Source organism: Danio aesculapii, chromosome 13, assembly GCF_903798145.1.
Source record: "Danio aesculapii chromosome 13, fDanAes4.1, whole genome shotgun sequence".
Lineage (NCBI taxonomy): Eukaryota > Metazoa > Chordata > Actinopteri > Cypriniformes > Danionidae > Danio > Danio aesculapii.
The window spans coordinates 21,399,701-21,471,789 of record NC_079447.1 but is presented as its reverse complement, the minus strand read 5'-3'; the positions used below and the strand labels follow the sequence as shown (position 1 = coordinate 21,471,789).

The window sequence follows — 72,089 nt, the reverse complement described above, 5'->3', positions numbered from 1 at the left end:
GCCCCGCGCTCCCCTTTACCTACACTGTAAAACCCAACAGTCAACTTTATCAAATGAAATGAGTGTAGTTAATTCAAAATTTACTAAAAGTTAATACTACTCATTTGAAAAGAGTTTTGAACTCAGTGTTGAAGGTGATGAGTTAATTAAATACCTCATTCAACTTAAATGGAGTAAGTTCACAGTACTCTTAGTTTTTATTTTGACTCAAATGGTTTTGTAACAATCGGTTTCCTCAAATGGTTTGAGTTGCCTTAACTTATCGGGTTTTACATTACTCAGTTGGTTTGAGTTCTCTTCATTTATTAGGTTTTACTGTGCTCAAATTGATTCGTTTACTTAAATTTATTAAGTTCACATACTCATATAGATTTTTTTTTAAACTCAAATGCTTTGTAGCAATCGGTTTCCTCAAATGGTTTGAGTTACCTTAACTTATTGGGTTTTACAGGACTCAGTTGGTTTTCATTTATTGGGTCATTTATTGGGTTTTCCTCTGCTCAAATTTATTCATGGATTAAGTTCACAGTACTCATCAGGATTAGTTTTTGAACTTAAATGGTCTGTTGCAATTGGTTTCCTCAAATGGTTTGAGTTACCTAAACTTTTTGGGTTTTACAGTGTAAGAGTAAAGGAAAAAATGAATAATAATAAAGAAAGAATAGTATTTTGGTGAGAACTATGCTTTTAAACATTAAAACTGATGTAAATTTATGCCACATACTTAGCTCATTATTTTTTAACCTTTGTGTTATGAGTTTGCCTGTTCATATTGTAATTTTGAAATGATAAATCATTAGAGAGCGATAGAGCAAATGATGATGTGTCCATACAGAAAGTTAACTTAAAAAACCTAACTTAAAAAAAAAAAAAAACTCTTTAGATTACCAAAAACAACATATACTTTAAATAAACCAGGCTCATTCTGAAAATTTAGTCCAGTGGACGTTTCTGGAGACCGCGAAATACATCCAGGCAGGTATGTATTTTTGCAGTTTTTGTTTTCGCGAATCCGCGAGAGGCTGCTTTGTGTGCTTTTTTGCATCTCAAACGTCTCTTGCTGGGCGACAGGCCAATCGGCTGACCCACCCTCCTCCTTCCCTAAACCCAACCAGTTTTACCGATTAACCCGCCTGCCCGCTTACTTCCCTAAACCCAACCAACAATTTACAAAAGCCGTCCAGAAAAAGAAAAGCCCTCATCTTCATTTTTTACCACATTTTCAGATTTTACCACATTCTCACCCTGTTATGAACTTGTTCACTTTATTTTTTGGATTCTGTTTTTGTCTTACCTGATTTCTGGAACCACTCTTCCCCGGACTCGAACCTGGGTGTCGTGGTCAGCTCCTCTCTGCATCTCAAGTTCACCGACATACATGATGAGCTAACTGGACAAACTGATTCCGGCGGGAAAGCCCTCCACACAGAGGTAAGCGGTCAGCCGGTAAGCGCGAAAAGGAACGACATCATACCCCCCCTGTAGCAATCGCTTATCGCATACGTACCTCCGGCTGCATAATTCGCAGTCTCCAGAAACGTCCATGGGACTACGTTTTCAGTATGAGCCTGGGTTGACTTTAAAAGCCCGGTCTACAGAATAAATTTTCATTACCTGCTAAAAAAGCTGAACAGCTCCTGGCAGCATTCTGGCACAAACTCTGAAACAATAAGCCATTTTAGCTCACATCTCAAAGCTGTGTTTAAATGTATAGATTTTAAGAGGTGTTCACTACATGATACAAATGCGGGCCGCACGTTAATTTCCTCTGAAATACCACACCGCTTTTTGGAAATTCTGAGTCAGACAAGGAGTGCGCAAATGTCCACATGCATGTCCAAGGCGTTCATATGTTTTCAATCGCACCAACATGATTATGTGTCTGACATATCGTTGCTGCAGCCTGTGTTTCATTCCCACCTATTTATCGAATATCAGGCCCTGGTAACCTGGTATCCATGACGACCCGATTGTCACGGCGATCGCATCTGTCCAATTAGTTGTGCTTCATTACTGAGGGATCTCGGCCACGGGACTGAAACAGACCTGATTAGAGCTGAGAACGGAGGGCCAGATCTCTTCTGCACAGGGGGAGATGAGGAAAGTCTTTTTAAAGCAGAGACCCCCGGGAGACTAACTCTGTCAGGGGCAAGAAGAGGTCAACAGGAGGTTCTCAGCTCAATCATAGACTGTCATCTCCTCTGAAAGTCACTGGTGTAATCAGTGAAGGCAGTATTCAACCGTCCTCACAGGGCAGAGTCAAGTAAATCAATACCCAGTGTGCAGCTCCTAAACTTTACCCTTTGACCCTGAATGTGGGCGCAAGAGCAAGGAAGGTTTCAGCACATGTCACCAACTATGATGTTCTCTGATTGAAAGGCACTTGACAGACTAAGCACAGTTCATTCATTTCACACAGGTATATATGTTCCAATTGCCCTTTGAAGCATGGAGAAAAGATATTCGGTTATGTTCAAGGGATAGTTCGATGCAAAAGGAAACATGGTGTAAATTTACTCTCCCTTTAGATCATTCAAGATGCAGGTGAGTTTTTCTCTTCAGTGGAACATGAAAGATGATGAAGTCAATTGCTGACTGCACTTTAAAAGTCAAAACAGGCAAAGCAAAGTTAATGTATGGCTCCTGAAAGTTCATTGAGGTCTTATATTCAAATGGTCCAGAGCACAAACTTCTTTCTTACAGTCTTCTTGCTTACAATGACATTTCGTCGCCTTGGAATTATAAGGTTCTATTTGCATTCTAAGTGTGGTTTATTTCTAAACTAATTTCGAAAGGATCATGTGCTTACGATTGAACACAGCTGGTACCGCATTAGCTCCGCATATTTGCACCAATCAGATGAATACTGACACACTATAAATTACCTGAGCTTTCTACTCCAGTCATCTTCATCTTGAAAAATCCCCCCTTGAAATCTCCTCACCTTCTCTGATAGGGTGTCATGGTAGCACAGTGGGTAGCACTGTTGCCTCACAGCAGGAACGCCACTGGTTCGGCCCTCTCCGAGCCGGTCAGCATTTCTGTGCAGAGTTTGCTTGTTTTCCCCGTGTTTGTGTGGGTTCTCCGGTTTCCTCCCACCGTACAAAGACATACACCATTAGTAAATTGACTACATCAAAATAGCATCCTAAGGCAACTATTAGTCAGATATACCTCAGCTAGCCAGATTTCGAGAGAAAACGTAAGTATTTTACGTTTTTGTCAGTTTAGTGGCTAATTCGTACAAATTCGTACAAGTTCAGTCGTACAAAATTGTACGATTTAAAAAAGGAGGCATGATAGAGCTAATTCAGTGGATGGGGATGATTGGAAGGCCATGATGAGAAAGAGCCAATGGAGGAAATTTGGCCAGGACACTGGGGTTACACCCCTACTATTTATGAGAAGTATCGTGGAATTGCTCACTGACAGAACAGCGTCCCCTTCACTATACTGGGGCATTAGGACTCACGCAGACTGCAGGTTGAGCGCCCCTTGCTGTCCTCACTAACGCCACTTCTAACAGAAACCTTGTTTTCCCATGTGGTCTCCAATTGAGGTACTGACCAGGCTCAGCCCTGCTTAGCTTCAGTGAGTAACTGGTCTTGGGTTGCAGGGTGACATGGCTGTGGCTGTGGTTACTGTCAGAAAAGTAGACAGAAATAAACTGCATTTAATTCATTTTAATTCTTAATTGTAATATATTAATACCTATATTTTGGCATTAATATTTGTATTCTATGGTATCCATTTTACAGAAACAACTAAGTTTTGAGACCTTGCTGGATTGTCTGTAAGTCAAGACAGAAATTGCATGACCCCCTGTACATTATTTTTTAACTATGCTGTTTGAATTGAGTGTTGTCTGTATTTTAATATTTCGATTGACAGGACTGGACTTGACTCGATATGTCTGCTGGAAATGAAATGTGTTGGAATGAATAAAATGTGAATAATTTCAGGCCTGAATCATTCTTCCCTCATCCTGAATTTCTCATGAGATTAAACTGTTTTTATGTCCATGCTATGCTATGAACATCTCTTTTATTTTACTTAACAGTGACCTCCTTACTGATCCAGCAACTTTTATCTTCAGTCTACATGTGTTAAAAATATTTCCTTAAAATCTGCATTTCCAGTCTCGCGTATTATTTTAAATCTGGTCAAGACATTGGGAAAATACTGTCCTCAACACACATAAACGTTAAAAGGAATTATAATCCATGGTTTACATAAATTGGAACGGACAATGAAAAACAGCAATCTGCTATTGCCATTGTATGTGTGTGTGTGGTGGAAAAACAAAGAAAAAAGTAAAAACAGAATGAGATGAAACCCACCATCACGTTCTTGTCAAACTCGTGACAAATCAATGTCTGCTTTGCAAAATCAATATTGACAGTTCTCAAATTTACACTCATCAACACTCTCTATGTGAGGGTGTGTTTCAGCTCCCTGTGGTAGTGCTTCAGTAAAAACAATAATAAAGTCTTAAACAAAGACTCTACTGTAACTTAGTGAAACCTGCTCCTCTGCTCTCTTCAAACCGCTGCCATGCTGTCCATCAAATCCCTGAGCTTATCTAAAGTAAACCCAAACGCTCTCACTGTTTCCTCCATTTTATGTCCTTCTCCCTTGCTTGCTCTGGCCATTTCAAAGCACAGTTATTAAGATATTTTACCAAAAAATTTCAATCAGCTTTTTTTTTTTTCAATTTACTCAAACTGAATAATTATTTAGGAAATAAGTGATATTTTTGCTTCAGTAGAACATTAAAGACGGTTTTTAGTCCTTGGTGTCTACAGTTTTAGCTAAAAAGCTTCTCTAATGTTCAACTTGGAAAAAAAAATAAATCACCTACATCTTGTACACTCGAAAAAAAATATTTTCCTGCTTCTTCAAACTACTTATTCAAAATGAACTGAATCAATACAAATCTTGAGGTTGTTTTGGGCTCATTCTGAAAACATAGCCCTAAATGCATTTCTGGAGATTTATTTAGCCAGTAGTACATACAGTGAACAGCATATATAAGAACACCCCTCACAAATCTGTCTTTTAAATTCATATTTTTAATATGAAGCTATACAATATTATATTTTGTGCAAATACAATAGATTAGTCAGTACTGAAGCCAAATCTGGAGCTAATTTAACAAAATAACTAACGACAACAGTCCAAAAACTAGTACACCCAAATTTCTAAGTAAAAAAAAAAACTTTAAATACAAATTTAAAAAAGAGGAAAACTCAAGAGAAGCAAAAAAAAAAAAAATAAAAAAAAAATAAAAATGAAAAAAATGTAGGTTGTAATTTTTTTTTGCAACATTTTGCTTAAATTTAATCGTATTATCTTTCAATTTCTAAACATGTTTGGTGACTAAAATATTATTTAATAAATCTGTTTTGTTTAAATGCACCCGGACCATCGCCCTACACGGCCATCAATACCACATCAACACAGCCCGGACCATCGCCCTACACAGCCATCAACACCACATCAACACAGCCCGGACCATCGCCCTACACACCCATCAACACCTCCAGCCATCTTCCTCTCCCCCCCTGCTCTTCAGATCAGTGAGGAAAATGTGCGTCAGATCTTCAGTAAACAGAAGAGAAGGAAAGCACCAGGGCCAGATGGTGTCTCACCAGCCTGTCTGAGAACCTGCGCTGACCAGCTGGCTCCCATTTTCTCCCATATCTTCAATAGATCACTGGAACAGCGCAAAGTTCCATCCTGCTTTAAGCGCTCCACCATCATCCCAATCCCAAAGAAGCCAAAGATCACAGGACTCAATGACTACAGACCTGTGGCCTTAACATCTGTGGCCATGAAGTCATTCGAAAGACTGGTGCTAGCATATCTGAAGGACATCACTGGACCCCTGCTGGACCCCCTGCAGTTCGCCTATAGAGCAAACCGGTCTGTGGATGATGCAGTCAACATGGGACTGCATTATACCCTACAACATCTGGACAAACCAGGGAACTACGCAAGGATTCTGTTTGTGGACTTCAGTTCTGCCTTTAACACCATCGTCCCATCACTGCTTGAGTACAAACTGGCCCAGCTCTCTGTTCCTAGCTCTGTCTGTCAATGGATCACCAGCTTTCTGACAGATAGACAGCAGCTAGTCAGAATGGGCAAAATCACATCCGACAGCCGCACCATCAGCACTGGTGCCCCCCAGGGATGTGTTCTTTCTCCACTGCTCTTCTCCCTGTACACCAACGACTGCACTGCAAAAGACCCCTCCATCAAACTCATTAAGTTTGCAGACGACACTACTGTTATCGGCCTCATCCAGAACGGTGACGAGTCTGCATACAGACAGGAGGTGGAGCGGCTGGCGTTATGGTGCAGATACAACAACCTGGAGCTGAACACGCTCAAAACAGTGGAGATGATAGTGGACTTCAGGAGAAACCCCCCTGCACTCCCCCCACTCACCATCATGAACAGCACTGTGGCTGCAGTAGAGTCATTCAGGTTCCTGGGCACCACCATCTCTCAGGATCTGAAGTGGGACACTCATATAGACTCTATTGTGAAGAAAGCCCAGCAGAGACTGTACTTCCTTCGTCAGCTGAGGAAGTTCAACCTGCCACAGGAGCTGCTCGTACAGTTCTACTCAGCTGTCATCCAATCCATCCTCTGCACTTCAATCACCGTCTGGTTCGGCTCAGCTGCCAAAACTGACCTCCGTAGACTACAGCGAATAGTCCGGACTGCTGAACGAATCACTGGCACTACCCTTCCTACACTTCAAGAACTGTACTCTTCCAGAGTGAGTAAAAGGGCTCGCAAAATCACTCTGGACGCCTCACACCCAGCACACTACCTGTTTGAACTGTTACCGTCTGGTCGGCGCTTCAGAGCACCGAGCACAAAAACAGCCAGACACAGGAAAAGTTTCTTTCCTCAGGCTGTCTACCTTATGAACAGTTAAATATTCCCCTACTGTGCAATAAATATGTGCAATACTTTCTCATACGCACTTGTACACAGCACCTTATATCAATATACAATGCAGTACTTTCTACATTCGCACTTGTACACAGCACCTTGTAACCTGTATATTTATAACAATCTGTACATACAACTCAACATCCAGGTTTCTTCACTAACCGCATCTGTTTAATGTTCATCATTTTTTTATTATTATTATTTTATTTTTTCAGATTATTTTGTGTTGTCACATGTCACTTTATGTACACTGGAAGCTTCTGTAGCCAAAACAAATTCCTTGTGTGTGTGAAGCACACTTGGCAATAAAACCGATTCTGATTCTGATTCTGATTCTGAAAATACATTGCCTATTCACTGAGAAATGGATACAAATATTCATTTTCAAAATTTGGTGTACTTAATTATGCTGAGCACTGTATGGCTGCATTTTGTTTTCAAAACGAACGCTACGGGGCGGTATGATACCGTTCCTTTTCGCGATTACTAGCTGACTGCTTAACCCCGTATGGACAGCTTTCCCGCTGTTACCAGTTTGTCCAATTAGCTTGCCATGTATGTCGGTGGACTTAAGATGCAGAGCAGAGTTGACCATGACGACAAGGTTTTTAGTCTGGTGAAGAACGGTTCAAGAAAGTAGGTAAGACAAAAATGAAAGCCAAAAAACGAAATAAACAAGTAAATAACAGGGTGAGAATGTGGTAAAATGTGAAAATTTGGTAAAAACCAGACGAGAGCTTTTCTTTTTCTGTATTGCTTTTTAAAACTGTCAGTTGAATTTAGGGAAGTGGATGGGCAGGTTAATCGGTCTTTTGAAAAAACTATTGGTTGGGTTTAGGGAAGGAGGAGGGTGGGTCAGTCGATCCTTTAGTAAGTCAGTCGACAGCGGCCGCTGGTGGATTTACGCTAGAACAGCAGGCACGAGAGAGATTTAAGATCCCAAAAAGCATACACAGAGGCCTCTGGTGGATTCCTAAAAAAAATAATTGTTGAAAAAAAAAAAAAAGGAAAAACGTAGCTCCTGTAACGTATTTGGTGCTCTTCTGAAATCTATTTAGCAGTACATTTTCCAGAATGAGCCTAGGTTGGTTTTGGGACAACTTAATGGTTTTATATTCAATCCACTTAAATTTGTAAAAACAATTAGGTTAACTTAATTGGTTTGTGTTGGGACAGCGTGAAGGAACTGTGTGGAACCCAGCATTATTACAGTGCTGATTGGCCTGAGGGTGATTAAATTAACAGCACATTTAAACTATATCCCTTATTCAACAGTAGGTTACCTCATGTAATGTATAATATTGCAGCAGTACTAGAACGTAAATTTTGATTGTTTAGCAACAGACAACTACTCAAAACTGCCTTGCATGGTTAACTGACCTTATTACACATTTATTCACATGCTTTGCATAGTCACAGAAACAATCTAGCAGTAGCATCTGAGGGTGTTTGCAGGTAAACCTGTAAAAACGACACAATCTTGACTGGAGTCATAACACATATTATTTTTCTGTATTTACATATTTATAAAATAAAAATGTTTGCAGATGTACAGCATCAGCATAAAAGTGACTTGATAGTAATCTATCAAACTACTAAAAACATTACAGTTCAGGACTTATCCGGGATAAACAAATCTGTGTTAAATGTATGAGTTAAGGAAAATAAAGAACTTCCTTGAGAATTTAATATCATCAAATCGTGTGGTGAATGACCTGTTTATTCCAGCAGAGGTCCTCGTATGCATATAACTTCACACAAGCTGTGTGAAACATCCGTCCCGCCAAGTGATGACAAGCATACCTACAACATTACATCTTTCAGCGTGTCATCCTGTTTCTTTCTTTTAAACTTATTTCTTTTCTCGCTATCTCTCCATTTTCCTCCATCATTCCCTCTTGGCCTTTTGTTTTCACTCTCTTTCTGTCGGTATGACTGTCTTTTCCCATTTCTTTTGTTCAGTGGCCTTGCCAGATTGGGATTACTCTGTGATGTTATCTGAGTACTTGGGGTTTCTTCAGTTGTAATCTACTTCTTTGCAGGAAGGTAGAAAGCAAAAATGTTTTCCCACAAATCAAAAATAGCATCCATCTGGATCTGTGTGGCTTATTCGCTCTCCCTTTTCCCTCCGCTCACATGCACACTGAACATATCACATTTTTTTGTGGATAAAAATCTCAAAACAAAAATCAAAACAAATCAAAACAAATCTCAATGAAATTAGTCTAGTGCGGCAGGCCGAGTCCGAGATGACTGTGAGGCTTCTGATTAGAGCTCCATCTGAAACTATACATATTCACATTTTCCATGATCCTATCAACAAAAACAACTTAGGACTCATGATGTCTGTGTCTCTTGTGACCAGAGATGAGATTTCTCAATCACCTACACCCTGCAGCTATGCCAAAACTGCGGAAGACATCAAAAGTTCAGCGCAAGATTTCCAGAAGTTGAGGCCGTCCAGGGAACAGGAAGTCAAAGGCTTCCACTGTGATGTCAGTGATAGAGAGATAGATAGAGAAAAAGATGGAGAAAGAGAAGTGAAGGTCAGAGGCTTCCTCCCTGTTGTCTGAGGCAAAACAATGAGAGTCTGCGTTCAGCTGAGGTCAGTCATTTGTTTCGACAAGGGATTTTGCTAATCGCTGAAATGAGTCTGATTAATACTACAATCTGATTAATACTCCTCTGAAAATCATATTTCCTAGTCTCTCAGGAAAAATAAGCTATGACTAAAACTCCAAAGGAGATCACGATAACGAGAAGAGGAACAATTTAACAAGATTACGGCATTATTAGAGCTGCAAGCATGACAAGAAAAACAGTAACACATTCGTTTTTTTTTTCTTATTGGGTTTCACTGGAAGATGCCAAGTAGTTCTTCGGCTTTTGGATTCTCTGGTTTGTCTGAAAACCAATCACTTTAAGTTCAAATCATAGCTTTTTGATCAAAAACATTGCCTCAGACAGTTTTACAGTACATGAGGCCTGAACACCCAACACCCAAACACTCCCTTTGAGCCATGAAAGAAACCTATCCTCCTCCGGACAGTTTAGGAATGGGCACCTTCTTACTGTTTGTTCTGATTCGTCAGTCAATCAAATATAGTTGAAACTAATAGCATGACAAAATACTAAGAGTCTGTCTGTAAAATCTGACTGAAATATTTTTAAGCTTCTCATTTAGATTTGCTGAATTAGTAGACAAAGATATAATACAACAATTATCAACAAGAAATAACACAATAATTTTAAGAACCATACCAGTTATGTTCTGAATTTTTACTCCATCACTAAAATTAGTTCTACCAGAAAGACTGTAGGAGGCAGACAAAGATTTTAACAATTATTGTGAATTGTTTGAATAAATGTAGTTTGTTACTGTCCATTCATAGGCCCCGTTTACACTGCCGGATAAATGTGACCCAGTTCCAATTATTTACTCATATTGACACAGATCGGATCTGTTCTATGACTGTGCAAACACGGAAAAAAATGCATGCATTCGTATATTCAGAGATCAGTTTCAGGCCTCCTTCATATGTGGAAATAAATCAGATATAAATAAGATATGTGACAATGTAAACAGGCAGATCGAATTTATTGAGGGATTCCATTTTGTATGTCATTAAACTTGCTACAGTGTGGTACTTCTCAGCGGTTTAATGACGCATAAGGAAGAGCGTATGTGGAGACGCTGACGCGGTAAACAACAACAACAAAACTTGGAAGAAGAAAGTGGTCAGTGGCCACTATTTGCTCCCACCAGACCTGAGCTCTCTTTCGTACCCACAAATTCCTCTGAATGGTGGAGGACACCATATATAAACCATAGGTGCAAGCTGTGATGATGACCCTTTCCCTCCTCCTTCGTCTCTGCCTCAAAATCATTTTAAAGTTGGGCGAACTTCGCATATTTTGCAGAGCTAGACAATTTCTTTCATTGTGGCCTGACAATGTAAATGGGGCCATGAAGTCCTTTGGCGTAAGACCTGTCCATGGTGCAGAACTCTGGATGGGCTGGCAGATCTTGCCTGAAGATGATGGCAGGTTGAAGCCAATCCCCGAGTGGAGACGAGGCCGAGCTAGTGGTGGTGGGGAGGATGGACGGAAACTTCCACAACGTCACCTGAGTACAGCGAAACAGATTGTTTAAAAGAGCTCATATGTAGTGCGCTTGGTTGTTGTAGGCTGACAAGATAATTATTATGAATGAATTATTATGAGTCTTCCTGGCAAAACTAGTGTTAAATTAGTTTCATCTCTAATTAATTATATGGAAGCAATCCAAGCCTCATGTCTTTAAACATTAAATTTTAAAAAAATTAATTAAGTACATTTGATTTCACTGACAACGCATTTTGACTAAGCCAGTGAGTCAACAAGCACAACAACCTATGAATTCGCTGTTTTGAAGACACTAATCACATGTGATATGAGCATGTCAAAATTTTGCCAAGTACGATTTGATCCTGGAACATAATTTTTGTTCTAAAATGTAATCCATACCTATTCCCTACCCCTAAACCTAACCATAACTCTAAATTATTCCAAAAATCAGAGGGGGGCTATAGTTGGATAACAGTAACTACAAGTTTAAACTTGACATAAACGGTAAACGTATCCCTTAATTCTGATTGGCTGATTGGAATGTTGTTCCAAGATCAACATAGATGTTAATCCAGGAACATATCCTACTTGGTGAAATCAGGTTGGTCGTGATATGATCCTATATTAGAACATTCCTGAACGGCATAATGGTATGTACATATGCAAACATTAGACATTATATCCCCTTCCATCAAAATTGCTGCCCTGTCAAACTGTGTATACTTTTGAGTTGAATAAAATAATATATTTGCCTATCCTGTGAATGAAAGTTTAATGTACGCATGTGAGTGTGAGCACAGGTTCTTCTGTATCTACTGGAAGTTTTCCCCAAACAGACTCCCAGTGTGTGCTGTTTAGCTTTTTTCTGATAACCATTTGAAGATGAGTGATGAGCTTTCCCACACTGCAGTGGTTTATCAGAAACCTCAGCCAACTGGGTCCTTGTTCGCCTGTATGTGGGTGGGTGGGTGTTTGAGTCTCTTGCCAAATGAGACTTCATTCCTCCCTCCGCTGCCCGTCATTTTTCTTTCTCCCTCACTAGGGATTCTCGCCGTTGCCAAACTATCCCACTGCGAAAACATCTCCAGACTGTCTACATAAATACAAACAGAAAATAGTTTACTTTATGATTTAGAAAGGTAACCAGATACGAGGACTTATCTTTCTGAAATGCTGCTCTGCTGATAGCAGTTGGCATGTGCATATCTCTTTGTCCATTGTAGGGTAATCAAGAAAATGTTTAGATATTCATACTGCTGAAGTTAACATAACTCAAAGCTGCAGCTAAAATCATGCAGAGAGTTTAAAGAACAGCGATAATGAAAGGCAGAATGGTAAAAAAAAGCGGGTGAGAGAAGTTGGTGACGGCACCCTCGTTGATCTGTTCAATTAGACGGCTAAATTGTTCCCACATTGAGACTGAAATGCAAATGGTCTGCCTTTCAGGGACAGAGCTAATGAGCTTCGCTGGTTTAACCACAGTGTTACATCTGAGGGGGCAGCTATTACTGTACAGCTCTCCTCTAATCTGACCCATTAACTCTGTGTACACACAGATCAATGTGAGTGTGCAGGGAGCCGTGGACTATAATGACCTAATGAGTGAGTGTGTGTGTGTGTGTGTGTGTGCGATGTGACCAGGCACGCTAAATCAACAGTGGGCTGGCAAACGGCAGCATACAACTAAAAAATCTTCCAAACAATCAACAACAAAATCTCCTTGACTTGATTGGTTGCAAAAGGAGTGAAAATGGAAAAAAAAAACAGAAAGCTCGACATATAGCACAAACAGGTGATTTGTTCAGAACTGCTAACAAAACTATTTGCTCAAAATATTAGGATGATAAAAAAATTTAAAATAAAGACTATAAAAAACGGTTTGCTCCATATACATTGCTTGCTATCCAGGGCTGCGTTTCCGAAAACCATCGTTAGCCAACTGAGGTCGCAAGTTCCATTGTTAAAAGCATAGTTCGTTGATTTGGCATTTCCCAAATCCATCGTTCTAATGAACATTCGCAAACTGCGTTGCAAGCTTGAACGCTTGCAACTACACCTCTAGAGCTGTAGTTAGATGCATAGTTCCTGGCGGTGTTCTATTTTTAATTATCCCCCTATGCCCTAATCATTTAGAACATTCTAAACGAATGGTTTAAACTTGGAATGATTTAAAAAAGAAGCATTAAAGTCATCACTCTTAGGTGTAATTTGCTTTCAAAGTATTTTTACAGTTCAGTTTTAGTGATCTTCATGTTTAGAATTGCGTTGCCTTCGTAGTGCACTTTGAAAACATTGACATCATTTTGAACACAGCTATAGCTCATGATGAAAGTTATAGGTGACCTAATATTTAAAAGCGGCATTTGTGTTATGTCTCCAAAGCTTGTGAAAACAAAAAACATAGTTTACACTAATGCTTTTAATTTATTGCAGGTTATTTTATCTGTACTGTTTATGACATGGGCCTGTTGGTTAGAAAATTTCTGCAGTGGTTTGCATGTGTCAAATTGTAAAAGTAGACTTTTCAAAAAAATAAATAAACAATATCCTACTTAATAATCATCATCATCATCATCATCATCATCATCATCATCATCATCATCATGGTGCTGCATGGTTGCGCAGTGGCTAGCATGCTCACCTCATAGCAAGAGGGTCGCTGGTTTGAGCCTCGGCTTGGTCAGTTGGCATTTCTGTGTGGAGTTTGCATGTTCTCCCTGTGTTTGCATAGGTTTTATTCAGGTGCTCCAGTTTCCCCCAAAAGTCCAAAAAAACAAAAAACAAAAAAAATGTGGTAAAGGTGAATTGGGTAGACTAAATTGTTTGTAGTGTATGTGTGTGAATGAGTGTGCATGGATGTTTTCCAGTGATAGGTTGCAGCTGGAAGGCCATCCGCTGCGTAAAACATATGCTGGATAAGTTGGCAGTTCATATTGCTGTGACCTCAGATTAATAAAAGGACTAAGCCAAAATGAAAATGATTGAATGAATGGATAATCATCATCATCATCATTTATATTATTATTAAAGTAGGATTTTTTCAGTTCCTTATAAATAATAAATATTACATTTCATTTTCTAATAAATAGCCTCATTATTTATTTATATGATTTATATATGAGATTAGAATATGTGTTAGCTTTTTGTGAGGGATTTTATGTTTTAGAATAGAATAATGTTGTCAATAATATTTGTAAAGGAATCATAGGCCCTATATGTGCCATTTATATAATTTTTCAATTATTATGGAAAGTGCATGTTTTTACCAAAACTAATATTTGATGTTTTTTTAAATGTGTGTGTGTGTGTAAAACAATATAATTTGCACCAAGAAATTATGGGGTTCTTCTCTTACAACTAACGTGGTTCAAACGATGGATCTGCGACAGAGAAACTACAGTTTTGGGGAAACACTCGTGACTACATCGTTCTTTTTCCAAATTATGCATCAAACTATGATAGTTCAGCCGCGAGTTACATTGGTGTTTGGGAAACGCACCCCAGGCTGGGTACTGAAAAATTATGCCATTACCACAAACTGAATCTCCATATGGCTTTTCCTTTGTAGTAAACCTGTCCTGCAGCTTACCTGGTTTTGTGCTGCACTTTTAATATGGGATGCACAGGTTCAAGTGCTGTAAAACAAGGTTCCACAAAAAGCTGTAAAAACATTTAAATGTGCAGAATGTTACGTTTTCACACACATGCACAAATTGTGTAATACTCACAACTCTTTAGTACTTTTAAAAGGGCTATTTTTTTACTCATACTTATTATAGTAATATTTACAACAGACTACTACTAGAGTATAATTCTTCAGTACTCTTTCCTCCACTGTACATGAGTATTGTCAAGTGTTGCAACACAGGCTCATTGTGGATATGTATCCCTATTTACATTTCTAAAAACTGTGAAAAATGTACCTAGCGGTATGTCTGGCTCCATTTCGTCTGTAAAACGAGTGCTATGGGGCAGTATGAAACCGCTGACAGCTTCTGTTTCTTTTTGTGCTACCATTGACCGCTTACCTCCGTATGGACAGCTTTTCCTTTACTACCTCTGTATGGACAGTTTTTATGATACTACTTTGCCCTGTAGTTTGCTGCGTATGCTGGTAGACTTGAGATGCTGAGTGGAGAAGGGGTTCGAGTCCAGCGAAGAACGGTTCCAAAAACCAGGTAAAAAAAAAAATTCATAAAAAATTAACAGGCTAACAATGTGGTGCAATCACACGGCCAAGATGGCTTTTCTTTTTCTGGATTGCTTTTGATAACACTATCGGTTGGGTGGGTCAGTTGGTCAGTCAGTTAGTTTACAGCAAACTGGCCTGGGGTGCATTTACCAAAACCATCGTTAGCCAACTAAGTTCGCAAGTTCCGTCGATACAAACATAGTTGGTTAATTTGCCGTTTCCCCAATCCGTCGCTCCAATGAACATTCACAAACTGCGTCGCAAACTTGACCACTCGCAACTATACCTCTGGAGCTGTAGTTTGAAACATGGCTGTTCCTGGCTGTGTTCTATTCCCAGTTATCCCCCCTATGCCCTATTCATTTAGAACATTATAATATTCAAAGATGGAATTATGAAAAATAAAAAAAGCATTAAAGTCATCACTCCTGCTCTCTAACTATTTTTACAGTTCAGTTTTAGTGATCTTCGTGTTTACAATTGTGCTCCCTTTGCAGTGCACATTGAAAACATTGATGTCATTTTGAACACAGCCTCATGGAGAAAGCTATAGGTGACCTATTATTTAAAAGTGGAATTTATGTTACGTCTCCAAAGCTTGTGAAAACAAAAATTCGTTTAATTTAAAGTGGGTTATTTATTAAGTATCTGTACTGTATATGACATGGGCCTGCTGGTTAGAACTTTCTGCTATGGTTTACAAGTGTCAAATTGTAAAAGTAGACTTAAAAAAAACAACAACAACAATATCCCACTTTAATAATAATAATAATAATAATAATAATAATTATCATCACCATCATCATCATAATTATTAATATTATAATTAAAGTATGATTTTTAAAATTTCTAATACATAATAATTATTAAATTTAATTTCTTGATAAATCGCCTCATTATTTATTTATTTATATAATTTATATATGATATTTCATGTTTTAGAATATGATGTCATTCTCAATAATATTTGTAAAGCAAACACATGCTCTATATGTGCCATATATTTCAGTTAATATGGAAAGCGAGTGCATGTTTTTACCAAGTCTATTGTTAGATTTTATTTTAAATTTATGTTTGTGTAAAACAATATAATCTGCACAAAGAAATTATGGGGTTCTTCTCTAAAGTAGTTACTCCACCCTGTTTAGAGAGTCATTATAGGTGTTTTATGTTATAACTAACATGGTTCAAGCGATAGATCTGCGACAGAGAAACTATGCGTTTTGGGAAACATTCGTCACTACATCGTTCTTTTCCCAAACGATGCATCGTACCATGATGGTTCAGCTGCGAGTTACATCGTTGTTTGGGAAATGCACCCCTGGTCGGCTGAATGAACTTGGGATGCAAATATTGGTGCAAGCTTACAGTGGACTGTAAAAAAAATAATACAAAATTTGCAGTAAGACTAAATGATTGCAAAATCTGGAATATGTCACTAGAGATAAGCCTCTGAAAAATAACAAACTCCAAAAAAATGAATGAATGAATAAAACAAGACTTTAATCAATCCTTGACAATTCATTCAATTAGTCGCATTAGATGTCAACAGGTAGGGTGAATTTGATTTCATGCTGACTTTGAAGATGTAAATAATCTTCCACTGGAGCTTTTACCTTACTTGGTAAAGCCTTTCCATCATTCCTATTTCAGATCTGCCTATTATTGAAGAAAATTCTGTGAATGACATGCTGCTTCAGAAATGCAAAATGATTTTTTCCCCACTTGTGGAGGGAAAATCAGATCAGTCTAATCGGAGAGTGATTGCGCACTTGGCCCTGATTCCTTTCACACTGAATACAATCACCTTTACTCAGTCACCCCTTGAAAACGACTGTGCACATTTACCTGATGAGTTATTCCCCTCTCGCCTGCCACTGGGCGGTTCTGCAGATTTGTAGCTCTTGGTTCCACTCCAAACAGACAGGGAGTGATAACGCCGCCGCAACAAGCCTCTGTTTATTTCCTGTGAAAACACAGTGAAGTGGGGGTCAGTGGAATGCAGACCAGTGTCCGAGCTCGCACCAGTAAAGCAAACATGCTCCAGATTTTGCCGCCAACATACTTGCAGGCCGGAGCTGGTGTTTTTCTTTGCCTCTTAACCAAGCAGCAAATCAGTCCAGAGCTACTGCTAGCAGCTGCAATCTGTGGTCGCTTATCAGGCAGAGTGATCAGGTCGTCTGGAGCTCCAAGGTTCCTCCATGTTCTTAAATGGGGTTCACTGCAGTCTTGGTACGATCATTACAACTTCTCCCAAGGCTGACCTCATGTGACCATGGGCTAATTGCAGCTGGCTGGTTAGCATGTTTCTCATTTCATTTCTAAACAGCCAATTAACAATGTATATAGTACAGTATACTGTGTGCATCTGGAGCACAGCTCCAGTTTAATATACTTGATATAAACTGTCAAGTCTTAGCAATGATTTACTTGTTTATTTTTCAGCACTACAGTGAGATAACTGGAATTTTTTTGAATATTAATGGGCCGACTGCTTATTTTTTAAAATAGAAATTTGATTATATTCAGTGGTGGAAACAGTACTGAAAAAATCATCCTTAAGTAAAAGTACCATTATCTGCCTAAAAATGTAGTGCAAGTACAGTAAAAGTATTTGTTGTAAATATTACTCAAAGTATGAGTAAAAAGTAGCCCTTTCAAAAGTACTCAAGGTTAGCGAGTAGTGAGTATTACACTTTAAAAAGTTGATGCATTTACATGTAATTTGTGGATGTGTGTAAACGCAACATTCTGTAGTGCATTTAGTTATTGCCCAGCAGACACACAATGCCATAAGATGTTAATATTAGGTTAGAATTAGGTTGTGATATCAGGTGACCAAAATTCAATGTCTAGCCAGGGTCTAAGGACAAGGTTATTTTGATGTCCAATAATGACATCAAATGATGCTGATATTTGGTTGATTTTAGGTTGTGGTAGAAAGTGACCAAAAACCAACATCGAGCCGACATCTTAAACCAACGTCATGTTGATGTCAAATACTGAGGTCAAATACTGACAACCAAAATCCAATATCTGATAGAGGTCATAGTGGTAACATCCACACAACGCCAAGCTGTAACATCATTAGACGTTGATATTTGTTTGACTTTGGACATTTAAGTAAACGATTTTCATTACCAAACAAAATGCAAGGTCCTCATGACGTTGAGGTACAACTTCAAACTGACATTATGTTGCCGTCTTGGGCTTGCTGGGGTTTTTAAGGCCATTTCGGTCTTCATACAGTAAACATCTGTCATCTGATCAGTGACATGCATCCAAACAGTCTCTGGGTCAATGCATATTAAGATTTTGGACATCTTCTTGGACACTTTTATTGCTTCCAAACAGTTTGCTGCAGTTATAAATCACCCATGTCTTAAGGTAGTTCAGTATTATGCGATTTACTTTCTATGTGGGATTTGATTGGACAGGAATCACAGGACTGATTTTTCTAACCTCATAGACAAGAAAAAATAAAGTAGTGACTGCAGGTTGAAGGAAAGTAGTGGAGTAAAAGTACCAATACAGCACTAAAATGTACTCAGTGAAAAGTAAAAGTACACAATTTTAAAACTACTCAGTGAATAACAGTTTCTAAGAAAAAACTACTTAATTACAGTAGTTTGAGTATTTGTAATTTGTTACTTTACACCACTGATTATATTATTATTAATATTAATACTATTTTGGAAAATGATAATAGAGGTATTATCAAGTCATTTAATTTATTTTAATATTACGTGCATATAATCAAAACCATTGAATACAGCGTTTATTTACTTTAGAAATTACTAACATGTGCTTTATACAATTCATCTTTTACAAATCAGTAAGCATCACCACTGACCAAGACAACACATACAGGGTAAATTGCTAACTGTCACATTGCCAGAAATGGGCCTAACTTCTGATATCACCCTTGAAAAATCTCTAATGACAATAAAAACATTAACTATGTACCTACATTGTGCCAAACAAATCATTAAAAGTTGTAAATTTGAAATGGAGTCTCATGCAGCGGCTGCAGGACTTTTGGGACTTCATATCCTGTAGTGAAATACAGTAACATTAACATACATGTTAACACAGTTTACAAGGCAATAACCTCCCTCAGGGGAACCAGTGACCCTACCCACAGACTAAATCTATTAAAGCTCAGGAACAAACTGCTTTTGAACACAGCACACACTCGTTAAACAGACCACAGTCCTTAGGTTCTGACTAGAGGTTATGATCATTTTAGCATGAGGATTTGCTACAACTATGCATGACCTTTCCTCCCTTCCTCATAATGTGAGAGCCTTCACAATACCTTCTGCTCTGTTTTGTTTCAAATTAATACAAACTTCTTGGAACGTCTCCTGATGTAACCCAAAAAAGTATTGTGAGAGGATCACATACCTCAAATAAGACTTGGTTTCCTTTGGACCTGCATTGAGGGTTTATTTGGGTGAAGGTGCAGAAAATGAGCGAACCGAGAATCAAAACCGTGTTCGCACACATGGACATTGAACTTAAGGTGGGAGTCATGGGGAAACTCAACGCTGAGAGCGATCGCATAATGTCTCCAAAAATAGCCGCAAACAAACCAAAACAACTGGCAGAATGCAGCTGATTCAGACGTCTGATAATTCAGGCCTTATGTTGGATGTGGAGACGATTAGACACAGCGGAAATTACGAGCGCATAGGAAGATTCAGCCTTTGTCACCGACTTAACGTTCCCTGTGTGGCCCAGACAACACAGCTAGGTAACCAAATAAAACAACAGCACATTCGTGATCTGCATTATGTCAGATGGAAAGTGAGTGACCCTCCTATAGCCCTTAACTGAAATTAAATCTTTCATTAGCAGAGCCTGGGTGCCAGAACCTGCCTCATTCTCACACAGGAGGGCAAGACTTTGTGGTCACACAGGGAAATGCCTTTCCAATGTCTCAAATCCCCCACATGCCATGAGCCAAACCTAAACCACAGCAGTGAGAAAAGAGCAGTGCTGTCTGGCGAAATCAGGCGGCTTCGCATGCCAAGAGCTGCCATTACGCTCAGCTACTGTAGGCAAAGGCGAGACCTCGTCAAGACCGCGTGGGTGGAAGGCAAAGCATGCCAAAATCACATGAGGTTTAGTACATCGCCTACAGTACACACCACTGCCTGTGTAATGTCGGGCCAGATTTAGGTCTCACGGTTTTAATGTCCATGGACATAAAGGGCCGGTGCAAGCACAGTTCTGTGAAGGCACTTAACATCTGCATTGCCTCTAATTCCAAAAAAGTCAATGGGAGGGGCAAAGCAATTCTGTTCCTCATGCCAAGCCAAAACCATCATCCCTGGGCAGATCTTAGTGGAGTGAGCGCCACAGAAACAGGGCAGTTCTTATCCTAAAGGTCAAAGGTGAGTTGCTCGAGTCAATTCTAATTTGCAATGCACTTGTAGTGTTTTCAAATCGGTTGCTATAGCGTCACCTCCTCTAACCTCAAGTCAAACCTCAGAAAAATCAGCCGATGCGAGTGCTGTAAGCAACTTTCATCCGCAATAATCTGTGGAGGTGCTGAGCCGCTCTACTTATATGCTGAGAATTACACTGCAGACCCAAATATGGAGATTAAGTACATCTGTTTGGCATGTTGGAGTATGAAAGTAACATTTACTGCCCAACATCAGCTTTCTTGTTTCAAGGCAGGGAATTTTATGTCTTCTGACTGGGTCAATAATGTTGGGATTTATTAATCCGGTCTAGGAACTGGACTTCACACAGCCAAGGTGGTCAAAGTCAGGCATGACTGAAGGCCTGTACTCCTTTTGTGGGTTTTTTCACTGATTGACGTGTTAAGCAACCAATCAAAGTTCAACATTATTTTGAGGGGTGTGAACATGTACTTAATGTAAGTCAACGTACTTATAATTGACCAGCATAAATCCAATAAGTCATTAATTCAAGAATGTCATCTTTAGTCATCAAGAGTAAAGGTCTTTGCACACTGAGGTCAGAAATATTCGTATGCGTTTTTTTCGTATTAATTTGCGAAAAATTTGTCAAGTAAACAAACTTGCACAATGCGTCCAATGCATATTAAATAATCCACGGCGAAAAAATGCAAAACATTTCAACGAGTTGAAGAAAACAAGTCAATTCAAGCATTGATACACTGTAAAAAATTTAAAGTTGAGTTAACTAAGCAACCGACTGCAAAGAAATTTTGAGTTTATTAAGCTTCAGTGGTTGAAGTTAAGCCAACTAATTTTTTTAAGTTGACTGAAAAGGCTGTTTTAGGTCAAGTATACTATATGGAATAATTTGGCACAACTTCAACCACTGAAGCAGTTTTTTTTTTTTTTTTTTGTAGCCGGTTGCTTCAAAATTTTAAGTAAACTTAACTGATTATTTTTTACAGTGGTAAACGCTCAAATAAAGAAATCAAAATTCAAAGTCTCCTCAACTAATTTTTTTACTTTCATTGAACAAACATGCAGTTAAATAGTTTTTATGAGTAAATTCAACTCTTGGCTCAAAAATATGTCCACCTAATTTTAAACTGAGTTACCAATTTGTTTGTTGGATTTTTAAGAGTGTACTTTGTTCTCCTCTATTCTCTAAAGTTGAAAAAGAAAGAGGAATAGGCGGGATATTATGTTCATCCAATACTGCATAGAGGAAGGAGCTGCGATGGATTATCCTGAAATGCAAAGTTTATTTCAGTAAATCTGTGGAATTTTGATACATTACTTGTGATACTTCACACATTCACATAAGTAAACAAATCCTGAAAAGATACTGGTTGTAGATATTATAATAGATAGGGGCTGCGTTAACGTGTCGAAGCAACGGACCGAAATTGGACCATGCTAATGTCTATAGGCAGTACGTCAAATGTCACAGTGAAGGGATGTGCCAGTCACTGAATCCAGCATATAGGGGTTCTCAACTGTTTGTCACATTCTGACTTTATTTTAAAGTCTATGTTTGTCATAAAGTTATCTGTAGCTCAAGTGACGGCATTCTGTATTTAGCTTTTCGCTTGTACGGTGGCTCTAAACTCTCAAAACATCCTTCAAAGCGCTTTTTCAGATGTGAAAATCAGAAAAACTATTTTTTATGACAGACGAAAGTTTTAGAGGCAGTGTGTCAATACAATTCTCACAACATGAGGTTGAATAAAATTTTTTAACATTACGGATGAAAATTTCGGACTCAGTGTGCAATAAACTTTACAGTCAACTTTACATTCGCTTGAAATTTCAGTTTAGTTTAGTATAGGTCAAAATATACAAAAAATACAAAGTGAATCGGAAACTGTGGAGGCTTTTATTTCAGCAGGTTGATGTACTTCCAACTGAAACTAAATAAAGCGAGGTATTTATTGTGCATCATTTCCTTTCAGTAAATTAAGGGTAAAAGGGCTGTAGTCAAGAATTTTGTGGCTAAAGCCATCAAACTGATGTCATCAGAGAAAGACAGCCACTCCAAAAGTGGAAGCAAATGGTCAGACTTTGATTAAAAATGATTAAATCAACATTTCTTTGAGTGTATTAACTTGCAAGAATAAATTATTCACCTAAAGAATAACAAATTTTAAAATAAACACTGTATATTCAGATTCACACACATTTTAAGGTAACCATACCAACCCAACCTAGGCTATTTTTCTCTTCTAATCCTTGTTTTACACCAGGCACCTGACTGTAATTGAAATTGACTTGGGAAGCATGAAAACTCTCATTTCTCAAACCCAAAAGCCATTACCTGTTCCAGCAACACCTGTTCTGCAGTCCTCCTCTCGTCTTTTTCATCCCTGTTTTCCCCTCCGCCTCCTCCTGCAACAGGTCCTTGTAAACAAAGTGCTGAAATCTCTCAGGGGGTTGAGTATTTTTACAAGCCAGCACATTGTGATGAATATATCAAAGCTCTACTGGAGGCTGCGCAGGCTTTTATGGGCTAATAAATTAGCTCGGGCCCTGCTGGGGAACACACTGCTGCCCAAGGCCTAACCACAGAGGAGACCTGGCACAATAAGATACGCTAAGGAGAAACAGAATAGCAGATTACAATGAGAAGCGTTGCTGGCCAGGTAGGAGAAGCTGTTTCTTGTACAGGTGTGCTAGGTGCTGCTTAGGGCTGTTTGGACTTGGCAACCCACTGAAAAGGCAAGAAGTCTTTTTATTTTTACTGGCATTCAAAGATTGAATAGTTTTGATAGCAGTAATCAAACATATTGCAAGAAATAAACAAACAATTATAAAGTAAATACATATCATTCATTTTGTTCAAGCATGTTTAAATGGATGAAAACTTCAGTGCAGAGTTTCAGTGACTCTACCACACAGATTTTGAAAAATGACTTCTTGTAATGGAACTGTTCCAACGGCACATGGGCAGTAAATCTCCTTCGCACTGATAATAAGCCCCTTTTTTTAAAGAAAATTGTACATGTGTGCCCAAGCAGTGGTTGTGTAGCATCTCATTTAAAGTGTGCTCAGAACAGAGCATACTCGACTGATGAAACACCAGCTCATTTGGCGGACAGATGTTTGTAGGTTTCTCCCTCACATAAACTAACGCAAACAAAGGCCGAACAATTAAACACGACGTACTTTCTGTTGGTCTGAAAATGGGTCAGCACTTTTCTAAACAAAAAAAAAATCTTCCCCTTTTAAAATGTGGTATGTGTGTTCTGCATCAGGCAGAAAATAACACAGCTATGCCCTAATTAATGTCTTCTGACATCAACCCACTGTCTTGATCATTTTTGTTAGCATTAGCCAGCTGTTGTTCTTTTATGGATATACATAGTTACTTACATACGGACAGGCGATATACAGAGCTGAACAGAAAATGCAAGATCTTTTTGGCCACAGGTGTTTATCTCAGAGTGGATTCAAGAGGACAGTTTCCTTGATGCCTAGCATAAACAAACAGAGCCATATTAGAAAATGACTCAGTGCAGACCCTCACAGACAGAAGGTTTTATTTTTAGCTCCAAATGGAATTGGGACACTTTTTATTCGAGGAAAAAGATGTTCAGTTTAAGGGTCAGTTCAAGCAGAACATATTTTTGGCTTCAGCTTATGCTTTTTAATAGTTCTTTTTTATGAACATGTAATGAAAACTAGCTAGCAACAGCTGTGCAGGAAAATCACACAAATATCCTGGTGATCTGGTGATAAAATTTGCACTTTGAGAACTTTTGACTTTTACAATTTATTGCAAAAGCATAAAAATCATAATTTACTTCCATTTATTTATATTTTTCATTAATATGAAGTCAGACTCCACATTATGATGGAACTTAGTGGCAGAAAAAAGTCTATCAATTAATAAAAGATGTCATTGATTTGCGTTTTATGAATCATCAATGAGGGGCAGCACGGTGGCACAGTTGCACAATCGCCTCACAGCAAGAAGGTCGCTGGTTTGAGCCTCGGCTGGGTCAGTTGGCATTTCAGTGTGGAGTTTGCATGATCTCTCCGTGTTTGCGTGGGTTTCCTCCGGGTGCTCCGGTTTTGCTCACAGTCTAAATACGTGCGCTATAGGTGAATTGGGTAAGCTGAATTGTCGTTAGTGTAAGTGTATAAATATTTCCCAGTGATGGGTTGCAGCTGGAAGGGCACCCGCTGCGTAGAACATGTGCTGGATAAGTTAGCAGTTTATTCCGCTGTGGCGATCCCAGATTAATAAAGGGACTAAGCCTAAAAGAAAATAAATGAATGAATGAATGAATGAATGAATGAATCATCAATGAAAAAAAAATCTTTTTTTGAAAGCACAGTATGTCCCAAAACTTCTAGAGCATGTACCAAAATTTTGACTTCGATACGATACCTAAATTAAATATCACAATCCCGATATTAAATCAACACTATACTGTACCATATTTTTTCTTTCAAAATATTATTCATTATTAAACACTCAGTGTTTGCTGTCAGCTGAAACAAAGTAGAACCATTTTTAAAAAGTAAAACAAATATAGGGGTGACACGGTGGCTCAGTGGTTAGCACTGTCGCCTAAAAACAAGAAAGTTTCTGGTTCGAGTCCCAGCTAGGTCAGTTTGCATTTCTGTGTGGAGTTTGCATGTTCTCCCCGTGTTGGCGTGGGCTTCCTCCGGGTGCTCCAGTTCCCCCACAGTCCAAAGGCATGTGAGAATTGAATAATCTAAACTTGCCGTAGTGTGAATAAGATGGATGTTTCACAGTACTGGGTTGCGGCTGGGAGAGCATCCGCTGTTTAAAACATACAGTATGCTGGATAAGTTGGCCCCTGATGAATAAAGAGACTACGCTGAAGGAAAATACATGAATGAATGAAAACAAATAAAGAAATAAAAACTAATTTTGTCAACCATCCAGCTGAGCGGTTTTAACATAAATAAAATAGTTGCAGCTTTGAAAAAACTAACGAACTTTTTTGGTCTGGTTCTCAAAGAACCTGGAGATGTTGCTTGGTCCTCACTGTTCATGACAGTAATCCTGTCATATTCACACACTCCAAAAAATTAAAGATGACTTTAGTTGGTCCAAAGAACATAACTATGTTTAAATTAAACAATTCACTTATGTTTGTGTATTAAAACCAAAAGAAAAAAACTGGAAAATGTTGGAAACAATTAGTGTAGGAGCCTATTTGTGTGGATTCCATAACTAATGTTATATTATAGGATGCATTTGTTTGAATAATTTTGTTTTGAATGGTTTGCATTTGTGAACTTACATTATTCAAATGTGTTGTTCAGATAAATATTCTGTGCATTTTGCTTTAAAAATATGTACCATGTTAAAAATTGTGTGCTGGCTCTTTAAGAATTGCATCTGTTAAGTCTGATGACAGTGCGTTCTTTAGAAGACAGCAGAGTCATACAGTTTTCTTTACAGCATCCGTGATGTTTTCAATTTGAGATTATATTTTGTTTATTTTTTTTTTATTTGTTCCTGTTTCTCTGAGTGAAGATTAAAAGCCATCTGACAAGAAACGGACTACATGGATTTCTTTATAAGGCACGGAGCGAGTAAGACTGAAACTGAAACCAAGATGCGGACTCACAATTAGGAAAAGTAAGTCTTCAAATTTACTCTGCTTAAAATGAATGAAATGAAGTTGTGCTGCTTCTGCAGTACCGCATTTCATTCAATATCTGCACATGCGCAGTTTCAAAACAACACAGAAAGGAAGATTCAAAGCACATCGATCGCTCTCAGCTCGTTTAAAATCGGGGCCATTATATGGGAATCAAAGGATGAAGATTACAGTACACCACACAGATTACACCCTTGATTTCTGGTTTATTTTGATAGAAATACCAAAGATAATTTGATATGTTGTGCCTTTTATTAAACAGCACAGAGCAGCATAATAAAATAATCTTAAACTGTATTTAATAAGATAAAACAGCACTGCTTCTTCACCCCTGATCATGACAAGAAACACAGAAAGCGTGGACTGTGGCATAATAAAAGCTCTGCTGCTTTCGTGCTGCGCCACTAGTTTTGAATACTTTAACTCATCCACAAACATAATTTCTGCAGAATTCCCATAGGTTTTAATTAAGACAACAACTCTAAAGATTCCACACTCAGTCATGCCATCATCGGCCGCATTTGTTTGTTATGAATATGGGCCATTTAGAAACAAAAATTGCAAACTGTGCCTTAAATACTCCACCAAAGAAAAAAAAGCTTTCAATCATGTTTACAGTCATCCATTAAAATGATTGAAGAATCAAATCATTCTTTTCTAGCCTGGTGTGCAGACCAGCTAGGGCAGTGATTTAGACTCTTAAATAAAAAATACACAATGGAAAATGCAATGTTTACTGTTCAGCCAGCAGGTGCAGAATACCTCCTGTTAAACAACAGCAGTGAGACTGAAGTTTCCATTATAGCTTGAAATCTCTCCTTATTGTGCGCGCGCACACACACACACACCCCTCTGTCTAATGGAATCCACCTTTAATCAGCAGCAGATGCACATCATATTAAACTCCACACAACATGTTCTGACTCATAGACTGTTTAGTGCTGTTAACACCAATCTCACGTATATCTTCCACCTCGAGGCAGTGGCGGAGTGATGCCCAGCTCCCTAAATCACCCGGCCAGTATCAGCCTCGATGCCAGAGAGCAAATCAACAGAGACGCACCTGGTTCTCCTGAAGAGCCACAGAAGGTGTTAAAGCTGCAGGAGTCTGTGTCTGCAAGAGAAAAAAAAAAGAAGAACCATTTAAGAGAGAGAGAAAGACGACCACATTAATGAACAGGTGCAAACTGAAAATTAAAGCGAGGTGTGCTGTTCCCCTTGTAAAGAGCTTTTATAGTCGGGGATCTGCTGTATATATCCCAGCTTCAGATATGAGTAGTGTAGCATACTTTCCATTGTCTGTAACTCAGTCGCTTCATCTCTCAAACTTTAATATACTATTTCTAGATTTATCTGCTACAATTTAATGTATAAAAGCTATCATTGTAATTGGAGGCATTTATAAGAATGTCATTACATCTTTATAAACATGATATGACACGCAATGAATATGAAGATTTTATGAATGAGTATCACAACTTATATTTAGTGTCATTTGCACAGTTATGTCATTTTAAATACAAAGATGACAATGGTTAATATTTCAGGTGTCACCATAACTTGATATTACCAGATAACATAACTTGTCATAAATCTGTAATAAACATGATCATTAGGAGGCCATCATATTTGTGTTGCGAATATTGTTCTGATCACCTTTTTTCAGTGGAACAAAATGTCTTTGTCATTAAAACTTCTTGGTAAGTGTCAAGCCTCTGTCAAATAATTCTAGAACAGCATAATTAATATTATTGACATTTAGTGACATTTTACTGATATATTCAATTTCTAACACTGTAGTTGAGGTCAAGAAAAATAATGATGCTGTTATATATATGATGCTTGACCAAAGCAAAAACATGTTAGGATGTATTTGGTTATTTAAAGTTGTCATAACAAAGAAATCTTAAGCAATGTTATCTTTACAGTTAAAATGACATGCTATAACTTAGCAAGTGACACTTGGTTTTCATAAGTATTCATAAAATCTCAATCATATGTATGATGTGTCATGTCATGATTATAAATGTTTCAAGAGAGTCTTATGAACACCCCTTCAAGTCAAATGTTACCGTATAAAATGTGGAAAAGTGTACATTTCTACAGAGCACAGTAAGTCTTGCTGTTTAAATTAACCTCACAACCAAGTTGTTAAATTTTTTAAAAAGTTTTATGTAAATGTTTTAAATGTTCTATGTTAGTTCAAGCAAACCAAACCGGTTAATTAAACAAATTGTGTTAAAAAACTGTATAAAACTACATTTTAAAAGAATTCAAAATTTAATAGCTGAGTCTTTTGTCATTGCAAAAATGCTTTAAAAATTATCTTTTTCATTAACATTTGACAAGGCGGCGCAGTGGGTAGTGCTGTCACCTCACAGCAAGAAGGTCACCGGTTTGAGCCTCTGCTGGGTCAGTTGACATTTCTGTGTGGAATTTGCATGTTCTCCCCATGTTCGCGTGGGTTTCCTCCGGTTGGTCTGGTTTCCCCCACAAGTCCAAAGACATGCAGTATAGGTGAATTGGGTAAGCTAAATTGTCCATAGTGTATATCTGTGAATGAGAGTGTATGGGTGTTTCCCAGTGATGGGTTGCAGCTGGAAGGGCATCCCTTGCATAAAACATATGCTGAATAAGTTGGCGGTTCATTCCGCTGTGGCGACCCCTGATTAATAAAGCGACTAAGCTGAAAAGAAAATGGATGAATTGACATTTGACCTTTTTTACTATTGCACTTGATTGCATTTACTACTCTCTTTTTATTTAATATCTACTTTTTTGTATGCAGCATATTTTTATTAAAACAAAAGAAAATTATAGCTATGACTTCTGATGTCTATTCTCAATTCGATCTTTTTCATATATATAATTTTTATAATATTTTAGTGCCTAACCTGACTAAACTCTCTAGGAAGTTGCTTTGGATAAAATTGTCTGGCAAATGGTCTTTCAAAAACACTAAAACAACCCTAATGTTCCCATTTCCAAACATTTGAATTTTAAAGTAAATGAAGCTTAATTAAACCAAAAAAATAATTACTAAAAACTACAGAATAACAAAACTGACTTTCAATAACCATTCATTTTTTCTTTGTAGATAAAAACAAAACTTGTTTAGTCATTTATCATCCATTTACCTCACAATGCAATTCATATAAATCAGACATGGAATCTGATTACATTAAAATTCCCATGAGCAGACTGGGCTCATGCATGGAAGCGATTTTACACCTGTGGCTCATTCCTAATGGCTTTAACTAATGCTATTGCACTTCAGCATGTGTTACAACACTCTCAGTTTAGGGGAAAAAAGAATCAGCCACGGAGCTGAAGATGATCTCTCTTAGGCCTCATCTGCCACTGTTTCGTTCTGCAGTCTAATCAGGAATTTGAGAAAAAATACCATGAGGATGTTAATTAGATAAACATCCTTGAGAAGAAATGGAGAGGCCCAGCTGGAGTTCCGACACACTGGATTTGCCATGTATCCTTCTGTAGGGAAGCTGGAGGTGTTTCCATAGGGTCATACGTTCAAATCAAAACATATGTTTTCAGCAAATAAGACATATTCAACATGCAACACTATATCCAGTCAATCAACAACATACTATTTCCTGTCCTGTCCTGTTCCTAAAGAGAATTCAATCTCCGTTCACAATTGATTTTTGCAACAAAAAAAAGGTAATAATGTGAAACTCAAATAAGCAGAGGGTTCTGCAGAAATGCTGAAATTAAATAATAAATGAGGTTTACTGTGAAAAGACGACTGGGGTTTACCTGTGTCACCACCCGCTGAGAGCCCATGCAGAGTAGGAGCAGAGACCCTGCTCCAAATCCTCTCTTTCATTCTCTCTCTATCCAGCTCGGTCTGTGGAAAATGGTCTATTCGTCACGCTCATTGCTGCATTTGGAAATAACAGGGTATTTTCCCTCTCTTTGCTACTGTTGGATGAAATGTTTTGGGCATATTGAATATTGGCTGCACCCCATGGGTGTTTGGATTTTTTATGCCTCCTTAAAATCTGGATACTGGCTGACTTTTCGTACCCAAGCCAAATTACATTAAAATAATAGCAATATTAATAATGAGAAGAATATCCCCCCCCCCCCCACATTAGACTGCATCTTGTTTGACAGTATTTCCTCTGCATTAAAACCACTAGATTTGACCCAACAAGAGGTTTTCATTCATTTAAAATACAATACAGCTTGTTGTTATGAAGCGGACAGGAGACAGAGGTAAGGAAACGTTAGGGTGTTTATTAAATGACAACAAGGAGCACATGAAGGATAGCCAGGAGGATCAGGAATGATGTTGGGGTCTTTTCCTCCGTGGCTGGGTAACAGGAATACACGAGGATGGACAGCACACACCAGATACAGCTGACAGAGGATGACACAGACTTGGAAGGACTGGAAGACAGGACGATTCGGGTGGACCAGGAAGACTAGGAGGAATACAAAGAGAACAGGTAAGTAAAGCGTTTGTTTTAGCTGAGGATGACTACGCTGAGTGGTCGCTCAGTTGTCCGCTTTCGTCGAGACGAGCCCGGACAATGAGCGACTGGAGTGCTGTGCTTTTATCTGGTGCTCGTGAATGTGATGCAGCTGTGTGCTCATTAGAAGTCAGGTGATGGTGATCTTCGTGAGTGGGGATCGTGAGAGCCTGACCAATCCGTGACAGTACCCCCCTCCCCAGGGCCCGCTCCTGAGGGCCGACACCTCCGACGCCGTGGTGGTCTCCCTCTGCCTCTAGGCGCTGGGAACTCAGGGTGGCTCTCATGAAACTCCACCATGAGACTAGGATCGAGAATATCAGCTCTGGGAACCCATGTCCTTTCTTCGGGGCCGTACCCTTCCCAGTCCACCAGGTACTCCAACTGGCCACCACGACGTCGGGAACGCAAGATCTCCTTCACTGCGTAGACGGCTCCTTCTTCTAGGAGCAGTGGAGGAGGGGGTTCCTCTTCGTGGTCAGGCTCTGTGGAGGGAAGAACAGGATCGTGATAGGGTTTCAGGAGTGATACGTGGAATGTAGGGTGAATACGGTAGTGAGAGGGTAATTGTAGTTTGTAGGTGACGGGGTTAACCTGTTCCACGATGGTGAAGGGACCAACAAATCGGGGACTTAACTTGCGAGAGGGCAGTCGCATGCGTATGTCCCGGGTGGATAGCCACACCTTTTGTCCGGGTGTGTATCTGGGTTCTTCAGACCTTCTTCTATCGGCGGTTACCTTGCTTCGACGGACTGCCCTCTGCAGATGTTGATGAGCCTCGTCCCAGACTCTCTCGCTCTCCCGGAACCAGTGATCCACTGCGGGGACATCAGATGGTTCGCCATCCCAGGGAAAGAGCGGTGGTTGGAAGCCCAGGACGCACTGGAATGGCGTGAGTCCGGTGGAGGGTTGCCGCAGTGAATTTTGGGCATATTCTGCCCAGCCCAAATACTGGCTCCAGGAGCTCTGGTGACCACTGCAGAAGGTCCTCAGGAACCGTCCCACCTCCTGAATCTTCCTCTCTGTCTGCCCGTTGGTTTGGGGATGATATCCAGAAGAGAGGCTGACGGCCACACCTAGGAGTTTGAAGAAGGCTTTCCATAGACGTGAGATGAACTGTGGACCTCTGTCCGACACAATATCTTCTGGAATACCAAATGACCTGAAGACTTGATTAAAGATATTGTCGGCTGTTTCAAAGGCTGTGGGAAGACCTTTCAGAGGGATTAGTTTGACAAACTTTGAGAATCTATCTACGATGACTAGAATACAGGTATTACCTTCTGACGAGGGGAGGTCAGTGATAAAGTCCACTCCTAGGTGTGACCAGGGACGGTTCGGAATCGGCAAGGGATGGAGCTTTCCAGCGGGTAGATGACGTGGGCTCTTGGATTGGGCACAGTCCTTACAGCCCTGAACATATTGCCTCACATCCCTTGCCATGTTTGGCCACCAGAATCGTTGGGATACTAGCGAGAGAGTATTGTTGATCCCTGGATGTCCAGTGCCTAGCGAGGTATGTAAGGAGTGGATCAGATCTACCCGGTGTTCAGGTGGTATGAACTGCCGATGAGGAGGGCATCCCGGCGGAGCAGGGGCTTCCGGAGTGGCAACGACTGGAGGAGCGTTCCAGGTGATCGGACAAATGGAGATGTGTTCGGGAAGAATCTTCGTTGGGAGTTCTTCATGATCGTGATGCTCGTGTAAACGAGAGAGAGCGTCTGCTCTTAGATTCTTGGGTCCTGGACGATAGGAAATGGAGAAATCAAAACGTGAGAAGAAAAGTGACCATCTGGCTTGACGTGGACATAGTCTCTTGGCCTCTTTGATATATTGGAGGTTTTTGTGATCTGTGATCACCTGGAACGGATGTTTGGCTCCCTCCAACCAGTGACGCCACTCCTCCAAGGCTAGCTTGATTGCTAGAAGCTCCCTGTCTCCTATGCTGTAATTCTGCTCCGCCGGGCTCAACTTCCGAGAGAAATAGGCACAGGGATGCAGTCGGGGCGGTGTATCATGATGTTGGGATAATACTGCCCCGACGCCGGTGGTGGATGCGTCCACTTCCACCACGAAAGGAAGATTTGGGTCAGGATGAGTCAGGAGTGGGGCCCTTGTGAACTCCTTCTTAAGAAGGCGGAAGGCTGCGGCTGCTTCTTTGGTCCACTCCAGTCCTTTGGGTTTACCCTTGAGGAGATTAGTGAGAGGTGATGTAATCCTGCTGTAGTCCTTGATAAACCGTCTATAAAAGTTAGCAAACCCAAGAAACCTCTGGAGCTCCTTAATGGAAGTGGGTTCTGACCAGGATAGAACAGCCTCAATTTTCTTCCCATCCATACGTATACCGGTTTGGTCAATGATGTATCCCAAGAAATGAATCGACTTCTGGTGGAATGAGCATTTCTCCGCTTTGAGGTAGAGGTGATGTTCTCTCAATGTGTGTAGGACCTCCGCAACGTGTTGGCGATGTTCGGCCTCACTCCGGGAGTAAATGAGGATGTCATCTATGTACACTATTACAAAGTGGTGAAGAAACTCCCGGAGGACTTCATGAATGAAGTTTTGGAATACGGAGGGGGCGTTGACCAGACCGTAAGGCATGACCTCATATTCATAGTGGCCAGTAGGGGTCACGAATGCTGTCTTCCATTGGTCCCCCTCACGTATTCTTATCAGATTATACGCGCTGCGGAGGTCCAATTTAGTGAAGACTTTAGCTTCTCGGAGCTGTTCCAAAGCGGCTGGTACCAGAGGAAGGGGATATCGGTATTTTACTGTACCGTTATTTAGGACCCTGTAGTCGATGCATGGACGCAGCCCTCCGTCCTTCTTGGCCACAAAGAAGAAGCTTGAGGCGGCTGGTGATTTTGAGTGACGTATGTACCCCTGACTCAGAGCCTCCCTTATGTAATCTTCCATTGCCTGATTCTCTGGAAGCGAGAGCGGGTAGATCCTACCTCTTGGCAACTGGGCATCTGGAACTAGGTCGATCGCGCAGTCCCATGGCCGATGCGGCGGTAGCTGGGAAGCTCTCTTGGGGCAGAAGACATCATGAAAGGAGCTGTACTCCTTAGGAATGTGGATAGACTGCTTCTCAGGAGGACTCTCGACCGATGTTGTAAACAAAGAAATGGGGTTCCGACCTTGAAGAGGGAGATTTGGAAAACAGGTAGGTGTACATCCAGATCCCCATTTCTTTATCTCTCCTGTGCCCCAAGAGATGATGGGATCGTGCTTCACCAGCCACGGGCGCCCTAGAATGATGTCCATATTTGCACCCTCCAGAACCAGAAATTGAATCCTCTCTTGATGTAACAACCCCACTTGAAGAAGGATGTCTTCGCATTGTCGATGGATACGGGTCGAAGATCGAGTGCACTGGGTTATCGGTTGTATCTGGTATATATGCGAGGACGCCTCAGTACGTAGGTGGAGTTGACGACAGAGGGATTGGGAGATGAAGTTCCCTGCTGACCCGGAGTCGATGAGGGCTGTGACAAGGAGAGAAATAGAGGCAGTAGTTATTTGTACGGTGGTAGTAAGTGGTTTACATTGTTCAATATTCGTACTGAATACACTCACTGAAGTCCGAATGGGACGAAGGGGACACTCCATACGGGTGTGTCCACTGACACCGCAGTATAGACACAGACCCCGGGTCAGCCTCCTCTGTCGTTCCGCTGATGTCAGTCTTCCAGACTCTATTATCATGGGTTCTGGTTCTGGAGAGGCTGTTGACTCAGGCGATTGGAGGAGTGCAGACGAGGGGGTGATGGTGTCCTGTTGATAGGAACGGAGACGATCGGAACATCGGAGAGAATGTTGGATGAATCTCTCCAGACCCATAGTATCATCTAATGTGGCCAGCTGGATTCGGAGAGTGGGTTCCAAGCCGAGCCGGTACGTGGTCAACAACGATCTCTCATTCCATCCACTTGCAGCTGCTAGAGTGCGAAACCGGAGAGCATATTCCTGTGTAGATAGAGTACCTTGCTTTAGATGATACAGCTGCTCTCCAGCGGCTACTTCCCCATCAGAACGTCCAAACACCTCTTTGAAATACTCCGTGAAGGTAGTGATGGAATTCATGACCGGCCCGGCTTGGTTCCAGATCGTCTCAGCCCATTTAAGTGCAGGCCCAGAGAGTAGTGATACGATGTAGGCGATCTTTGACTTATCTGTGGGATATAGAGAAGGTTGCATTTCGAATATGAGGGAACATTGTAACAGAAAACCATTGCACTCCCCCGCTCCGCCTGAGTAGGGCGCTGGTCGGGCCATGGGACTGGAAGGAAGGGCCGAAGAAGAAACTGTGGAGGCGGAAGTGCTCGGTGCTGGTGGTGCGTTGGAAAGTGGAGCTGGTGGCTGTAGAATCCGCTTCAACTGGTCCACCAGCTCTTGAAAGTGATCGGGGGGTGCTCATGTTGTCGTCGTTATTGGTCCGGGCTTCTGTTATGAAGCGGACAGGAGACAGAGGTAAGGAAACGTTAGGGTGTTTATTAAATGACAACAAGGAGCACATGAAGGATAGCCAGGAGGATCAGGAATGATGTTGGGGTCTTTTCCTCCGTGGCTGGGTAACAGGAATACACGAGGATGGACAGCACACACCAGATACAGCTGACAGAGGATGACACAGACTTGGAAGGACTGGAAGACAGGACGATTCGGGTGGACCAGGAAGACTAGGAGGAATACAAAGAGAACAGGTAAGTAAAGCGTTTGTTTTAGCTGAGGATGACTACGCTGAGTGGTCGCTCAGTTGTCCGCTTTCGTCGAGACGAGCCCGGACAATGAGCGACTGGAGTGCTGTGCTTTTATCTGGTGCTCGTGAATGTGATGCAGCTGTGTGCTCATTAGAAGTCAGGTGATGGTGATCTTCGTGAGTGGGGATCGTGAGAGCCTGACCAATCCGTGACACTTGTGATTACTTATTCTTTCATATAGGTGACACTGGAACACCAATCTTAAATTGCACTGGCAGATTAGTGGGGATAGCGAAAAATACACAGTATACACAGTACACAGTATTTTTCTTTTATGCCAAATACCAATTAATTATCATGTTCCACTTAGGTATTTTGTAAATTTCTTACCATAAATAAATCAAAACTCAATTTTTATAGCTATTTGCTTGTTAAGAATGTGAATTGGACAACCATGATTTTGAAAGGTGATATTTTTCTCTATATATTTTTGCAACCCTCAAATTCCAGATTTTCAAATAAATTGTTGTATGTTGACCAAATATTGTCCTATCCTAGCAACGTGGATATCCTTTTTAAAATGGAAAGCTTATTTATTGAGCTTTAATGTAATGCAGATATGTCTTAAAGGGCACATAGTTTACCCCTTTTTTATGATTTAATATTAATATTATGGTTCTTCTGAGTGTGCCAGTTTAGGTTCAGTTCAAAACACAATTCAGATTTTTCTATTATAATGTGTTCAAAAGTGTTATTTTGGGGGTGTGTACACAGCTCGCTGTTTTAGGGGTGTGTTGCTTAATATGAAAATTAGTTTCAAATTCCCGCCCAACGTAACAAGGGGGTGGAGCCAAGAGCTCCCCCGCTCTGTGTTTGCAACAGACAGGCAGACAGAGAGAAGAAAGCAGCATGAATGAGAGGACCAGCATTCAGCCGTACATGTTCGCCTCGGACACAGACCAAGCAGAGAGTACACAAACATTTGTGTCTTTGTATAGTTTTACAGCCAACTGTGTGCTAGTTTAAAGTTCTGAGCGTGTACACCGACACTAATAACCACGCACACTGCATTAACTTTGACTGAGGCACCGGATGACCCGCTTAGAGCCGCGACACTGAATACCAGACACGGACATTCGCATGTTATTTAAAATGAAGCTATTCAGATGGAGCTCTGTGGTGCGGCAGAAACATGAAGTGTCCCGAATCCTGGCTGGGTGCCACGGACAGCCGCCAACTTGAAGCGCCATTGTCTGTACCCTGATATTCTAAAATTCTAATTCTAAAATGCATGGCACTGCACGTCGCCGAGCGGCGCTTCTGTTATGTGACCTGCAGGCAAGTTCATTATTTTATTTCCAATGGAGCGACACTCACGTGATGCAAAGATGCTCGCACTTTCAGCTGCACTTAGTTAAGATCACACTCACAGGGAGCTTCTGTGACCTCGAGAAATGCAAACGGCTGAAGTTTAAGATAGACACATTGAAAAGTACTAGTTTGCAAACCTACCTACAAACAAACTAAGTTACAAACAATAATTCCGATTACAGCGATAATGTGATAAATCTTGTGTTGAGCCCAATGAGTCTTGCATCTAAAAATAGAGCAAGGGTATTCCTTTAGTAGTGACATCGCTTTGACTCACACGCTGAAAATGGCGGAAGTGAAACGACAAACTGAGGATTAGGTGACGTGTGCCTGTCAATCAATATTGGTGGGTGGGGGGACTGCACTCCTACGCCAAGTTGCGGTTGATCTAAATACCACTCCAATTGGTCCACCGTTTTTATGTTGTTAAATTGAAAAAAAAAGGACTGTGTGTGTTTATATCACCCCAATATGATGGTCTATACATTCTACTTACACACATGTCTGTCCAAACAGCTTGAAAAGTAGATTTTTCACCATAGGTGCCCTTTAAATCTCAATTTCCAAAATTTGACACTTAAGCCTCATTCACACTACAAGCGACTCGCAGCAGCAAAGCGACAAGCAACTTCCGGCGACCTTTATCTATGCGAGCGACAGCGACCGTTGGTGACCAGGTGGGCATGTCGAATGGCGCGACAAAGTTGAAAATCCATCAACTTTATGCAAATGAAGAGCGACTTTCTTGAGCGACTGCCAATAGGAGCACCAGTAGAGCTCACGTGATCCTCTCTCAGCTCGCTTAGAGGCTGGTTGTATTCGTGCTGTAAATACATACACAGACCTGCGTTTGCAGCAGGACGCCATCAAGAGCGACAGGCAGTTTCAAAGTCAAAACAATTAGTTATTTGTGGACATCATAGTAGCAGTTTTTCATTCCTTCCAACAAATTGCAAATGCTTTTGGACATGAATTAATTGCTTTCATACAACTCTCTGCTGTTTTATAACATTATCATTTGCTTATGTCATGTCAGTCAAAATTAACTAAACTTGTGAATGCTGAATAGTCATTCCATATAAAACTAATAGTCCTCATTTCATTACTTCAGTCATTACATAAAAAAATGTTGAACTAATTGTCAAAATCTGTTAAGCTCATTTTATGAACATTTTAAAATCATTTTTTCCCCGAAAATGCCTTCCAAATTGAACAATTTCATGAATGATTTACAGACCTATGTATGTTGTAGGTTCAGTTCTAATATGTACTGCAATATTGTTTACAGTCGTGCACAGCTCTACCCAAAGGGAGTTGATGTTTGTTTTAAATAAGGGTGTATTTATTCTTTTGCACAATGCTGTCAATAAATTAGAACTGCAAGGAGCAAATGCAGTAAAAATGTGAAACATACATTTTCAGTGTCTTGTACTCAGATTCCTCTCTAAATGCAGTGATGTCTAACTTTACTGTAGTTTTCAAATGGCTGTTCAAATAGTATATAGTGTTGTCTTTAGTATTTTCAGGTAGTGTCACCAAAATCTGACTTTTTTTTGCATTGGAAAATATTTTACAGAGTAAACTCACAATGAAAACATGACAAAGCCATATGACTATCTTTATAAACAATGGTGTCAGGACTTTTCATCTTGATGACACTGACACTTTCATTGACATACATGCTTTTGAGGAATGAGCTCTCCATTTTGAGCAAGTGACACGCTCTTGCAGGTTATCAACTAGGTTTTGCAGTTTGTACTAATTGTTTTGAGAATTGGATTAACTGTTGTGCTTTTCTATAGATAGATAGATAGACACAGACAGACAGACAGACAGACAGTTAGATAGATAGATAGATAGATAGATAGATAGATAGATAGATAGATAGATAGATAGATAGATAGATAGATAGATAGATAGATAGATAGATAGATAGATAGATAGATAGATAGATAGAAAGATAGATAGATAGATAGATAGATAGATAGATAGATAGATAGATAGATAGATAGATAGATAGATAGATAGATATTATTAACAACATATGATAAAAAGGTCTTTACAGTAACCATTTACAGAGCAGTATAAGTCACAGCAGGGAAAAAGTACCACCCATATCAAATAACCATCCCATCAAACGACCGACATACATGCAAAGCCCTGGCACACTCACAATCCCAGCCAATGGGAATTCCAATCGAATCCGCTAAGTAGGTTTTTGGAAAGGATGACAGTCTGTCACACGACATCAGATGAATTGAAACCTATTCGACTAAATCTGAACAGATACCAACTGACCCACTGGCATGAGTGATTTACCACACTCCCTCAGTCTGATTTGGACATGTGTATCAAATCAGGACATTTAATACCTCTGCTATTGATCACTAGACTTGGCTTGAGTAGAATGGCTTTCTCCGTTCTCCTCATTAAATAATGTATCAAGCTGTAGACTATAATTAATGCCAGGCTTCATGAGATGCCACTGCAGGGCAGAAGACGACGAAGACATCTTTTAATCAGGACTCATCCATGTATCTTACATCTGAAGATCTAATCTTGATGTAATCCTCCTGGATTAAAGATTTGGTCCACTAGGGGGCGCTACGATGTTGCTCAGCCCTAAGAATAACATCCATATGCCCATCACTACAGATGACACATTGATTTCCACTGAAACCTCAGACAGAGGGAGTGAGGGAGATGTCTTAGAGAGCCATAAACGCAACACCGTGTGCAAAAATGCGAAACACCTGCGAGCAACATGCTTAGCGCTGCGCCCTGCCAGGATGTGATCAAACATGGCAGACCATGAGCTAACCGTAAGATGTAAGAGGCGAGCAAAAGCGCTCCTCCTTGCTCGCTCTTTTTACAAGGGCAGAAATGAGGGGTGTCCAAAAACATTAAACTGGCAGAAAAACGTTCACGGCAAGCAGGTTATTTATATGTCTGATGTGATGTCATCAACGAGCATCACTCTCCTTCGCTCGCTTTCTACTGTAATCTGTTTCCCAGAGGACTGGAGCTACATGCCAGAGATGTTTAAAAGTAGCACTCCAAACTGCTCCAGATGAAGGATAGTAATAATAATCACATGCTATTTTGGAAGTATCAAGCATAAATAAATCTGATTCCTTCCAAAGCCTCTGAAGGATGTTGAATTCATATTTCTTCGGTCTCACCTCAAGAAACCCTCCCATTTTTGTGACTTCAATGCAAGAAAGAGAGAACGAGCGAAAGAAAGCGAGCTCGTAACTCATGGGGAGAGACGAAGAGATTACTCTAACATGTGTCTTCCCTTCATCTCTCCATTCCTCAGAATACTGCTGTTTCCCATCCAGGCACAGCTGCACACATTTACAGTTATGGAGAGAGAGAGAGGGATGGGGAAGTACCACACTCGTTTAGTGATCTGCTCTTTCCTCTCTCTTGTGCCTCTGCCTTTGCAGAGGGACTTCCCAAAAGAATTTTTAGGAGAAATGGACACATGACGGTCAACAGAGTCGAGGAAAACGTCAAACTGGCTTGTGATTTACTTGTTCTGTTCGTGTTTAAAATGATCGTTCACATACAAACACAGCACATATGATGGCATCTGTGTGTGTGTGTTACTAAGCCATTCCGTCTCCATGCAGCTGCAGCCAATAGACACTTTTCAAAGAGACTTTTGTTTTACATATCTGCTTTTCTTTTAACTATAGCATATTAAAGGAACAGTTCAACCAAAAACTTGAATTCCAAACCCGAATGGCTTTCTTTCTTCCGTCTAGCACAAATGGTGAAATGCTGGTTGGGTTTTTCCAACACATCAATGATTCGGGACTTTTAGGCCTGAAAAAGAACATCATACAAGTATTCTAACATTTAAAGGATTTTGAAACTGAAAAACACACATATTGATGACATGTCTACCAATTCAAATTCAGTCATAAGCCCCTTTCACACATACAGACCTTACCATCAAATTTCCAGAAAAGGGTCAAGTGTGAACAGGCCCTTTTTGAAAATACCAGTAAATTTGTTCCGAAAATTTTCCAGAAAGATAAGTTGTAGCATTACCGTAATTTGCTCGAATGATGCTCTGTGTGATCGCAGAAGGAAAATTGCTGGAAAGAGCGCCTTCAAGATTAAAACGCGCTGACGTGAGATGCCTACTCCAGCCAACCAGAACATTCAGACGCATTCACATCCACGCTGTTTATGACAATAAGTGAAGTTTATTTATAAATTCGAGAGGATCATGTGCTTATGATTGCTTGCGGCTGGCCCCGCATTATCCAATTTATGATTCACCAATAAGATGATTCCTAAGCCACTATAAATACCATAAGTTCCATATAACATCTTCGTTTTGAAGAATCCCCCCTTCCACCCCTACTCCTCCTCCTTTCCTAGATGGGTGGCACGGTGGCCCAGTGGTTAGCACTGTTGCCTCACAGCAAGAACGTCACTGGTTCTAGTCCTTACCAAGCCAGCCGACATTTCTGTGCGGAGTTTACACATTCTCCTGTGTTCACGTGGGTTTCCCTTGGGTTCCCTGGTTTCCTGCCACCGTCCAAAAACATTCAACTTAAGTTAATTGACTAATCAAAATCGGCATCATAGACATGCTCCTAGTATGTAGTTATCTCTTAAGAGCAATCACTATCTGTTCATTAGCTACTACAGCAGGGGAGTTCTCGAGATCTACCTGAGCTCAAACTCCCGCCTCTCGCCTTGCAAACAGGAGGGAGCCTCGGGCTCGAGGATCTTATGAGCTCAGGGCTCTCTCCTGGGACAGCATGCCAAATAAGCTTTATAATCAATCATCAGCTAAGTGTGAACTTTTAAAAAGCCTTTGAATATTTTTTCCATACACATTTAGCTGCTAGCTGTTAGTCAGATAACGTTCCTATGTTCCTTCTTGATGCCAACTGTGTAAAAAATAATTGATACAATGCTTATGATAACCCGCTGTTTGTTTACCTTCAAGCTCTGCTTCAGTTGCTTGACACACATGCACGTGAAGGACTGCTCCGGTGAGCACCAGCACACACGCATTTTATGTACTTCTCGACATGCGAAAGTGTTCCTTCGTATGTTTTCATCAAAGTTGTTCACAATACTTATCCATACACAAAATTTGTAATGTAGTCAAATGTGTAAACATTTAGCTGTGGTTCACGCTTCTGCCTTGGGATGGCTCTGGGACAGAGCAGCTGCATGAATGCTAAAGTTTTAAATAAAAGTGAAACCATCAACAAAAGCCAGACAAATACAAGCGCAGCCGTTTCGAAATCATATCTTGTTAATGATGTCAGAATTTAATGGTATTTTGGAATGGATGTGTGAATGGTCTTTTCTGGAAAAATTCCAGAACATCCTTGCCTGTTTGAATAGCACTTTTTCGAATTTACCAGTAAAGTCATTCCGGAAATTTTCTGGATATTTAGCTGTATCAATGTGTGAAAGGGGCTATTGTTGTCATTGCCCATCTGTATGACTTTTTTTCTTTTTTTCTTTCTTCACAATTCTCCATCTTTGTTTTGTCCACAGAATCAAAATAAACAGTAAATGAAATGGTTTGGTTCAAATTCTTCAAAGAAGACATGCATTTGAGAAATCTTTTAACATATGACAGGTTATTGAACTATAAAAACCTCTTGTTTTGGAAGTTTAAGAAATCAAAACGTCCTTTAGTCAGAAAAACATTTCTTTGAAACCAAGATGCCAAAATGGCTTTTAGATTTGGTTCAATGTGACGCAATGAACGCCTACTCCTAAGACAGGATTGTTCCAGCAATTAATTGATTGGAATACATAGTAGAAAGACTTGTTCATTTTTTTTAACAAAACATTGATTCAGGGTTTTTAGTGAGACAAAAAACAAAGATGATTAAGTGCCGACTACATTAGATCTGACAGCAGTGTCGCAACACACAAGTGTGAGTACAGCATTACAGTATATCATGCGTCACTATTGATTTTCTTTTGATATGTTGTACAGTCATTTCAACCAAAATTTGGATAAATATGAACAACCCAACCACTGGGTTAAAAGCGTAAATCAAAATTTTAACCCTATGTTGGGACAGTCCATATTTGAACAATAATTGGGTTAAAATGACCCACTGTTTTTTTGGAGTGTGGTGAGTATTTATACATTTTGAAGCTGTTTTTTTTTTGAGCTGTTGCTTTAAGGCAAAGATGCCCAAACTAAGGCCTGCGGGCCAAAGTTGGCCTATGGTAATCTTTGGTTTGGCCCGCCATCCCATCGGTGAACAGAGGGAGAATGATGGGGACGGTTTCAAGATTGTCAATTCAAATTAAATGTAACCTTATGTTTGTTTGTTTTTCTTGTTAAAATCTAACACTGAAATTAAATGTTTCAATTCACTGTGCTATAAATGTGATTGCTTATGTTTTCATCGCAGTAAGTTAGTTAATACGATTTAAAATAATGTTTTCTATTTATTTAGAAATATTATGGATAATTAGGAAATTAACCATGACAACTTTAATGTAATATAGTTTGGTATATTTACCTTTGGTCCATGACTCTCGAAGATATTTGGTTTTTGGCCCTTCATTTGAAATAGTTTGGACACCTCTTCTTTAACAAATCAGTTGTCTCAGTTCACAAAAGAGATCTGAGTGCTTGTTTCAGTAATCACATGTGCTATTTAATTCACTAACTGAAGTTGATCATCACTGTATAGATTGTTGTAATCTATTTTTCACTTAAAACTATTATATGGCTTTAGAATACTCTGCAAGCCATGAGAGCTGCACTTTATTGTTTAGTGTATAGTGCTTTTACGCTTGAGAGCTTCAGTCAAAATTTGCATGTAATTTTCATTTCTCAGAATTTCTTATTTTGTGTTCCACAGAAGAAAGAGTCATTCTGATCCGGAACGACAGCACACTTTTGTTATTGCCATAACAACCTAAATAACAAGTGCATCGGCGCCTCTTGTATGGTCTTGAAGGTGAGATCATGGCAGAGTGTGTGTTGTGTGTGTGTGTGTTGATTACAGTGACTCACGGCTGTCCTATGAACCCCTGCAGTGGTTCCTGTCTTTGTGACAGCACTGTCCTGGTCTTCATGCAGTGACGAGCATGAGGTCACACTTGTTTTTAAAGAAACATGCCATCATGATAAAAGAGGATAAGACGGCCATTTTAATGGTTTCTTGTTGGACATCTGTCTTTGTGTGTGTGTGTGTGTGTGTGTGTGTGACTATTGCTCTTCTCAAATTTACAACTGTGACTCCTTTAAGTGTCTTGTGGACAGTATTGTTAAGAGTTTATGTGTCAACCAAAGATCCACAACAGAGCTATATTCATAATCATTGTTTAGAACTGTGACCGCTTACATTTACTGCACATTTGAACCTCTGGTTGTCCATCACAACATAGCCAAGCACTTTTAGCCTGCAGCTAGCTCTCTGCAACTCTCACATGAAGCTAAGCAGGACTGCACCCGGTCAGTACCTTAATGGGAAACCACATGACAAAGCTTGCTGTCAAAAGAGGCGTTAGTGAGTCCAGCAGAGGGTACATAACCTGCGGTCTATGTAGGTCCTAACACCCCAGTATTTTGACGGGGACTCTATACTGCTCAGTGAGTGTTGTCTTTCGATTCAGACGTTAAATCGAGGTCCTGACTCTGTGGTCATTATAAATCCCAGGATGTCCTTTGAAAAAGAGTAGGGGCTGAACATGGGCCAATTTGCCCACTGGTCTCTGTCCATCATGGACTTCTAACCATCCCCATATGCTAATTGGCTTCATCACTCTGTCTCCTCTCCACCAATCCATTGGTGTGTGGTCTGGTGCAATATGGCAGTTGTTGTGTCATCCAGATGGATGCTGTACACTGGTGGTTAATGGGGAAATTCCAGTCAAAAATTTGTAAAGTGCTTTGAGTGTCCAAAAAATGCTATAGAAATGTAAGGAATTATTATTATTATTATTATTATTATTATTATTATTATTATTATTATTATTATTACTATAAGCTTAGTGCTTAAAACGATGGTTGACCTAAAATTAATATTAATTTACCTTGACCTCATTATGAACCTGTTTTTCTGTGATTTATAAAGTAAAGGAGTTTAGAATATTTGCCAGATGCTGTCAAAAAAGCACCATAAAAGCACAACAGTGTTTTAACTAAAGTTACAAACTTTTTCACTGAATTAAAGTTGAAATGAAATAAAATGTAACTATTATATGAAAACCTTAAACTCAAAAACAACACTTTGAAGGTTAAAATTTATGTAAAATATATCAAAACTGAAAAAAAAGAAGTAAACAACAAATGGATCTAAATAAATAAAAATTAACAAATAAACTAATAAAATGACAAAAACAGCTAAGTAGATGCCATTTACAGTAGTGTGTTTCATTTTAAAATTGTGTTTTAGAATGAAAACACTCCTCATGCAGACATGCATTTTACTTTGTTTCAGAAAAACGAACACTAAACCAACCTAAAACATGTGATATCTGACTATTCACACTCACTGGTCATGTGCATATTTTGCCAACATTCGCACATGCATTCTACCAGTTGTGTTATGGTTATATGAGTGGTCTTGATAAATCAGGTCAATACTATAAAAGACTATCAGAAAGTGATTGTGGATAGCTTTTTTCAAAAGTCTGTGTTTCAGTCTGTCTATACCAAAGTGAAACATCAGTGGTTCAAAACTAAAACTTGGTATTTATCATTTTCAAACTGCTCTGTTTTCACAGGTCAAAGATGCTGGAGTAGTGTAGTAGTGTAATGTTACGTAGTGTGCCTTGTGCCTTTTAAAACAAAAATGAACCTCTATAAACACCACCTTAGTAATAAAAAGTAATTAATAAAACACCATTTTAATTATAGTTTAATTATAAAACCATCATTATAGTAATAGTGTAGTAATTAAATACCTATAGTATACAGTATATTTAATACTAAAATAATACTTACTCCCAGGGCCATTTATATAGAAGTTGATATTTAGCCACACCATATTGGTGTTTCATAACATCTAGTTTTTATGAGGTGAGTTGTTAGCCCAATGCTCAACCCCCAATCTGGAGTACAAGGACATACACACATACACTACAGATAATTTAGCCTACCCAATTCACCTACAGCACATGTCTTTGGACTGTGGGGGAAACGGAAGCACCCGGAGGACACCCATGTAAACACCTGGAGAATATGCACAGTCCACACAGAAATGCCAACTGACCCAGCCGGGGCTCAAATCAGCGACCTTCTTGCTGTGAGGCGCCACCGTGTCACCCATACTAAAATAATGTGAAGCTAAAAACAATAAGATTCATTTAGCTATTCATTAATAACATTCTAATTTCATTCCTAAATAGCATAGCCATTCATATGTTTTCAGACATAAAAAGATGCCAATATCACATTTAAAGTCAAAGCCAAAGATTGGTGGTCTTAATCCACAGCAAGCATCACACACACAATATGAATCTCACTCATACCATTTCCTGATCTTGTTCTGCACTTTCTCCCTACCATCGCTTTAAATGTCCAAACAATAATATAAAAACTGTTCAGGAAGACCTTCACCCTCAGGTTCAGTTCTAGGAAGAGAAGCTCACATGTGTTGAGTAACTTAGAGTCCAGCTTTTGTCAGACAGACCTGGAGTCTTTACACTTTTACTGAAAGACAGTGGATGCAGCATTAGCGCCAGCCAGCTTCAATAGTGATAAAGCACCTCCGTTCAGGCAGCTGCACTTAAAGGATCAACTTTAATCTCCACATAAACTCTTTTCTCTCCTTTACGCATCCACCTTCAACTTGACACAACACAAATGTCACTTCTCATTAGCGCTGAGGTGCCAAGCCTGGTTTTACAAGGTAAGCAAAGAGATTATATGAATTTTCCAAGCATTTAAAACAACTCTATTGAGACATTTCACAACCTCTTCACCCACATTCTCCAGTCCAGGGTCTGGGTATCCACAGATTTGGTCACTCCCCGGAGATCTGTGGGCGATTTAAAACTGTTATTTCATTCACTGTACAACAAGAAGGGAACACAGAGCTGCCGTAACCGCTTGGGGTTTGGTTGGAGGCCTGGGTGGGATAGAGATGTCAGGACAAGAGATGCAGAGCAGTCAAGGGACCTGCTTGTTCCTGCGGTTTGGGAAGTACAGTGAGAACTGCCTGGCTCTACTGCTTGTGGATTTGGCGAATTTGATTGTTGAAATTTTTCGAAGAGCAAAGCATCGCAGATGCTGTTATCGTTTTACATGAGAAGTTTAGCAGGAGGTCAGAACCTCGTATGACCTTGATTAATGGTTATATATGCCAACATGTTGGATAAATGAACTGGTTTAGACTTTTGGAGTTCACAAAACTGACATTTTCTATAGAGTGTGTGGCGTCTATGGTTTGTCGGTTTAGCAAAAACAATACCAATTTCAGTAGTGTTTACATTTTTAGAAATGATTACTGATTGCTTCAGTTTGACTGAAATCACACCTTTTGAAGAAATGCAAACAAACGCACACAGTTTGAGAGTATGGGAGTCTGACAAACTCATTTACTGTCATTTGTATTGAAAATTACAGGTTGGATGAGTTTTCTGACTTTTCAGCTCTTCACATTTTTACAATTAACAAGACAAACAATTGCTTTAGTCTCACTGAAATGCAACTTCTAAATGTGTGTACAGTTGGTCTAAAAGTTTGAGAATATGACAAACTCGTTTTCTGTCTTTTGTATTGAAACTAGTGTGTGCCACAAACTGGACGAGTCCATTTTTTTTAACTGCAAAACAATAACTCAAACTTGTAAAAGTGCATGTAAACATAAGTGTGTGAGTGTATGACAATCTCATTTTCTGTCAATACAATAAATAATGTGGGGCTTGAATTGGATAATGCAACTGAACATATTTCACCTAAACAATTTTTTTATCATGATTAATTGATTCAGTCTGATGGAAATTGATCTTAGCTGAACATTGTGTTCAAAAGTGTCAGATTGGCCTTTATTCAAATTTAACTCTGTTGCAATTTCTTTGCTAGTGTGGATCATTTAAAAAAAAGTGAATCTGAACCCACAGAAAAGATGGGTCTTTGTGTTCTTAAAAAAAAAAACTCTAGTTGGTTAGACTGAAATATCAATGCAACAAGCATAAATATCGGTAACACTTTATTCTGATGGTCCAGTTGAGTATTAGTAGACTGTCTGCTTATTCCTGTTGAATCTGATAAGTACCTATATTTAGGGTTTGTAAACCAGTATCTTAAGGATGAAACAAACCAGGACAACAAAACCCTTTGAGAGTGTGAGTGTGACACATTCTTGTACAATGTCTCTTGTTTTGACCATTACTTGCCATTTATAGGCTTACACCATCTTCCGACACACACTCACCCCAAAACGCCCATAATGCTGGAGTCTTAAACCTCAGAGATGCCTTACCATTCAAACGCATGTTAAAAACACATGTCCGCTGAGCCTGAGGGAGGATGACAGCAGACATTAGTGATGTAATGCAAAGGATTTCCTGCCTTCTTAGAATTAACGAACATGCTAATTTTTCTAGTATTGAATCACACTAATATCAGGTTACCAACACAGTCACACTCATAAACAAATAACTCTTACCCCAACATGGCTTACATTAACTACTCTGCATGCTCCAGAGCATTCTCATCTCTCTCACTCTCAGAAGTCAAACTGCTCTGGGGAATCACACCCACATTGTTACAAAACAACAACAGCAGTCCTGTACTAGACCCCAGAGGCCCGTGCCAGAGTCTCTCGTAAAATGTGAACTTGTCTTTGAGGCTGAGGCCAAATAATTCCACCAAAATGAATGCAGATCTACTGCACCTCCAGCCTTCTCATTACGCTGCAATTTAGACACTCAATACCACAATCATTATACCGGGGGGTGGAAAGAGACTGATTTAAACTGGAGGAAAGGAAGCATTATGAAGACCCCGGTAAAGCTGAGTCAAGTGCATCACTTCTGTTAAAAGCAGTTCGCTGTATTTTACAGGCATGAGTGATCAGTGTTAGAGCTATCTTTAGGCCATTCAAGCTGTAGGTGAGTTTTTTTTTCTTCAAGAGAATAATAATTTTTTTAGCTTGGTATATAATATATATATATAATACAAGTCAACGAGTACCAGGACTTTGCTGGTCAAACAACACATATACAAATCAAAATAAATACCCATTGCTCTTGGTTATACTGTATGTTGAGGGGCATTTATTAAGTAGGGCTGTTTTATGCAAAATAGGTTCATTCTGAAAACGTAGCCCTATATACATTTCTGGAGATCACAAATTATGTAGCCAGAAGTATGTATGGCTGCATTTCATCTTTAAAACGAACGCTACGGGCTGGTATAATGACGTTCCTTTTCGCGCTTAACAGCTGACCGCTTACCTCTACATGGATGGCTTTCCCGCTGCCACCAGTTTTCCAGTAGTTTTCATGTATGTTGGCGGACTTGAGACGCAGTGAGGAGTTGACCATGAAGACGAAGTTCGAGTCTGGCAAAGAATGGTTACAGAAAGTGGGTAAGACAAAAACAAAAGCCAAAAAATAAAACAAGTAAATAACAGGGTGAAGAATGTGGTAAAATCTGAAAACTTGGTAAAGATCAGACAAGGGCTTTTCTTTTTCTGGATTGCCTTTTAAAACCATTGGTTGGGTTTAGGGAAGTGGGTGGCGGGTCAATCAGTGCTTTTAAAAACACTATTGGTTTGGTTTAGGGAAGGAGGGTGGTTCAGTCAATCAGTCAGTTAACAGCGGCTTCTGGTGGATTTACATGAGAAAAGCAGGTGTGAATGGCACCTGTGATCTCAAAAATCGTACACATTGACCTCTAGTGGATTCGCAAAAGCATAAAATGTAAAAAAAAGTACCACCTAGGTTGTATTTGGCGCTCTCCAGATATATATATACTCTATAGCAGTACGCTTTCAGAATGAGACTGGGTTGGTTTTATTCAAAACCTTTTGGAATTGATCCTGATTTCAACTTCTGGAATCTATCGACTCCAGACCGAGAATTGATTGCTCAATGTTGTTGCGATTCTTTTTTGATTTTTTAACCCCACCAGTAGTAAATATGTTAAAGAGAAGCTCAATTGAGCATGCATGCATGCTGCACTAACATATAGAAATAGCTAATTGTACACTGAAATAATAGCATTACAACACTAAAATTAAAGTGTGCAGTTTTTCTGTCGACCAGATGAGCACAGATGTTTTAAAACAACAGCAGGTATGTCAAACACTGCTAAAAAAGGTGTAAAAACCCTCATTGATGCTCCAGAAAGAAACACGAGACATTAAGAACTGACGGGTGAAAACGTTTAAACGGGATAAAGATTTTGAAATATGAAATATCTTCTTCTTTTTTTCAGCACTGCCTTTCAGAAATAACAAGATACTTGCATGCTTTCCAAATGACAAAATAAGGGCAATTTACCCTGATCTTCAGATTCTAAAAGTTGTAACCCCTTCTTAATGCCTGATGTTTCCTTCTGGAGGGTTTAAACCTTTGTTTAACAGTTTGAGTCCCTTGATCATCGTCAGTGAGAAATAATCTGCAGAAGATGCTGGAAAACTGAAGACATGGTGAATTTTTCAAAAGAACAGAAGTCAGTTAACTGATCAGAACAAACAAGAGACTCATAAAAAAAAACTATCACAAGTCAAACAAACAAAAAAAACACTCGTAGATCATAAGATTATAAAAATCAAGGGTATGTAGACTTTTGCATGGGGTAATAATTTTAGCTATATTTTTAGTACAGTGAACCACATGTAAACATATTTTGTCTAAAATATCTTAGAACAGTACTAAATAATAATAAAAAAACATGCATTTTGTATAACCTCTCCCTTTACTTGCATTTCGTGAGTCAGCTATGCATAACTGAAGAAAAAAGGCCATCTACACCTTGGCAGGCCTGAGAGTGTGTAAATTACTAGCACATCTTCATTTTTTGGATGAACTATGACTTACAAATGTGTGTACAATCTTTACACATATGTCTAAGAGCTAACAAGGCCCCAAACACTCAGTATACAAATGCAAATCACCTCATGCATCAGGAGACTGGAGTTTTGATCTCACAGAGGCAATCCATTTTTCCTCCAAGCAAACAGGCTTATGTGTTTAATGTGGGATTGCTCAGCACAGTCACTGTCATTTCAAACTCTTTGTGTTCTTGGCAGGGCCGTGCTTTTCCCCTCAGGTCAGAGCCAGAGTCCTGGCTGTTCTCCGCCCATTCACAGCTCACTTTGCCATTGCGTCTCCTTGCAGGATCTGTAATTTGAAATAAAAAACACTTAAGAATAGCTTACAGCTCACCCAGACACCCTCTGTAGTGTCACATGAAAACAATTGCAAATTCTTTTGGGTTTCCGAGCAGAATTTTCTTTTGACGCTTTTTTTTTTTTAGTTATTACAGCTTATGGAAAATAATGTCAAAGCATAAAAGAAATGGCAGCTATTAAAAGAGCCGAATGTAAAAGTTTATGTGGATCTGAGCTGCTGTGATGATATTAATAGGCAAACAAGAAGAAAGGGAAAGATAGAATCCTGCTGTTGGGACAGTGTTCAACGCCAGACAGTGAAATGAAAATTAATAATAATAAAACAAAGCAGGCGAAGAAAACCCCATGATCTATGATTGATTCCTTTGAAATGAGCCTAGAAATGAACATGGTAATGCTTCAGTGATTAAATAATTAAGCTTATATTGCAGGCAATCAGCCGGGCATCTAAATCAAATTCAAAATCCAAATCAAGTTTGAGCTTAATTTAGGTTATAAAATGATGACAGGTATCACAATTTTAACAGCAATACATTCATTTAGCTGCAGCACCGTATGACCTTCAGGATGCCTTTTTGATGATGTCACATATACAGTACTTTCAGCTTATTAAAATTATTTTCTAATCCGGTTACTGACCTCTAACAAACTGCACATTTGGGACAAGAATCCCCTGGTTATTTTTGTACTTAGGAAAAACAAAAAGCCTTAAAAGAACACTACACTTTTTGGAGGGAAATAGGCTAATTTTACAAGTCACCTAGGGTTAAACAGATTAGTTTAGCTATTTTTTCATCCATTCAGTCGATCTCTAGTCTGGTGGGAGCACTTGTAACTTAGCGCATCATAAATCATTGAATCGGACCATTAGTATTTTGCTCAAAAAAAAAAAAAAAAAGATAATTTGATGAATTTCTATTTGAAGCTTGACTCTTCTGTAGTTACATCATGCACCATGAAAATGAAAAGATTTTGTAGGTTGATATGGCTATGAAATATACTCTCATTCCAACAAAATGATCAAGGAACTGCAAAATTGTTGCAAACAATTTATATGGGTTGAATTTAAACAAAGTAATTTAATTTATTAATGTTCAACTTAATTTGTTTGTTTAAATTCAACCCAAATAAATAGTTTACAACCACTTAACTAAAAAAAGTATTAAATCCAAGAAATCATCTTTGAGTCATTTTTTCAATGTACTTAGTTACCGAGCTGGGTACTACATTCTTGTGCTGTGTTATATCACTGTGCTATTGTTTTACTTGGTATTTTAAATGTTGAACTGCATCCCAATCTTTACAAATCTTGCAGAAGGCCCATTGGAACCTGCATGGACCCAAAATTCTTACAGAAATCAGTCAAGTTTGGTGAAGGAAAAATCATGGTTTGGGGTTACGTTCAGTATGGGGGCATACGAGAGATCTGCAGAGCAGATGGCAACATCAACAGCCTGAGGTATCAAGACATTTTTGCTGCTCATTACATTACAAACCACAGGAGAGGACAAATTCTTTAGCAGGAAAGCGCTCTTCATACTTCAGCCTCCACATCAAAGTTCCTGAAATCAAAAAAGGTCAAGGTGCACCAGGATTGGCCAGCCCAGTCACCAGTAATGAACATTATTGAACATGTCTGGGGTAAGATCCAAATCCAAAGAGTCCTGATAAGAATATTTTCTTTGCCATTCAAGACGACTTTATTAATAGGTTATTTCCGTCATTACAGAGATGTATGGATGCAGTCACCCAAGCTCAATATTAATTATTTTCCCACTGCACCATGTCTTTATATTCTATATATTATTTCTGTTAAGTGACAAGACTTTTGCCTCAGCAAAGTCAAACCTTACTGTACTAATTAAATAATTAAAAATCAAGGCATGATCATATTTTATTCTGGTAAAATAAGCATAATCTAGAGGACTTCGCCTTTCATATAAGCGCCTTCTAATTCCAAATGATCAACTAGAAGTTAAGTTATTATTTGCTGTTCCTAAAACTTGGAAAAGCAACATGACTTTTGTCAGGTAGTGTACAACACAAACATAAACATTGAGACACCAGAAGCTAATTGGTTGTAATCAGATATCAGTGACACACAGAAATATCTGCATGGACATATCATGTAGAGCCCAACGGCCTTCTGGTACATGTTCATCGCTCTGCTATCAGTCGTCGCCAAGAGCGATGGGGTCTAAACACATGTCGTCACCACACTCCACCCTGTTCAACATCTCTCCCCATGCTGACCACAAGTTCACATTCACAACCACAGTACCACACATCTCCAGCTGAGACAGCATGCACATATTTCCGTAATTACGGAAGATTACAAAGGTTTAAATCAGGGTTCAGGAACAAAGTTTAGCAACTCCCTAACGCATTAAAGAGTAACACCTTTTAAAACACACGCAAACTCCTGCAAGCGTTGAGGAATAACACCTCAAGGTTTCTTCACTCTGAACTCCCAGCGGAGGGATCAGAGTTCATCAGCGCGGTTACACACACACACACAGAGCTGAGGGCGACAGAAAACACACTTCTCCGCAGCCTGGAGATGTACGACCCTCAAGAGTGCTGTTATGACGTTTTAACCACGGTCAGGCATCTGGCACAGATGTCAGATTGGTGGTGATAAGGACTGATCCAATGTAAGGCAATACAGGCAATTCAGACACAAACACGAGGGGAGATGCTTCACACTCAGCGATGATTATCCGGTCATTGAGAGAGAAATATGGCAAGATCTCTGGTGGATACATAAACACGCATGAAGTGCTGTACCCATAATGTGATTGATTTGCTTTTGCATCCCCCAAGAATATGTTACTTACGCTTACCCTGAAAGACTTCATTTAGCTGAAAAATGAGCAGAAACATGGAGCGCATCTAACCTCGTGACCTCTATCAACAATGTGTAAAGGCATACAAATGTGAACTTATTTTAATGACAGATGTGGGAGAAAGTCCTATTGGCAGAAAACAAATTGTTGCATCACAGATTTCTCATTCTTATTTCACCCACGCAACGACACGTAATGCTTTTAGAGAAACACTGAAGACCCTTGCTGATGTTAGGCTTATTGCACTGTGCCAAAAAAAGAGCAAAATATACAGTATATGCCAAACTTTGTCAGTGGACCAATCTTCGTGTTACTGCAATCACAAACGCATCTTGTTTATGACATTCAGTGATGTGATTACAAGTAGTTTTTTTTTTACCTCAGTTTGATCACCATCATCTAAGACCCAGTTTATGTCCAAACTAAAACATGCGTTTTAAGTGAAGTTTCATAAACTAATTTCGAGAGGAGCACAAGACATGATTGAGCACGACTGGCCGCTCATCTGTAATCTGTAATAATCCAATCAGAGTGATCCTAGTTTACTATAAATGGATCATTTTCTTCCTACTGCTCTATCTTCGTTTGGAAGAATACCCCCTTCCACCCTATCTCCTCCTTTTTCTCCCTTTTCTAAAGGGGGAGCTCTCGAGACCTACCTGATCTCGGATCTCCTGATATGCTTATTGACTGGGCAGGATTATGGAAACCTCGGGAATAATAAAAACAGGGTAACATAAGCGCAGATAATCAAACAAACTTGGCTGGCAGGGAAGAGCAGGGCTGGACGTGACAGGACAGGCAGGACAAGGTGAACTGGCACACTGGCACAGAACAGCAGACAAGAGGAGACTATAAGAAGAGCAAACAAACAAACAAACAAACAGGTGAACTAAATAAACTAATAATGGGCTAACAAGGAGGGTGGGACTAGACAATAGATGGGAGAGCACATGACACAAAATCTGTTTCTCAATATGCGTTCTTCAGCAATTTTGCCGCATCGCCCAGAATCCTGTCATATATGTTTTGAACTTTTGATTGACTATTGCCAAATTCAACAGTAATTTTCTCAAGCCACTTCAGTATCAGTATTGTAATACTTGCAGGTCTTTTTGTAACAAAAGATCCAGCTCATAAGAATCATTTGTTTGTGAAAGTCTATATGGGTTTCAATTCACATAAAGAACCAACTCTTATGAATCGCTTGTTTATGACTTCACTATTACACTTCACTAGTGCAGCTACATTTCTTTGTATTTGAATTTGCATGCAGTCTGCCTAGACTGCAGCTCTGCACAAGAAGTTAGGCCAGTGGAGAAATGGCATGCCCAACTAAGCCTGGTTTCTCTCAAGTTTTTTTTCCCTTCACTTTCATCAATTGGTGAAGTTTTGTTCCTCGCCATTGTCATCACTGGCTTGCTTGATTTGGGACTTGTGAAGGTGCGCATCAATGAATTTGCTCTTCAGTGTTTGGACTTCCAGCAGTAAAATTTAAATCACACTGAACTGAACTCTAAACAAAAATGGACTGATACAGTTTCAATTCACTAAAACTTCTAAGTTAAGCTGCTTTGACACTATCTACATAGTAAAAGCGCTATAGAAATAAACATGAATTGAATTAAATCGAGTCTGCAAGGAGAGCTCAATACAAAGACATATATTCTAATCATTCATTTTCTATCCACCCTTAATTCATATCACATTCAACCCGAACAGCTCTCACATGTACTGTTTATTGTGTCATTTCGCTTTTAAAATTCAAACAATAATGCAGGATGCACTTAAAATGCACATGTGCAAGAACTTTTTTTACTTAAGTATTTGCTTTTTGTCTTTTGAAAAGTACATAAAATAGCCTACTAGTAACATAAATATGTATGCTTAAAATGATTATTAAATTAAATCATTAAATTTTAATGATTTCTCCCTAAAAATAGCTCATATGCCATCATATCAAATGAATGGTGTCCCTGGTTCTAATAAATTATGGTCAATACATTCCATCTTGGGTTTGTTAATGCTAATTTATTGCAGCTAGAGGGTGTGGAAAAATGTGTTTGGTAAAAAAAAAAAAAAAAAACATGAAGGATGTTGTCAGGAGATTTGTGCTGCATTGCTCAGCTTTGGTTCACTGCAGAGTAATTGTGGTGTAACATATGTTTGATTGGGGCTTTAATCATTAAATGAACTACTTCACCTTTTCAGCTTGCCAGTGTTTGTAAATTGTGCCAATGCATATTAACCAGGCAAGCGTTCAGAGCGAGTGATTTGTGTGCTGTATTGGAATTCGATTGAGCAAGCATCTGTCAAGAACAGAAATGTATTATTTTTTTCTTCAATTATGGGCACTTTAGACTTGTATTGGACATTGAAATATGCATATGCACTATTTGTTTTCCAACAATGAACATATGTGCCTCAGAGGAAATTTCTGATCTTTTTCTTTTCGGTTTTCCTTCACCCATCCCCCTACCCCCCCACCCAGACATTGTCATTTTCACCTGATCTCTCTTTTTTTAATTACAGTTAATAGCGTGGAAATGACAGCAGCGCAGTTTTCTCAATCAGGGTATCTTCCGTCCATATCTGATTTTAACTTGATTTTTGGTTTAGGGTAGGAAAACAGATAAACAACTTTAAAAATCATCATACAATGTAGGCAGCGCTAAAATTGCCTTTTTTTCACCCTCAAAATAAAAGCGCTTTTAATTATTATTATTTAATTATATATATATATAACTAAGTCTACATATTCTATCATTTGATCAATTAGCAGGCTTACATTCATTGTGTATGCATACATTAAATAAAAATGTAAATTAGCAGTATTATTACACATTTGTCATTAAAATAAGGTCATATTTTGCTGCCAAAGGTTTTGCTGCTGTGCACCTGATGCTAAGCAAAAATAATCATTTCCAAACTGCACCTGGTTTGCATGATTGTTTTAGAGCTACAGAGCTACTGTAGGCCTAAATGATATTAATAATAATAATAATAATAATAATAATAATAATAATAATAATAAGCTAATAATAATAATAATAATTAAATATATATATATATATATATCCTCCTAAGACCCCGCCCATTGACTTGTGTCCTCTGTAGTGGACATTGCGTTTTCATGAATTTTCTTTGAATTTTTTGAGCTACTCTGTGAAGTCCTAGTTTCTAGTGATATGTCATTTGATTGGCTGGCATGTTAGGAACCACTTCTTACACTGCATCCAAAATGGCCGACATACAAAAAGCACATTTTATGGGAAGGAGAGAGGCATGTAAAATTTAGCTTTTAAAATGTTTTTTTTTACTGTTATTATTACATATATATTTGTTTATTAAAGTGTCAGGAACAATACATTTAGCTTTCAAAGCTGTTAACTTGTTTGTGTTTCAAAATATCATCCTTTTTTTAAATGTCCACTATAGTGGACACCAGGACCATCTCAATGTAATTAAAGACTGCATGTTGTAGGGGGCAGAACTGAATCAGAGAGGATTCTTTATAAAATAGTTGAGGGAGACTGATTTAGAGTCTGACAATCAGACAATTAGAGAATGACAATCAGTTTTAAATCGCTTTTATGTAAAATTTGAATTGGATTAATATCATTTCTTCTTTTTTTTTAGTTCGGCTCTCTTTCAGACTAAACTGTTTCAGGAATTTTAATACAAAAGGAAAAAATGGCTTTTGTTTTGTTTTTGTTACATTAATATTGGATTAATATCTCTTTACAGCCATATCCTGTAGAGTTTTATTGTCTGAGTGGCGGTCGCTTCAAACTAAAATGGTCCTGTGGTCCACTTCAGTGGACATGCTGTAAAATTAAAAATAAAAACAAAATGTAAAAACTCTAAATTGTAGAATTTTTTTTTAATCCAAAGGATGTAGGAAATCACAGAAAAAAAACTTAAAAAAAGATTTTTTTTGGGGTCTCAGGAGGATATATCCGTTTTATTTTTGTTTATCCGTTTTTCTGCCCTAAACCAAAAAACGAAAATTGAGCCAAAATCTCATTTTTTGTGAGCATTAGAAAAAACAAACAAACAAAAAAAAAAAACTACCGTTTTCTTAGTTTTCCTTTTTTTGTTTGAAAACGATGACGTGGAATGGATAGAAGATACCTTATTTTTTTCTCTCATCATGTCTCATAATTACTTTCAGTATTTACATTACTTTTGTTTAAATGATCATAATTTTAAACCTAATTATTTCAGTAATTCATATTTTAAGACTGAAATTATCAGAGACTACAGTAAAACATAAACCTTTATATAAAATTTATTAAAAAGGTAGAGTTAACAAAAGTAGCAAAAAAATAATAATAACATAAAAACATTGGGTTTTAACACAAAAATTGCAAAGAATTTATTTGCAAAGACTAGATTGCAAAAGACGAACACTGTCCTGGGTTGTGAAAATATGAGCCGTAAAGTAAACATGAGTATCAACGATCCAAAAGAAAATAAGCCGTTTTGTGTGTTTTTTATTCCTAATTGGTGAAGCTGCAGGCAGGTTCTACTGACTGCAAATATTTGGTTCCTGGCGATTTGGTTCCAAAGATCACGCAGTGTTGGAACTTCGGCCAAACAATGTTATGAGGTCGTTTCTTTTCACCCAGGAAACGCTGATGGAAACACTTACTGCCTGGCCGATCACTGCTCTAGTTTACAGTTTGTGACAAAAAGGGCCAAGAGGAAAAACAACTCTAAACACTTCAACGCAGTGCCGTCCCAACAATAACTAGACCTTCTCTCGCCATGCCTCTCCCCGAGAGCATTCGACCCGGGTGTTCTTCGCTTATCCTGAGATGAACAAATGTGCCTTTTGGGAGACCGACGTTTCAGTGCACTTCTAATTTAAGGAGCAAACCGTAAATTACAGTTTCTACGAAGAGAGAAAGAGGGTGCAAAGCTTCAGCCTTATCTTTCAGGCATTTTGAAATACTATCAGAAGCAGGTCCAGAGTATTGTTCTCAGGGTAGGTGAATCCCACAGAGGGACGAGGCTCCACGCCTGCAGAGCCAGCGCAGTGCACAGATTGTTCAAGATCCCTGAATAAAAACAGATGTGTGTCTGCTCTGTGGCCTGACGGGCAATCCAAATAATTCTCCGTAATCTGTACGTCCAACATCCTTCACGCGGGGCCTTGACATCTGGCTTGGCAGCTGAGCTACGGACTCCATTCGAATGCACGGACACATTGCTTTCCAGCCTAGATTAGCTTTACGTCTAAAGCATAAACTTTTATTCGTCTATTTGTCTTGCAGGGATATCCCTGAAGTGTCATTACTTTAGCTGTAAAGTTCCCACTTGACAAGTTCTTCTTTTCCAATGAGAAACGAGGAAAATTGTTCCTGAATGGGACTTATCAAAATGAGGCTTCTATGGCACAAACTCAAGTGACTTGCTTACCTGCCTGCCACTGGCTCTGCCCAGCCTGATAAAGGGGTTTAAGGGATGGAAAATACATTGCATAGGTTTTCCCTAGTCCCTTGATGGATAATTATCCAACAATGATGGTATTACCAGGATGATTGGCTTGTGATTTGGCAGAAACAGCCACCACAGAGGGGGACGGGTGGAGAGGGTCAGCCAAAAGACAAATGTCTTCTATTAACTCTTGCTAACACAGACAGAATGGGGTCACAAGTGCATCCTGAAGTCCCTTGTTGCAGTGGGAATTCTCAGATTGGTGGCGATCGCAGTTCAGCTAGGCCTCTGTTTTGACTTCAGCTATGGAAGGTCCTTCAGAACTTGCTTCAAGTTCAACCTGTAGGTCAGAGGTATCACACTGCTCCCGGAGGGTCAATGTCCTGCAGGGATTAGCTTAGGCACACTTGCCTGGTGGTTTCTAATAGCTGTATCAACTAACACGTTCAAGATATGCTCATTCTGAAAACGTCAACCCAGGCTCAATCTGAAAACATACCTCTACAGATGTTTCTGGAGACAGCGAAATACGTCCCGGTGGTATGTTTTTCTGCAGTTTTTGCCCTCGCGAATGCCATTCGCGCCTGCTGTTCTCGCGCAAACCCACCAGAGGCCATTGACGACTGACTTTTTGACCAACTTTTTGACTGACTGAGCGAACGATCGACTGACCCACCTTCCCCCTTCCCTAAACCCAATCCATTTTATCGATTGACCCGCCCACCCATTTCTCTTAACCCAACCAACACGTTTCAAAAGCAATCCAAAAAAAGAAAAGCCCTTGTCTGATTTTTTTTACCACATTTTCAGATTTTACCACATTCTCACCCTGATATTTACGTGTTTGCTTTATTTTATGAATTCTGTTTTTGTCTTAAATGCTTTCTGGAACCACTCTTCACCGGACTCAAACCTGTCATCGTGGTCAACTCCTCACTGCGTCTCAAGTCCACCAACGTACATGGCACACTAACAGGACAAAGCCAGAATTCCGTCCATACAGAGGTAAGTGGTAAGCTGGTAAGCGCGAAAATGAACGAAGCCACACCGACCTGTAGTTTATTTAAAAAAAGAAATGCAGCCTTACGTACCTCTAGCTATGTAATTCGCGGTCTCCAGAAACGCCTGTAGGGCTACGTTTTCAGAATGAGCCTGTGTCGGAAAACGCAGCCCTATATACATTTCTGGAGATCTCAAATTATTAATAGCCAGAGCCACATATGGCTGCATTTCATCTTTAAAATGAACGCTTTGGAGGGGTATGACTCTGTTGCTTTTCTCGCTAACCACCTGACTGCGCACCTCTCTATGGACGGCTTTTCTGCTGTTACCAGTTTGTCAGGTAGCTCGAGATGCACGCCGGCGGACTTGAGGTGCAGAGTGGAGTTGACCATGACGACGGGGTTTGAGTCTGGTGAAGAACGGTTCCAGAAAGCAGGTAAGACAAAACAAAATCTAAAAAATAAAATAAACAAGTAAATAACAGGGTAAGAATGTGGTAAAATCTGAAAACATGATAAAAATCACGGGGCTTTTGTTTTTCTGATTTGCTTTTTAAAACACACTGTTGGGTTAAGGGAAGGGTGTGGGCGGGTCAATATGTGCTTTTTAAAGCACAATTGGTTGGTATTAGCGAAAGGAGAAGGGTGGGGGGGATCGGTCAGTCAGTCAGTCATTCAGTTTGTAGACAGCGGCCTCTGGTGGATTACATGAGAACAGCTCCTGGGATGATGCAAGGTAGTAATGAGTATACAACTGATGTACACAAAATGGTTACAGAATGTGAAGGTCATGCTAAATACATTGCAGAATCACACTAGACATTATCTACAGCAACACTGCGACCTTTTTCAAAGATACATTTAATCACTGATTTTTGAATGCATCATCATGAAAACACACAATGAGAAAAACTCATGCATGGTAGATTAATATGCTAATTCATATCCAATGAGGATGGAAATGAAATAAAAAGAAATGTGGAGAATGCTAGTTATATTATGATGATTAACAAGGGATGTGAGTGGACACATCTGAATATGCATACTTATAGTAGGATAAGCTACTTATCCTTTAATATACAGTATACTTCATAACATTGACAAAGTACATAGTGAAGCCAAGAGAAGTCACTGCATTTATTCATGAGCCTCTTGAATCATTAACTCTGAATTAACAGCACTGATTAATTCTAAAATTAAATAACTAAAATGCAATTGAACTATTTTTGTTGGCTCACTGTGCTTTAGTTTTTAGCCCTGTCCAACTGCCCAACTCAATCCCTGCACAGAGATGGAGGTTTCTCGCCACAAGGCAGCGCTGTCCTCTATTCTGGCCTGAGTGAGTCATCAAGGAGCCTGAGGTCAGCAGTGTCGGTTTGGAAAGGACAGGACGAGCATGGGGAGCTCATGTTAGAGGTCGTTCCACCCTTGGCAGGCCACAGTGCGCCACCACAGAGCTGGCTACAACTCCAGCTCATTTCCTCATAACTGAGCTACATTAATACACATTTCAGCACCTTCCCTCTGCCTGTCAGGCCTGATGAATTACTAAAGCTAGCTTATCAGATAACATGAAAAATGAAAAACAGTCACATTAGCGGTGTTTTCTTTGAGATTTACTATTTTTCTCAGACCCTGAAATGCTATAATGAGCCATTATGGAAGTTTTCCCCTCAGGAGAAAAGCAATACCTTATTGGGGATAAAACTTGGTGACCTAACAGGTTCTAACCATGCTATGTGCCTACAGCAAATACAATTTCAATAAGAAACACTGTCATTTGACTAAAATTGCAATACTTTGAGCTTGTTTTCTGATAAAATTTGACATGTGTTTCTTAAACTTTAATGATGACCCCTTTCGTGTTCTGCATGAGTTGTAGTAAAACACACACCTCAAGTTGACCCTGGAGTAGCATTTTTAGGGCAACGCTTGGCTGCTGTACAAATCAGGTGGACGGTTAACCATCGGACTGACTGATTGGATAAGACAGGTGGCATCTGCTACAAATTTTCCCAGCTTGAAAATGCTCATGCAAAGGTAGCCTGGAAGCACAGACTCCGACAGAATGGGCTGTGTGTTTTGAACACGATCCAAGGAAACAGAAACTTTGCATTCTGGCTTTGGGGTTACAACTGTACTTGGTATGATTTGCCCCACAGCTGAGCAAAAGTCAAAGTATGTATAAAACATCTTCCATAACCTCATCATTAAGGAGCCAAGTCACATTCTGGCTCATACACAGACTTGTCCTGTGCATTTCTCAAACTCAACTACAAATTGCATCTAAAATGCCATAAGAATGCACTAAAGACTATTTGTCTGAAGAAAAAAATGCTAACACACAGAATAGTGCTGAAATCGGTCAATTAGACAATTATTGAAACAATGTTTTTGAGTGTCTGCAGGTGTCTGACTTTTAACATGCTGCACCTGATCTAACTAGACCCAAAAGTCTGCCAGAACGGACCTGATTTACAATTCACCGACACAAGTTAAACACCAGAGAGTTTCCATGGAACTGCAGCAGTCTAACGACTCTCTGTGAGAAACCCAGGTGGCTTTTCTCTGTGTCCACACAGTGCCTACTGTATGTTGAGGGAATGGTGACACAGAACAGAGGCCAGGCCAAAACACTAGGACACGGCTAAGGGATAACAGCATGTGTATCTAAACTGACTTACACAGATATATGTACACATGTACACAGGCCCTTACATACCTTACATAGGTACAGTCCAAAAATGTGGTTTTATAATGCAAATTCTTTCTTTTGGAATTCAACATGGTATCACATTTGCTAACTATGGTATTTTGAAATGTGCAATCTGTTACTTCGTCATCAACAAAATCGTCATCAACCATACAGTCTTACACTGGCCACACTTTTTTGGGCCCAATGCACTCCCAAACAATTGATTTCAGACTGTACACATTGAATGTTTTGTCCCCTATAAAAACTACCAAAAAACTCAAATTTGGGGTTTCATAAAGATCATTTCACTGGATTTAGAAATCTAGCCTCCCTAATCACAAAATTAAAATATGTTTGAAATTTACAAGTCTTGATCAGGCTGCCTCTGTCTTGATTATCCACAACCTGTAGCCCAAGGCTAGTTGGCCACGGAAGCCAAGCCAGGTTGGGCCTGATCAGCAGTGGTGGTAAGAGTACAACAAATTTGTACTCAATTACAAGTACTGTTACATTGCTAAAATTATACTCAATTACAAGTAAAAGTACTGGGGTTAAAAGTGCTTGAGTAAAAGTACAAATTACTCTTTAAAAAAAGTACTCAGAGTACAAATTACTTTTTCGCTGGTGGTATTTATTGATCCGTAATTGCTGAATCAGACAAGATCCAGACACTAAAACACATTTTACAATACACATTAGCAATATACACAAATAAAAATAGATTCTTTACAGTTTCAAATGATGCCTCTTTTATCTCATATGATCAAAAGACGATATGATTAAGAAAAAAATGCAGCAAACGTCGACAACGCCTTTTCCAACTTGAGGCAAAGTTTAAATCAGGGCTATTCAATTAGTTTGTCATGGGGGACAGTTCATGAAAAGCATCCCAAATGAGGGGCCGGAGAGATATGACTTGCAATATGAGTGATTACACAACAGCATATAAGAGCCCATATGCTGTATACTATTTTTGCTCTTTAAGACACCCACATTAACTTTTTCAACATTAAAATGTTAATATATTGTATTTTGAAATATCATTTAGTGCATTGTACAATAGGAAAACAATCAAATGCTGTATTTTAAAGCACAACAAAAGCAGTGCATTGCTTAAGTAGGCTTCTTCTACATTCATACATGTGTACATTCATATGTTATGTGAACTGCATAACAATTATGGATGCAACAATTGTAGATTTTGTTTGTACGATTCTTGAGAATAATGGTTTCACGGTTATCACGTCTAATGTAAGTTTAAGCTTTATATTCGGTCAGTATTCAAGTAAACTGTTGTTATCATCTGCGTTCAGACATACATAATCATTGTAATAATTTGCAATAATTCGATTAACATATCTTTTGTTTACATTGCACTGAAAGCCACGCTACGGTGTGAAACGTTTTCTAATCGGTGTGTCTGGAAGGTGTGAGGTCCGCTTGCACGCGCATATTGGCAAATGTTCTTATATAACGAACTTGCGTGCGGAAAAGACACGATATGTGAATGGCCCGCTGCTATAGTTAATCCAGTGTGCGTAAATATTAGCCTTGGTTTAAACTCGGATCTTTAAACTAGCGCACAGGTAGCATAACTTTTAGTTGCTGCAGGTTTTTTGCGTGCGACAGAAACGCGGCGCCGAGAAGCCTTTACGATGAATTAACCGTAATTAACAAATTATCCAAATGTTTTCGGCTGCTCGCGCCACTTGCTTTTTTTGTCAGGTGAATCAGGCTCTGTCTGCGCAGCCTTCAAATGCAGCTCGTGCTGAACGACGCATGTCACTTCCTAAATAAAGCAGCCGTTTTTCGACTGAACAACAAATTTTATTTTTGATGTCTTGGTCACACTATTTGGAGGGCCGGAACAAATTGCCTCGCGGGCCAAGTTCACCAATTGAATAGCCCTGGTTTAAACGTTAAACTTTAATATCACTTCACTTACAAGTTTTGGAGAAACTTTGCTATTAATCTAATAGCGCGAAACAAACCATCAGAAACCGCAGAACGGTTGGTGTCTTGAATCTCCATGTGTAGAACAATAACTTCGTAACAATACCATCACTGCTCAGCTCACGTAAATCTGCAGCTTGTTTTTCGGCTCAAATAATGTACCAGGCTTTTCATTGGTCCGTTAAGATGAGCTTTTTTTATTGGCTACCGAAGTCAGTGGTTAAAATATTCATTTATTTACAGTACTCTGTAACGAATTGTGATTTTAAAAGTAACGAATTACATTATTCAGCTTAATTTGTACTCAAGTACAAGTAAAATTACTGACTTAAAAATATACTCATGAAAGTACAATTACCCCAAAAATGTACTTAATTACAGTAACGTGAGTAGTTGTAATTCGTTACTCCCACCACTGCTGATCAGTACCTCAATTGAGAGCTTCTGATTAATAGGTTGCTGCTGAACTTAGTGAGGCAAGTACAGTAGGTGGTGTTAATTTTGCAGTTCGTGTAGCTGATAAGGTGACAGTATACACTATCAGAAATAAAGGTACACAAGCTGTCACTGGGGTGGTACCTTTTCAAAAGGTACACATTTGTACTTAAAGGGTCTGTATTGGTACCCCAAAAGTATAAAATAGTTTTTAAGAGGATCACTTTTGTACTTTTTACGAACTAGTATGCACCCTTAAAGTACAAATGTGTATCTTTGAAATGTGAAAAATTACCACCCCAGTGACAGCGTATGTACCTTTATTTCTGAGAGTGTAGTGAATGGCACACTGTAAAAATTGTCATATTAAAAATTAGTTGAAACTGTTCTTATGGTCCTTCCATGGCTTTAAAATAACACCCATGGCTTTAAAACCCAGTCTGATCTAGGCCTTGATAATCACCTTCTTTTGCTATCTTTAGCAAAAAAAAAAAAAAAAAAAAAAAAAAATTATACAATGCGGGAGTAACAAAGAACGTTGACAAAGAATATACGAGCCTGTAAATGAGCAATATTTACCATCAAAGCCACTTATTATGGAATATGTAGTGTGTATTATTACTTATTTATCAATGCAAAACTGACTTCCCAATTCACCTTGTAACATCTCTTTTCTAATGATTTCTTCTCTAAGTTTCTAAGTTTACTTACGACAAACTTTCACTCATATAAGATCAACCAATAGCAGATCAAGTCAGTTTTCATGATATAAAATCGAATTACATATTATATATTTCTTCTTGTTTTTTTCTTGTCATGTTTTACTCAGATAAATGTCTAAACCTAACTTTTTGCAGAACCAAAGGCTCATTTTCAAATCTCCACTCTCTCTTCAGATGTTTTGACACCCTTCACATGATCCTAAATTCACAGGCTATTTGCAAAAAGATTGCTTTCAGAGGTAGGTTTCACTGTATGGCAGAATTATAAGTGGAGTTGCCCCCCTTAAAATTGACCTCATTCTATTCTTCCTGAACTTCGGCTAACTTCATAATTGGTGGAAATGATGCATGTCACAAGATGCAATTTTTGCCTCTTACATGAAGCTTTTAACATAAACATGAATTGTTGATGAACTGCCAAACTTTTTTTTTAAAATAATGAGTTAATGTGATCTCAGTGGTAGCCGTGTAGCATCTATTTATTTACTCAGCCTGTATTCGGTTAATTGAATCAGTCCCTTTTGCAAAAGCATACATTTTTACGGGCTACTAACATACTAGCATGTTGCCTGGAGATTACAAAGTCTTTTGACAATTAAAAATCACAGATTATGTAAAGAAGTTTTTACATTTTAAAAAAAAGTTTAATAATATTAAAGCAAATATTTTGATTGCTCAAATTTCTGAACAATTTGATTAAAGATACTCTTTTTTGAATACTACCTTACATGCAGTGCCCTATGCAACTATTGTGAATGGAAAAGGTCTGCAAAGTCTTAAAGATTAAAGTGAACAACAAATATTGTCCCCTAAAAGAAAGAATCAATTCTAATCTGCCAAAACAAGTCATCAACAATTCCAAACCATTAACTAAGACTATTAGTTCAATAAACTATTAATTAGCTGCATATTAATAATAAGTAAGGTAATAGCTGGGTTTGGGTAGAATTGGGTAGAATTTGGGTAGTAATAACTGCTAACAAGTTATTATCTTAATAATAGGCAGGTAATTAGGCAGTAGTAAATAGCTGGAATTGTGACACTAAATTGTTACCCATAAATCTATACAATAACAACAGACTTAGCCACGTGACCAACCAGAGCAGACTAGGAAGATTTTTAAAAGTATGAAATTGCAAACAAATAGTTTGCAAAAAAAAAGATGATAAGAAAATGTTTTTTTTAAAACTTGCATATAGTCAGCGATCTCAACAAACCTGTTTAGAAATACATAACAGCAAAATTCAACTAAAAGATGTGTACAGTAGCGTGAATATTTCACAAAACTGCAATAAAAATTATAGAAGCTGCAAAATAAACTTTTTACAATACACTCTCAGAAAAAATGGTACAATGTTGTGCAAACCCTTGTCACTGGGGCAGTACCTTTTTATGGAACAGAGTTAAGACAAAGAAACAAATTTGTACCATTGCAGATTTACCTTTAAGTACATGATTTGTACCATGGCAAACCAAAATGTACCTTTGGTTTTCAAAACCAGCAGATTTGGTTAAATATGATCCTTCAAGAACTATTTAAAGGCATTTTGCTACGTATATCCAAAATGCGTCAATTTATTTTCAGTAAATATAAAACATTAAGTACATTTTTAAACAATGTTTTTTTTTTAAAGTTTATTTTTGTGTAAATGCACCTTTTCTATTTACAATAAAGAATAAAAAAAACTTAAATCAAACATTTCACAACACTTTTTGCAAAAATGTTACAGAAATACATTCTCCCATGTACAATATAAAACTTTTTTTCCTCCAATTTTTACACAACACCTTTGTAATCGCTTAAAAGTTAATTTCATTAACTTAATTTTAAAATAGAAATAAAATGATGCAAAAGTATTCTAATGAGATATGCACAATGTTTGATTAGTTATACAATACTAAAATGTCTGCATAAACACTTTTCATATGCAGGACTTGTGTAGTGGACAGCAAACGCCAAAAGGTGCAGATATCAATAATTAAAATGTATTTATCAGAAAACGCTTATCAAATGGTTATTAAAATGCCTTAAATGTTTAGTTTACAATACCTATAGTTTTGTTTTACCCGTTGTTTTGTATTATAGAACTTAATAATTCATGATTTTGAGTTTCTTTAAACACATGCTTTTAAATGATGATTCATGTTTTAATATGGAAATTATTCGTAAAATCACTTTGCCTTTCCAGTCATATTTATTTAATAATTAAAGAAGAAGTTGTCCAATACTTATGCACCTTTGTTATGAGAACAATTGTGTACTTTAATTTCAATTAAGGTACATAACAGTGTCATTAGAGGTCTTTTTGTACCATATAAGCTACAACTTTTACAAAGGTACAAAACTGGTCCTTAAGGAACATTATGTGTACCATCATGTACCTTTTTTCTAAACCTATCATGCAAAAGATAAAAATGCATTATACTAAAGGTAGCAAAATCAAAAGCTCCAAAAAAAGAAATATCTCTGTTAAAGACGTTTAGTGAAGTCAGACCAGAAATTTCGAGAGTCATACACAAACAATTATAAGAATCAACCATTTTCAATCAACTATATTAAAAATCCCCCTAGAAAATCCCCTTCTGGCTTTTAAAAAATCATTCACAAACTGGCTGAGCTTTAAAGGGATGCATCGCTCAAACCAAAAAACCCTCTTTTATCATTTGCTCAACCTCATTCTTCAGAACACAGGAGTGAAAATATTATATATTTAAGTTTATTCTAAAATGAGTAAATGTTAACAGAATTGTAATGTGATAAATTCCTCCTTTAAGGCCTGATTGGAGCGCTGTGTTTGCACATGGTGTGGATTCACCTATACGCTCAATTACCTGATCTTCCTTCTTAAACTCAATTCAGCCAGCCAAATCTGCAATCAATTTCAGTCCGCTGTGATTGGCGTGCGGGTGAAGTAGCTGGAATTAGGCCCCAGTTTAAATGATTAATGTTTTTCTAAGGCCCTGTGTGTATATGCGCGCATGTATTTTTGCGGATGCATGTGTAGAGCAGCCAGGCAGAGTGGGAGGCATCTGCTCTGATATTGGGAATGTCCGCATTACACAAAGACGTCCAGAGAGTCTTACTGAACTCTAATAAAGTCTCGGGAGAGACTCATTATTACCTGCACTCACCCTGAACCACCCGTTTCAAACCAGAGAGCCAGCTTCACAAAAACAACTGTACACATATACACACATATATATGCCTGCCAAAACAACCCCCCCCCCCCCACACACACACACACAGAGACAAACATGTTAAATTTACTTCTCACCAGTGGGATATACAGTACGTCATTTTATGCTTAAACCTTATTCATTGATTTGCAGTGGTTTTAACAAGCATGTATAATTTTGATGCAGTGGAGCTATGTGTTTGTCAGCTATTTGTGAACACAACACTACACAGACACTCATTGTGTTGGATATAAGGGTAAAATCAATCTTAATTAACAATCACAAGACATTAGGTGTAACCAAAGGTCCATGATACCTTCCTTACCTGATGGTAGCTTTCCTGAAAGTCACAGGAAAGCCTGGAGTAAGTTTGTGACACTTTGCTTCCATGTGTAAAGTTTAATCCCATCAGCTTCTGCCCACAGGTGCAGCTGGACAGTTTCCTGGCGGCCAGAGGAATAAGGTAATGTCTCCATGGAGAATGTTAAGATGACAGCACTGAGCAGTAAAACATTTACACTTGATTAGCTTTTCTATTCAGGACTGGGAACCTGATACAACAGTTTCTTTGGAGCTGTTTGTATACAAAGAATCCATTTATGTAAGTCAGATTTCCCAAAGGTATCATTATTCAAATCAAGCCACAGCACCTTTTTTAACATCCTCTGCTCAGTCCGTAATGTCATCGTACATGTCATCGTAAACTAGGTATTGCATTCCTTGATTAAAACAAATGCAAGCACAGGTTGCCAGATTGAGGACCAAAAGGAGCAAGTTTAACGATCAAGCCTAAAGGCTGATTTAAACCGTGTTCTAAATAAAAGCAATGGCTCGTGATAGAAGGAGTATACTCCATTTTAAAAGGAGTTTTTGATCTAACAAACACTTTGAATTGATATATTAGAAATGGCTTCTATTTTTTGCAGCTGAACAACAGGATAAATCTCAGGTACATCTCATGTGCTTTATTCAGTGTTAAATGCAAACAATGTGAGTTTGAATGGCATGTTACATGATATTTATTGCCATACCACTGAAAGCAGCAGCAGATCAGCACCTCAGATCTTGAAGATAAAATAAACTGTTTGAAATTGAACTAGAACTGTCAAAAAATGCAAGCCAACACATATCAGTGATTCAGCATTAACATTTAATAACGTTAAAGAGGTTTAACATATATTAATTAGATTATAAACCTTACCCTTTTGTTGGAGTGCTGTTAGTGCATATTCTGTGCTTCTGAATGGCTTAAATTTCTGTCATGTGTCATTTCGTCAGGTGCAAACAGCCAAATTGCTTATCATTGCAAATCTTGTAATGTAGCGTGTTGTTAGGACACAGGGTTACAGTGTACCCTGCTCACATTATGTTTACTTTTGTAATATTTATTTTATTTGCTAATTAATAACCTCATGTGAAACTTTGAATCTGTGTCTCATTTCGGAGTCTGCTACTGTCCCCCGGAGGTTGCATTTCGGTCACGAGCGCTTGCTTTGAGAGCCTTTCTGAATGAACTATGAAATATGCAGTTTTCCATCAAGGCAACCTAGGGTGCTGAAATATAATTAGCTCAACTGGCATTGGGCGGGTTAAAATGACCAAAACAAAGACAGACGTTCCGGCACGGAAAATACATTTTCAAAGCAGAATAACTGACTTGAGCATTGTTTTTCAGATAAACAAGAATGGTCACCTGGCATGTTTCTTAAATATCTGCAAACATATTATGGTATTTTTATGCTTTAGAAGAGTCAAAAACTTACATACTGCACATTTAATGCACATTTTGAAGTATGAGAAATAAGTTATGGACATATCAAATTGAGATTAAAATACCTTAATTCACAAAAACTTGATTTTAAGGTGGTTTTAGATGTATAATAAAGCGTTAATTTGAACAATTGGAGATGAAAACGCATTTGCTGAATAGTCTCTGATGTAGCAAACATTACACCCACGTGACTAACTGGCTGTCTCCATAATGCTTGCCTTGTTTTCTGTTCGTTACTAGGTTACCAATACTACAGACAGCTACTCTAAAAACTTGATGGAAAGACACCTACAGTATTTTGCATTTATGAATTTTTCTTTTTTTGTTTCTCAAAAAACTTCACAGACTTCACTTCAAAGATTCACTTAACATTAGAATGGAAACCCTAGTAAATCAAATAACCCCTCATAACAACTGAGGCTGCATAAGAGCATCTATGAACACACCTTGAAGCAGGTGAGTTACAGCAGCAGACAGTCACATAGATGACACTTCGGTCATCTAAAACAGCAAACTGAGGATACAATTCACAAGGGCTCACCAAAGCTGTACAATAGACGTTTGACTGCCTGGTCTGTTGAGTCTTGGTTTCTGCTACAGTACATTCATATGGTAGGCTGAGAATTAGGCATAAAAAACATTGATACACCTTAGAACCACACTGAGCTTCATTTAAATGCCACAGATTTCTTGTCACAAAGTTTTGTTACAAACCATGTCCATCTCTTTATGACCACAGTGATGGCATGCAGGATAACACACCATGTAACAAAGCTTAAACAAACTCAAATAATTTTTAAACAGTTCATTA

General features: G+C 38.8%; 1 long non-coding RNA gene across 1 annotated transcript; it reads right to left on the bottom strand.

Annotated features, from left to right (window-relative positions):
* Positions 1–27,032: 27,032 nt before the first annotated feature.
* LOC130240193 (uncharacterized) lies at positions 27,033–69,891 on the bottom strand. Its single transcript, XR_008838739.1, has 4 exons — positions 69,833–69,891; positions 51,000–51,225; positions 49,333–49,439; positions 27,033–27,456 (listed from the first exon to the last, which is right to left on the bottom strand). It is a non-coding gene; the product is annotated as an uncharacterized LOC130240193 (long non-coding RNA).
* Positions 69,892–72,089: the final 2,198 nt, after the last annotated feature.